Source organism: Trematomus bernacchii, unplaced genomic scaffold, assembly GCF_902827165.1.
Source record: "Trematomus bernacchii unplaced genomic scaffold, fTreBer1.1, whole genome shotgun sequence".
Lineage (NCBI taxonomy): Eukaryota > Metazoa > Chordata > Actinopteri > Perciformes > Nototheniidae > Trematomus > Trematomus bernacchii.
Genome location: NW_022988043.1, coordinates 20,311,144 through 20,362,663, shown reverse-complemented (window position 1 = coordinate 20,362,663; position 51,520 = coordinate 20,311,144). Strand labels below are relative to the sequence as shown.

At 40.7% G+C, this 51,520-nt stretch overlaps 2 protein-coding genes and 1 long non-coding RNA gene across 3 annotated transcripts; 2 read left to right on the top strand and 1 right to left on the bottom strand.

Moving 5' to 3' along the window:
- Positions 1-13,661: 13,661 nt before the first annotated feature.
- Positions 13,662-20,920, bottom strand: gstt1a (glutathione S-transferase theta 1a). The gene is made up of 5 exons (XM_034117522.1): positions 20,788-20,920; positions 19,721-19,808; positions 19,057-19,213; positions 14,992-15,168; positions 13,662-14,240 (listed from the first exon to the last, which is right to left on the bottom strand). Exons 1-5 carry the CDS (start codon positions 20,891-20,893, stop codon positions 14,040-14,042), a joined length of 729 nt encoding a protein of 242 aa, XP_033973413.1. The 5' UTR covers positions 20,894-20,920; the 3' UTR covers positions 13,662-14,039.
- Positions 20,921-27,045: 6,125 nt separating this feature from the next.
- Positions 27,046-27,989, top strand: LOC117472607 (taste receptor type 2 member 40-like). The gene is given in 2 exon segments (XM_034117902.1): positions 27,046-27,490; positions 27,493-27,989. Coding segments are annotated over 2 exon segments (942 nt in total).
- A 20,037-nt stretch (positions 27,990-48,026) lies between these two features.
- Positions 48,027-50,480, top strand: LOC117472376. The gene is made up of 3 exons (XR_004554926.1): positions 48,027-48,064; positions 48,493-49,832; positions 50,035-50,480. It is a non-coding gene; the product is annotated as an uncharacterized LOC117472376 (long non-coding RNA).
- The last annotated feature ends 1,040 nt before the right edge of the window (positions 50,481-51,520 follow it).

The window sequence follows — 51,520 nt, the reverse complement described above, 5'->3', positions numbered from 1 at the left end:
CAGTTGTTAAGAAAAGAGGGAGATTCAAAAAGTTATCCTTTTAAACACCAGAACAAAAAGATCAATATCAAAAAACAAAACAGTATGTTGTGACCCATTCTCAGCAACTAACAATGCGAGACATGGATAAAGCTTTGGAAGTTCATCTAACCACGAATGATTTAGGAGGAGGTGTGGAGATAAGGAACCAGGGTGATACAAAATCTGTGTTATTCATGTCCATGACTTGGTCAAGAACAGAGGAAAAATTCTCACCTTAAGAGAAGCATCTTGCACTTGCATTCAGATTTTATCCAGCCCTGCGGGAAATGTCTCTAGGTACCAAAATGTGCATATACAACCCTTACCCTTCAATATCTTAAGCTACTAAACAAACTGTTCAGGGTGCAAAAGCAATGATGAGTAGATGGGGAAATTGGAAAATGATGATGTCTGATCCAGATGTGGAGTTTGGGACCTCGGGTAGTAAGCCACTTAGGGAAACAATGAAACCCTTGACAAAAAACCGCTGCTCCCAAATTAACTCTGTTTACAGATGGGAGTTTGCGAAAAGGTGACCAAGCAGCTACTTGGGCCTTTATAATGAAAACTAATTCAGGTGAATTACTTTGCAGACAAAAAGGTGTGATTCCGGGTACAGCACAGTTGAGGGTCTTCTTTTTACAAAAAAACGTAAAATAACACACATCTGTATTGTTACTGTTAGTCATTATTGTTACAAAGCAGGTAAAGAAGAGCTTGATTATTGGGAACAAAGGCAGTTTACCAATGTGAAAGGTGAAGCGCTAACACATGCCCATCAATGGAGTCTTATTGCAGAGTTAAGAGCAGGCATGTACATATAGTGTAATCATGTTCATAGCCACACAAGTAAGATTGACTATCAAGGTAAATGAAGTTGATGCACTTGTTCAAAGCAGGGGACGAGTTAACCACCTGACTGCCATATTTCCTAGTATATGGAAAAAAGGTGGAAGCATTCATGGGCCTCCTGTAGAAGCTCCGCAGATTGTCCGTGAATTACACAGCAGTTTGGGTCATATGGGCCTTGTTCGGATGAGAACATATTGTTTCAACAATAAATTCTCATACCAAAACTGCGACTGCACTTACAACACACACGGATCAACATGTCATCAATGTGTATGAGGTAGATGGGTTCAAGAAAGTTCATCCTGAACATTATCATAAAATAACAGTTTTAGTGCTGATATAGCAGGTCCCTTTCTGACCTGCACTTCCAGTGGGAACAAGTATTGCCTTTTGATCTGTGATAATGGAGGGACTCATAAACATGTTTATCCTCTGACCAGAGCGACAGGGAACACAGTGTCTGCTAAAATGGCAGAACATATAAGTATAATTCCTAAAACTGTGAGAATAAGAATGGATAATGCAACTCACTTTAAAAATGAGAACGTTTTGTCACTCTTACAGTAAATGGGAGCACACCTATCTGGTCATTACCATATAAGTATCAGGCGTTAGAGCAGCCAAAGGATGGATCATAAAAAACTGTAAAACAAATTGGGACATTCCAATCAATTTGACAAGGCTGAATATATTCCTATGTATGGAAAAGCTATAGGGCAAAGGTCAGGTCATATCTAACTATCACACCTTTTCCGTTTAAGTTCAGAAATCGTGTATGGGTGACTAGAAAGGGGCGAAGTCCAGAAAAAGGTGAGCTTAAAACTAAATTAGAAGGTTTGGATGTAGTGTCCTCAATCTCTGGACACGTAGTTTCACTCCAGAGAAGGGCCTGTTCACAAGCTAACTGGGTTTAGAATCCAAATAGGAATATGACTGCGGCCTACCCAATCCACTAATGATGCTATCAGTCTCACATCACATGACATGTTTTGCGCACACACATTGGCAGTTAATGTGCTTTCTTCCACAGGACAGGAGGGCTTATTGTGGGATCTTCCCGCAAGAATTTAGAATTTGTCTTGGTAAGTTGTGTACCAAGGGATATTTTATAGAGCAAAAGAGGGAATTTAAATCTTAGTAACAAGCAATATCTAAATTGAAAGCGATTTAGTATTACAACTGTTAGAATCTTTAGTGCATTATGCAAAGACAGAAGCAAGACAAAACTCTGTCCATCAGTATAAGGATCATTAGACCCTTAATGGAGAATACCTCAAAATCAAAGAGGAAATGGTAAACAACCTTTATTTATTTGTTTCTCATTGTTTTTAATTCCATTATTATTTTTCTCTTCACATATTGTTAAATTGTTATATGCCTGCACATTACAACAGGATTCATTTAAATTAGATTTTTTGAGCACATCTCTCCCCCTTTTCTTTGCTGGTTTTCACACAGCATGGAGGTGTAGGGCTGTCAGGTCGTTAAACTGATAAGAGTAAATTATGGCCCAGTGCTTTCTGCCGTTAGAGGCCAACTGAGTAAGAGGAAGAAACAATCACCCTGGTGTCTTGAAATTCCAGAGGAATATGGAATGCAGGAACCCCCGTGATGAAATTCTTGGGGAAGTTTTTTCAACTGAAACATCTCTTAATGAATCAGATAAATAATTTATACTTGATCTTAAAGGTAGGGTAGGTAAGTTTGAGAAACCGGCTCGAGATCGCTAGAATTTGAAAATACAAAACCGGAGAAAATCTGCCACTTCCTTATAGAGCCCCTCCTCCAACACACACAAACGCGCACATGACCAATGAGGGCACGAGATACGTTTGTGCACAGATGGAAGGCTGACAGGCAGGTAGGCCATCCAGTTATTTTAGCCGGGCTGGCTAAAATGATTGGTCGTACTTTTTACAGTACTACGGCTTCCACAGATGACATTTTTTTATGGATTTTTTGTCAAAGCACTTAAGATATTCATTGCTATCGGGATGTTAAGAGCTTTCCATGGAATATAACAAAAAGTGTATCTCGAGCCGGTTTCTCAAAGTTACCTACCCTACCTTTAACTATATTATTGAGCTTAAAAACCTCAGGAATTTACCAAGAGGATTTGAACCTGCCTAGCGGGACTACTTCAGTCACAGTGCCTCCAGTGAAGACAACTCCTGGACCCAACAAACCTGTGCAGCATGGATCAGCGGCTAAGTCACCTGTACCCCTGCCAGCGGAGGATGAAGTTTCTTCTAGATCTGTGAGACAGGCTGCATCTCTACCTGCTAAGCCACTCAGATTGCAGTGGATTTCCAAAGCTGGACGGCGACTACCTGATAACTGCATGGTCGACCCTGCTAGCTGGCCTGTCGTTTGGAGGTGTCGTCCAGGGAGGAACCTCAACCCCTCCATGATTAGGGTCATGGATTTACAACAGATAGCAACATGGATTGAGGAGTCTACACTGGAACAACAGATGGGCCCCCCGCTCCTGCAAGTACCAGGCAGAGTGGGAGTGCGCACACAAATCTACCATCATCATAACGGCCCATGGGCTCTTTTTACTCTTGTGCCTGACCTATGTGACAACGAGAACATTCCAGTGAGGTACTATGTTTTCGGTGAACGCCAGTTTGTACACAGCTGAGAAAATCCTTATTACACATACTGAAGAACTTTTCATGTTATTGATGCTTGAAGTTTTTCGTATGTATGTATTTTAAAAATGTTATCTGTTGCTGTTTTTGATAACTTTGCGTTTTAAAAAGAGGGTGTTGAGATCTACATATTAGGTTGAATACTTAAAACGAAATTTAATTATAATCAAATATAATCAATTATATTCTTGTATAACCCACAATGAAAATGCTTCATATTTTATGATTTTCTATATTTACAGTATAAACAAAACACAAGTGGTTTGTTAAATTGAGTGTGTAAGGCCTATTATGGTTTATGGGTGTCACTGATAAGAGAGGAGGCAGTTTTTTCCCTCTTCCTCACAGCAGTACACAGGGAGGGGGGCTCCTGACTTAGTGAAAAAGAACTGAGGCCCCAAAAAGGTGTTTGTGCCATAGCCGAGAATAATATTTTGCAAGTCCTGCACACTAGAGGTCATGGCCTTTTTACACAAATATGGGTATGGAGGAGGTGTCTTTAGGTTTTTCTGTCCTGTTTCGAGCATAAAAACACTAGGAGAGAGGGAGCAAACTTGAGAGAGGGGGGGGTTCCCCTGGTAGCTCTCTCCCGGTAAAGCTCTCTCTCTGGGTTTTTGCTCTCGGTAAGGTTCTCTCAAACTTGGTAAATATCTCTCGAATTTCTTTGTTGAATGCGGAGTGAATTTCTTTGTTGAATGAGCGGAATGAATTGATGTGTGTTGAAAGTTTAGTACCCTGCCACCTGTGAGGAAAGGTCCTCCGAATTCATGCGGGACTAGTTGAAGTATACGAATGTGGAAATGAGAACTGATTTGTTGAATGAAAGTTTGAATGTGCTTTTTATTATCACCGGTCATTTATGAGGAGATGCCTCTACATTCTGACCACAGCATGATATGTTTTAGAGGTGAGATCTTGCTGACGTTGGTGGATCTGAGCTAAGCAGTAAACTTACATAGACTCAATAACTTCTGTTAGGTCAATTAGTAGGTCTGAGTAATTTGCCGAAATAAATTATCAGCCCTCCCGACTCCCAAGAACATGTAGCTCCTCCCTTTGTTTCATAACCAGCTTTGCCAGGCAAGGCAAGGCAAGGCAAGGCAAGGCAAGGCAAGGCAAGGCAAGGCAAGGCAAGGCAAGGCAAGGCAAGGCAAGGCAAGGCAAGGCAAGGCAAGTTTATTTATATAGCACCTTTCAACGCAAGGCAATACTAAGTGCTTTACAAAAAAGGAAATACATTAAGAAAATTGAATTTAAAATCAGTCATTAAAAAGAAAAGATAATAAAATAAACATTAAAAGAAAAAATACATGGATAAAAGTTACAGTGCAGTTTAAGATATGAATAGTTCAATTAAAAGCAGTGGCAAAAATAAAAGTCTTCAGCCTGGATTTAAAAGTAGTCAGAGTTGCAGCGGACCGGCAGATTTCTGGGAGTTTGTTCCAGATATTTGGAGCATAATAACTGAATGCTGCTTCTCCATGTTAAGTTCTGACTCTGGGGACAGAAAGCTGACCAGTCCCTGAAGACCTGAGAGTTCTGGATGGTTCATAATTTAGCAGTAGGTCAGAAATGTATTTTAGGCCTAAACAATTCAAAGCTTTATAAACCAGCAGCAATATTTTTGAAATCAATTATTTGACACACAGGAAGCCAGTGTAAAGACTTCAGAACAGGTGTGATGTGATCCACTTTCTTAGTGTTAGTGAGGACTCGAGCAGCAGCGTTCTGAATTAGCTGCAGCTTTCTAATATATTTTTTAGTGAGACCTGTAAAGACACCATTACAGTAGTCCAGTCTACTGAAGATAAAAGCATGGACAAGTTTTTCCAAATCCTGCTGTGACATTAGTCTTTTAATCCTAGAAATATTCTTTAGGTGATAGTAGGCTGATTTAGTTATTGTTTTATTGTGACTGTTGAAACTCAGGTCAGAGTCCATGACTACACCTAGATTTCTCTATCTGTTGTTTTGAACATTGCAGACTGAAGCTCAGTGCTAACTTTTATACGTTCTGCCTTGGCTCCAAAAACCATTAACTCAGTTGTATCTTTGTTTAATTGGAGAAAGTTCTGACACATCCAGTCATTGATTTGTTCAATGCACTTGCTCAGTGTTTGAATTGGAGCATAGTCTCCTGGTGAAATGGTTACGTAGATGTGTGTGTCATCCGCATAGCTATGGTAACTTATTTTGTTGTTTTTCATTATCTGAGCCAGTGGTAGCATGTAGATGTTAAAGAGAAGAGGCCCCAAGATGGAGCCTTGAGGTACCCCACATGTCATATTTGTCAACTCAGATGTGTATTTACCTATAGAGACAACGTTTTTTCTGTCCTTTAAGTAGGATTCAAACCCATTTAGAACTGTTTCCGAAAGTCCCACACAGTTGTCTAGTCGGTCTAGTAATATGTTGTGATCAACAGTGTCAAACGCAGCACTGAGATCTAATAATACTAACACTGAAGTTCTGCCACTGTCTGTGTTTAAGTGGATGTCATTGAAGACCTTTACAAGAGCAGTCTCAGTGCTGTGGTTAGGTTGAAAGCCTGATTGGAACACATCAAAACAGTTATTTAAATGCAAGTAATTACTCAACTGTTGAAAAACAACTTTTTCAATGATTTTACCTAGAAATGGCAGGTTTGATATGGGCCTGTAGTTGTTCATTACTGAAGCATCTAGATTATTCTTTTTTAAGAGAGGTTTAATGACTGCAGTTTTCAGGGCCTGTGGAAAAACACCTTGATTGAAGAGACTTGTTTACTATATGAAGTAGATCTGAGGCCATGCAATGAAAAACATCTTTGAAAAATCCAGTTGGAATAATATCAAGGCAGCAGGAGGAGGATTTCAGAAGTTGAATAATGTCCTCTAGGTTGTTATCATTAATCTGATGGAATTGTGTCATGGTGTTTGAATTGATATTAGGTGGACACAGGGACAACACATTTGCTGTACCTGATGCAGAGGCACTGACTGCTTGTCAGATTTTCTGAATTTTGTCAGTGAAGAAGGAGGCAAAGTCATTGCAGGCCCTGGTGGATAGAAATTCAGAGGCTACTGACACTGGGGGGTTTGTTAGTCTGTCGACGGTAGCAAACAAGGCACGTGCGTTGTTTTTGGTAATGATGTCAGAGAAGAAAGACTGTCGTGCATTTTTCAATTCCGAATGATAAAGGCCAAGTCTCTCTTTATAGATTTCAAAATGAACCTGGAGATTTGTTTTTCGCCACCTACGTTCAGCTTTTCGACACTCTCTTTTTTCTGTTTTCACGGTCATGGCCTTTCTCCATGGAAATATTTTCTTGCCAGTCACTTCCTTTACCTTGGTTGGAGCAATGGCATCTATAACATTTTGAATTTTTGAATTAAAATGATCTACTAGCTCATTTACTGAGATGATAGCAGGGGCAAGTGTGGAAGAAAAATTCTCAGTAAACATTTCCCCAGTATTTTCAGTTAAATATCGCTTTGTGGTTACCTCTTTTTGAACATTTTTGTGAACAGAAATAGAGCTCTCAAAGAAAACACAGGAATGATCAGAGAGTGCAACATCAGTCACCTCAACCTCAGAGATATTCAGACCCTTTGAGATAATTAACTCAAATAGATAGATAGATATATGGATAGATAGATGGATAGATAGATAGATAGATAGATAGATAGATAGATAGATAGATAGATAGATAGATAGATAGATAGATAGATAGATAGATAGATAGATAGATAGATAGATAGATAGATAGATAGATAGATAGATAGATAGATAGATAGATAGATAGATAGATATCTATCTATCACCTTTCCCTGAATTTTACTCAGGTGTAACTAAAGTCTGATTTAAGGATTGTTTATATTTCACATCATTAATCAGAATCTGCAAAGTAACTAAAATAAATGTAGTGGAGTAAAAATACCAGGTTAACCTTAAAGAAAGCCCTCAGGATTATAAAAGACCCCCATCACCCCAGCAGTGGGGACACGTTCGATTCCTGTTTTGAATAGTGTGCCGTCGATGGGTTTCATTCCATTTCAAACTGCTGTTTGACACTCGGTGTAAACTTCGCGCATTGCCACTCCAACATCCAATCACAGAGCTTGAAGACTAATCACGGGGTTTGTCAAGCAAAGCACATGGTGTAGTCCCAAACGATAGCTGAGGATTCTGGGTAGTGTAGTGTCTTCTGCCATCCTAAACTCCGAAAAAATATTTGTTTCTCCGAATCGAAGGGGAAAAATACAAAAGTATTGTGCACAATTTAAACCAGTCAATGTTGTGTAATTAACAAGGATAATCTGGTGTTTTTGAGTTGATGAGTAGTGCAGATATCACTGTAAAATCAATCGACAGTAAAGAGAATACTTACTTCCGGGTGTAAAATCCTCCGTTATCCAATGGGAATGGACGCTCACATTGCCTTTGCGACTGTGTTGAAATTACACCCTCGCCTACTGATTTTAATTTAACCATATATCGAGCCCGATCGTCGATTTCAAATGTGTGCTCTAAAATGATATTTATAAATGACTATTATCATTATTATAAGCAAGACAATAAATGGCAAAGATATGTAGAAAATAACCGTATTTAAGATGCGTTCATAACAAACGTAACGTGGGAGAAAATATGTTTCTAGAAGATACAGTATGTATAAAATAAACGTATTTGAGATACGTTCATAACAAACGTAATGTGGGAGAAAATACATTTCTAGAAGATATGTAGAATATAAACGTATTTGAGATACGTTCCTAACAAACGTAATGTGGGAGAAAAAACGTTTCTGGCTAAACGTAATTGAGAATGCAGTTTAGTTCTGTGGGAACGTAATTTTTAGGAGAGAACCATCACATACATATCTCCAGATGCTAAATAATCTGCTATAAATTGGGGTGGAACATGGTAATACTTGTTAATCTGTACCTTTTTTTATTGTAATGTCAGATACCGTTATTCTGTGAGAATAAATATATATCTACACTAAATTGGGAAATTATTTAGTAACAGCATCAATGGGTTCAGGCATTAAAATAATTAAACGTTGGTTTGAACATAATCAATTAAAATTAAAACAATAAATAGCAGTTAGTACATATACATCATCTACAGTAGAAAGGACAATAACCACAAATAATCCTAAATATAAAATGTCAGTGCTTTCACTTTGTGCTGGTTCTTCAACATTCCCATTCCTATTGCCCAAAAGTTTGCTTCATAATTAGCCTCTAACTAGGTTTCATGTTCACCTAAATTCAGTTTATTTTTAGAGATTTCTCATCTGTTCTTAGTTGTTTAATGTTATATATTGTGTACTACTCTTCTACTATTGCCTGCAGCACCAACATTAAGGAAGGTTTTCTACGATTGGAGTGAATAAAACATCAATATTTCAGTTAATCATGCATGATTAATTGTGGAAAGCCAAACTCAGGATTATAATTGTAATTATAGTGTAGTTTATAAAGTGCTTTTCTACATTACTTGGGCAAAATGCAGGACAGGACAGAAGTTAAAGAGGACATATTCTGCTCATGTTCAGGTTGATATTGTTGTCTCTACTGTTACATGTTTCCATGCTTTAATATTGGAATATTACACTTAGCAGACCATTGACATTAGGGGTGGGGGAAATAATCGATACAGCTTAGTATCGCGATAATTTGTGTGGCGATATTGTATCGATACACGGACGCCAAATATCGATATTTTATTATATAAACTAGCATATCCCTCCGTAAAATGGTCGTACAATTGACTGATGATTTTTAATTTATTGAAAACTCCAAAAACCAACATAAAGACAAAGACACAAAACAACAAATACATTTAAGCTACATCCATATGAACATTACTTTAGAATACCATTAAACAAGTGAACTTCAAATAGTTAGCAGTTATAATACAGTATGTAAACAAATTAACCACATTTTCAGTCTATGGTTAGTACACATTTACTGACATAAACATTTGTATCATCTGTTGTAGACCCAAATAAATAAAAATAAAATAAGAACTCATTTTCAAAAACAGATAAAAGCCATTTTTAAAATGTAAAAACTAAAAATAGTTTAATATTTCTTTGAGTGCACATTAGAAAGAAAATAATTGAGAGAAGAGAAAGCATAACAGAAATATTGTGGTTTAAATAAATGTGAACAGAGGTTGCATTATCGTAACGGTATTGTAAGGCATAAAAATAACATGAAGTAACGGCACTACCAGTGGCGACTGGTCATTAGGGGCAGGTGGGGCACAGCCCCACCTAGTGTCAGCAGAAAGTATTACAAATAATGATTACAAAAATGCAAAAAAATAAATAAAAAAATATATAAAATATATTTTAAGATCATGTTTAATCATCTGATTCGTCTGTACATTGCTGTTTTAGTCTGTGTTCTTCTAATTAGTGTGTCTACAGTCACAGTGTGTGCCTATTGAGCTGTTTAGAGCCATGTGGGACAAAACCTGATTATGCCCCTTCCTCTCGCTGTGAAGTGAACGGTGACTGTAAAAACTACACTGCGCATGCTCATCAGAGTATTTTGTAATGTAATGTGTGTGGCAAAAAAATAATGACCAGAGGGGCACGGAGCGACCATCCCCACCATACGTCATCTCAAATCATTCAGAGCTGATTGGCTGTAAGTACGTGTGCCGCGAAAAGTGTGGTGCTTGAAGAGGAGACGAGAGAGCTGCAGTGGCGCGTCCTAAAACCAGGAAGTAAGCACAAAAAAGCAATGAGATTTCTCCAGAGGATTTTAGAAAATAGCTCGAAATAAGATCTGTGGGAAACGTACCTGTTAGATAAATGCACGTTTTGATTAGCCGGATAACATCCACATGTCTACCCTACTTTTATAATTTTTTTATCATAAATCTATGGATTAGATTTATGATAGACTTTTGAAACTACGAGAAGATAAGGAGGACTTTTACAAAAAAGTAATAGAAATGTTTGTCCAGAAGGATAGGCAAATGGACTTCATCTTCAAGTCAAGGTAAGACCGCCATTTTATTGAAAATGGGATCTTACTAAGAGAGAACAATTCAATATTTAAATGATAAAATTACATTTTTTGGGTATCCTTTTGTTGAACTGTCTGTTTAAAATTATTCGAAGCATCAGACAAAAAAAGCTTTTGAAAATAATATTATATTTTGGTTTAGGTCAAAATATAATATTTGTAAACCTGCCAGTGCCTCAGCAGCCATGAACCTCACTGCACGTCACTGCAGAAGCTTATATATAGACATCTAAGTTTTTTGTGCCCCACCACTTTTGTACATATAAAAACGCCACTGGGCACTACACTTGTGTTGTGTTGGCTGTTAAACTGAGACAAATCACGTAATTCATGTCAACTTCCGGTGATACCGAGGACCGAGGAGCGAGGAAATGAAAAATAAGTAACTTGAGATCCACCCATTAGAGGCTTCTCAATACTCTAATTTCCCCTACTCGACTCCTATCCTCGACTCCTATCCTCGAGACTTAGTCCCGCCCACAAGAGATGCGAGCGGAGGACTCGAGGAGGGGAACCGAGGAGAGAGGAGGGGAAGCAGCAGGCGGTTAGAGAAATGAGAACTCCTCTCCTCTGAGCGGTCATTTTAAAGAGACGTCCATTAATGATGACAGGAGGCACAGCAGCCCTCTGTCTGATGGACAGATGTGTTCATGACGACTTATATATTTACTTTTAATTCATTGACAGTGCGGTATAATGAGACAATAACAGGCTACAGATGCGGACATATACATACAAATATATTTATATAAATATATACAATTTAAAGTATGAGAGCACTCTCATAATAACATAACACAATCAGAGACTGGATATATCCCCCCCTCTCAGAGTCTGGTCGCTGAAATGGGGAATTCAAATTACGGGCCAAAAGTTGTATTTACAAGTATTAAAAGTAAGCATACTGTAGGACACCAAACCAACTGAGACCCGTCTGTCCGCCGCATCTACGTACTGTACCACACACACACCTACACACTGTATCACACACACACCTACACACTGTACCACACACACACCTACACACTGTACCACACACACCTACAGCTCCTAAAGCATAATCAGGCTACAGCCGTTGTGTATTTTATTATGTGAAGCACTAAATGGTCTTAGAAAAATATCGACTCTTTGTTTGTAGATATCTACTAAACTACAGCATACAAATACAGAGAGTAATGTAGGCCTGTTATACTGAGTGATATATATTTTACACACTGCTCTGCTTTCTGCACGGACCTCACAGCTGTTCTCACTGTAAATATCGCGTTGCGATGAAAGCAGTTACTAAAATAATATCCAGGGGATGCATGCAGAGCTGTCATTGGCTGAGATAAGTCCGGCCATGCGTCACGACTCCACCGTTCCCGGAAATGCATCCGCGGAGGGGCCGTGGAGGACCCATCAGTGTATCCTCGGTTATAGCTCCTCCAGAGAGCCTCCTCGATGCTCGATGCTCGGTCCTCGATGTGCATTTAGAGAAATGAGATGTCCTTCAACATGGCGCGCTGAAATCCATTTCCGGGTCACTACCGGAGGACCGAGGAGTCGAGGAGTCGAGGAGGGGAAATTTGAGTATTGAGAAGCCTCTCATGTCTGCAACAGCGTGTGAGCAGAGCTGAGCAGGGCTTATGGGTGGGACATCTCTAAGCAGTTATCCAATCAAAACAGAGCCGGCCAGCTAACCAATCAGAGCAGAGTGGGCTCTGGTTTCAGACAGATGGTGAAAAGAGGTGCTGCAGCAGGCAATGTGAGAAAAACAAAGACCTTTTTGAACATTAAAGCATGGAAACATGTCACAGTAGAGCAGCGTTTCTCAGTGGGGCGCAGAGATGTGATAGGTGGGTCGCGAATTATTTATTTTTTTAATACATTTTTTGGACCTCAGGCCGGAATCGAACCTGGGTCCTCGTGGGCGGTAGTGGACTGTTACAGCCGGAGACTCGTAACGGCGGTGGACTTTCACAGCGCCGCTGCGCCGGAGCCGCGGGAGCCTCGCAACGGGGGGTGTTTGTCCCGAATCTCCCGATGGCCAATCCGAGCCTGCTCACACACACACAACTGAATCCAAAATAATTTACAGACATATGTAAAAATCTCTCATACACACATGTGAAACGCTCTCACACACACAACAGCGTTGCAGTCGGGAAGAAAAGCAATGTGGAGCGTCACCTCACCACTTCATAAGGAGTTTAACCGTGACACTTTTCGAAATCCCGTTTGTGTCCCCCCACTTTACAAATAGGCCTATGTTTATTATTATTTTTTAACGCAAGCCGTCATCGCCACGGAGCAGCACACAGCATCTGTGAGCGAGCGAGACAGAGAGAGAGAGAGAGAGCGAGAGAGCTAGAGAGAGCACACTTTTATCTATTTAATATAGCCTAGTTGTAAAAAATAAAGTAAGAAATCATTCCAATGTGTAATAACTATAGGACAGTAAAAAAAAGAAAAAAAAGGTTTAAGAGGGGAGTGATTAGTAAAATATGCATAAATAAAAAGAAAGAATGCTAACTAACATAAGATAAGAATAAACAAGTTTAAATGATTTGTTATTGGTTGTGATCATATTCTAAAGATTTTTGGATTATTGAAAAGTATACAGCTCCCTTTCATATGAGTGTTGAGAGCTGTATCCATAAATTAATTTTGTGCTCAAAGTGCACCAGATTGATGCATTTAACTTCAACATTTAAAAAAAAAAATCTTCCCAGGGCTGCATGCCCCCGGACCCCCCTAGAGGATGTGAGGTCCACCTTTTTTGAAAGTAGCTCTCATCCTAAAAAAAGGTTGGAGACCCCTGTTATAGAACGATACATTTGAAAATGTTAAGCTTGGCCTACCATTTTATTGGAGCGATGAGGAACAGGTGGGGCTTGAAAAGGCCCAGCTGTTCAAAGTGGGGAATGACAGAAAAAGTTTGAGAACCACTGCAGTAGAGGAACAAAATACAAATATGAACCTGAAAATAAGCAGAATAGGGCCCATTAAAAAATGACTGTTTTATTGTTCATGTTGTACACACTGAGTTTTAAATCTAAAGACTTCATTTTTGAAATGTGGTTATACATTTAAAAAAGGTTAAATAATGGTCACAGACAGGGAATTTTTTAATATAATTTTGATGCTCTTTAATAGTTGTGGTGAAGGGATCATGAATATGCATTCACTCATAATGATTCATACACAATGATTTGTTAAAATAGATTGTTCCTGTTTTTTCCTGGTGAATTTTTCCAGTTTTCTTTCAAATGTATAGATTTCCTTCAAGTTTATAGCATGAAAAAAATGTTTTACACTGTAAAAAAAAGTTCTGTGGTAATCCAAATGTTCTGCAGAAAAAAAAATGAAATCATTTTCACAGAGTTTTCTAAACAGTTGAACAGTTTTACACTACTTCATGTTCTCGAATTCTGCAAGGAAAAAACTCACACAATGAAATAATTTTTTAGATCATTGCCAGTCATCCTCTATCCTTTTGTACTCAGCTGAAAAGCTTCTGAAACTTTGGTTTGAGCATCTCCAGGTTGCTGTTGTTCTGCATCTGCTGCGGCAGGCTGCCCACCTTCATGATCACCTCGTGAGCTTCCGCAAACAACTTTTCACCGAGAGCCTTCTTCACTCGCTCCCTCCAGGCGGTCAGCTTCTCCCGGCCTTCAAACACATCCAGGCCGGTGGCAACAGGCTGTGAAACACACGGCAAAGCTCACCACATTTCAATAACATGTACATGAAATGTTAAACTGCAGTTTCTCTGCCTTGCATGCAGACAGGGTCGTCACAATGTTATTCTGACACAGATAAATAGATTTAATTAAAACATTTTTTTTAATAATTCTTAAATATTCCATCATGATTCATCCAGAACTCCCTAAGTGATGTTGATTCTGGAATCCTTCTGAAACGTACATTTTCCTTCATAATATTTCAGGGCTCGATATTTACGCACACCCACTTAAACTCTGTGTATGGGCATATCAGAGAAGTCCCTATCTAATCTCGAAGACAGTGGTGGAAGAAGTCTCCAGATTATAATATTTGTATCACTTATTCTCTAGGGGTAAAACACTGGATCCCACATCTCAAATTATGCAACTTAAACTTTGCAAACATTGTTACTGATTAGTGCTCCTCTTGACCTCATGAACGTTATGGGTAACATTTGTGCCCTTTAAAGATCTGCATCACATGTCTTTAAAAAACAGTAGTCACATGTGTTTGTATGCCAAAACACCCTTGTTAAAGTCCCAGGGTTATCATTATCATATTATTGTGCATAAAGCGATGAAACATTTGCTTTTATTTCCACAAGAATAAAAGGAATTTCCTGTGAAATCATAATAAAACCATCACATCTCTAGCATTAGTAGCAGGAGTAGTAAGACTTACCTTTATTTGCAAGTAGTACATTGTATTACAAACAAAAGTGGTATTACCTGTATGATCTCAACTATAGCCACCAGATCAGCCACAGAGATTTTGTCGCCAACTATGAACGGTTTGTTCTGCAGGAACTTGTCTTCCAGCATTTGGAGCGACTGATTCAGATCCTGCACAGCAGCGTCCATCTTCTCCTTCGGGACCTCGGAGCCCATGATGACAGGAAACAGAGCCTGTGAAGACCAATGAGACTTTGGTAAGAACAGAAGCAGTCCATAGAGAGGGGAAGTCCTGCCCATTTCCATTGGACCAACATGGCACCTCATTTTAGAAAAGATAAGTATGGTAGGCAACGGCGAAAGAAAAATTGTAGTTTGATCCTGTTTAAAATGTGCCATGAATAACACATATGAAGCTTGTCAATATAAACATCTGGATGAGAAAGAAAACACATCCTAAAGTCACATAATAGATCACTTTGTTTTCAAAAAACCAACAGCCAAACCATGGCAATGACTTGCAGTCAATCACAAGGCAGCCCTGCCCTAAAGCATACGCTGCTTTATCGCCAATTTTACTGTAAATGAGACAATAATTAAAAATGTTTTACCTCATACTATACTGATGAAGACTTAAAAGAAGTCAAGAAAAAAAATCTTAAATACGGCAATAAATCAGGTGAGAAGAAGGGCTATTTTCTCATAGACTTCTATCCAATCTGCCATCTTTCTGCAGCCATTAGAGTCACCATCTGCTGGAAATCTGAGAAAATGTAGGTTCAAGCAATCCGCATTGGTTTCAGTTTTCCAACCCTGCAGGTGCTGCTTTGTGGGACAAGGCCTGTTGATGAATAATGTGTGTGACGAGAGTTTTATTCTACTGAGCAGTTTTAGACAAAACGTATATGTACTATGACAAACCGTAACTTTTCTGACATGCAAAATTATCTTTAAAATTGACACGCATCATATGTGTAATTCATAGCACATATCAAATGGGATAAAAAAAAAGTTTTGTCTCCAGCCCCTGACTACTCTACATAATGTATCCTACATAAGGTCTGATGGAGAGTGCTAAAAGGTTGTCCTTTCAATAGGACTATACTATAAGGCCCCGGCCCCACGGGAACGAAAACGGGTTGTATCCGCATATTTCTCTTGCGTATAGCCCTTTTTGCCACACGACGCCATAACGATACGATAGAAACGGACCCCGCAAACGACAACGGGTCCAAAGGTGGATAGATCTGGGAACGGAGCGCTCTGGGGGGTCCAACGGCTCTGTGTGATCGCCTCTATACGATCATTTTGTGATAATGATGATGCAATAGCCCTGCCTCCCCCCACCTCTGCTGCTCACCCCCGCAAAAGTACACTGCACACTGAATTCAGATTATTTATCTTTATCTCGATATGGACATAAACGCGAGTGAAGTCTAATCTGGCAGTACGGAGACACGCAGCTCCTCCCGCTGTGATGCAGTGGGAGCAAAACACACACTTCAAGTCAGATCATCACCCTTAGCTATTTTAATTACCTCTCAAACTACCTAAACTAGTTATAAATGTTTATTTTTACTGTCGGCCGGGTCACTCATTACTGGATCAGCTGCTGCATGAGACAGACACTGACGCTGTCAGAAGAGAGGGAGGAAAAAGAGAGGCCAGGCTCCGTGTATTTTATTATTATATAGTCGTTATTCATTTGTTTTAAAGCTCAATAAATAACAAAGAAGACCTTTGACCGGCACTTTTATAACTTTGTCTTAACACACGTTGACCGGCGAAAAACTCTGCCCGGTTCCCTCGGCCCCCACCGCGGAGAATAAACAGAAGTGCAGCCATGACAACCATTCTTCTTCGCTGCTTTTGTGGAGGAAGTTGCTGCTTTTGTGGAGGAAGTTACAGCGCCACGTACAGGCTCGGCATATGTACTGCAGCTTTTCCAGCGGTTGGATCTAAACGGAGCTGTCTCGTGTGGGCAGACACTATCCGGTGTATAGAGTGGCGAAGTCACGCCCATCTACTTCCGCCCCATGGGACCTTATTTCGGAAAAATAATGTATTGAAGTCAATGGAGAGAGAAAACTTATCTTTCGATCCCGTTTGAATTGTGCCATGAATTACACATATAATGTTTGTCAATCTTAAAAAATCATTTCCAAAAAGTCACAGTTTGTCGTAAAACTGTTGAAATATAAGACTATGAAAAATACGTAACTAGAAAGACTACAAATCCCAGAGTCGCGTAAGTGATGTCACAATTGTTTTCCTCCACTAAGAGATAGCTAAGATCAGCGCCATATAGATATAATCTATCTATATGGCGCTGGCTAAGATAAGATAACTTTAACAAGATGCCTGTGTGCTTAGTACCAGATTGTTATCATACCAGCAATGGGTCTTGCTCGTTCTTTCGCTTCCCGTCTGATGAAAGGACCAGGAGTGTCTGGATCAAGTTAGCTACCTAGCTAGTAGCTAGCACGTTAGTTAGCATTACAGCCATGTCATATTTATTAGCCTTAACATGAAGTAACATTAAAGGGGACCTATCATGCAAAATGCACTTTTGTACGTCTTTTATACATGAATATGTGTCCCCGGTGTTCCAGGGAACTCACCAAGTGTCAGAAAACACAACCCTCTCTATTTTCCTCCATACCCAAATCTCTAAAAAAGGGGCTGCAACGGATCTGATAAAAACTGATCCAGATTTGAACACTGTCCTGACGTTAGGACAGTGGCGCTACGGCTATTGGGCCAACTCCACCAATCAGGAGGAGACAGCCACGGCCATTGCCGTTCGAAAGCGCTGGAGACGCTGTAGTACATATGCCAGGCCTGTAGGTGGTGCTGTTCTCACAGAATCAGACCTTTCCAAAAACAGAGCTAAACATTTTCAAATTGAGCTAAATGAGGCATGGCTAAAATGCATGATCTGTTTGGTATTTTGAAAAAAAAAAGTATAAATATGCCTTATATAGGTATGGTCCTACACTATATTATTCAAATATAGCATGATAGGTCCACTTTAAGTAACCCAAAATGTTAAACAGTAAGAGTAGTAGTCATATTTCGTGAACCCTTTGAAGAGTACTGTCATCGGTGTGATCATTCTATAATACACACTTTAAGACCGGGGGAGAAATGCTAACGCTAACGCTAGCATCGGCGATCTTTTGCACTTCATGCTATCTGCACAAATGGTTGACATTAAACATTAAAAAGACCAGGCAGTTCAGAGAGAATCAAAGGAAGGCAGGCAGGCAGGCAGCTTTGCATGACATTCTTCTGGACGTGTTTCATTGTGTTGATAGTGAGGGTAGTCAATCGTTTTGTTGACAAGACAGTAGTGACGGCCATCTTGGTGACGTGTGTTGTTGTGCAAGTCTGCGAGACCAGAGATGTAGTTCATTGAGCGTTTCACACAAACAAATGTGTTACTTCACAGTTTTACGACACTTTTTTTTTTTTTTACTTGCAAAATTATCTTTTAAATTGACAAACATCATATGTGTAATTCGTGGCACAATTCAAACGGGATCGAAAGATAATCTTTCTCTCTCCATTGACTTCAATACATAATTTTTCCGGAATAAGGTCCCATGGAGGTCCAACGGAAGGGGAGGGACTTCGCCACTCTATATTGCGTGTGGACGGAAGCTTTTTGGCGATTGCGTTTGCGTTAATCCTATGTGTTTTGCCGTATGCGTTCCCGTGGCCTAAGTCTCAAATTAATTTGTCCAAAATCAAAACATTGTAAAGATCATAGCCTGCTCAAAGTCAACACATAAACATTATCATTTTGAGCCTTTTAGCATGCGGATATTAGCATTTAACAACTCACAGGGCTCCTAGCATGACTGTAGATTTGTCTTGTTAAAGCATGATCAAAAACTGCCTAAAAATATAATGTCCATACATTTAAACACTTTGTAAGTATATATTTCTTCATAAACTACACTCAAATATACCTTTAATTGTCAGATAAGGATAGTCAAACATTATATAATTACTTTTCAGTGCTCGGAAGGGCCAAAATAAACAAAGCGATGTTTGAACAGCTGTTTACTGAAGTGTGTCAGGTGATGATACAGCGCCGGGTTGATCGGGGACTCGTACCTTGAGCAGGAAGACCTTGGACCCGTGAGCTCTGAGGTTCATGTGCTGCCAGGACAGGTATTCATTAACACGAGCACGCTGCTGCAGGTCAGCTGGGTACCAGTGATCTGCCAATGACGACGAGTGTTTCTGCAGCATGTACTTCAGGATCGCCACGCTGCAACACAGACAGCATGGAGAAAATATGAGGAACCAAGGCATGTTTTAAAATACCCTTTGTGAAAGTGTTTCACCTCATTGCTTTTGATCTGCACTGGAAATGTAATCAAAAGGCCAGGTAACAGTAATGTTATCTCAATTTCAAAAACTAGGAAATTGTCACAGGAACTCTAAATATTGACATTAGTAGAACTTTTTTAAAGTTTACACTAAATAATCTCTTTAATTACGTTCAACAACCAGGTTGACGGTGCAGACGTTCCTTCGTCCTTCATCCACTATTTCCACTTCTGGGGATTTTAAGGTAATGATTGGATAAAGCTAAAGTGTACCTGTTGAATATTTTAACATCACAAACTCAACAAAACACATCTTTAAACCATCATAACTTACTTGCAGGTGTCTTAATATGAAAAGATGGATCAAACTTGGCCATTAATGCTGGCTTTGAAAACAAATTGGTATCTAAAAGGAAGTCAACCATTAACCCGAGTCTTTGTTATACCTTTCCGTCAGAACGAAGCTTCCATCCTTCATGACGGGAACCTTCCTCATGAAATTGATCTTTCCAAACTCCTCGCTGTACTGTTGCCCTGAGAGAAACACACACAAATCAGACTCACAGATGTGTTTGAATAAAGACAACATTTCAACCAAAAATATAAAAAGTATACATGAATGCATGGGTTCTTCCACCATTTGGCGAAGAAGGGTAAAATGAAAAACATGAAAAAAAGATGGTGTTTTTTTAACCCTCCCAACAGCTCTGCCCTTTTTTTTTTCTTTCCCTGTCACGTCTCTGTTATACTCGATCACCTCAGGGACTGAGGAATGTTTTGTCTGGATGCTTTGACCTTTGGCCCTCTACATCCCACTCTCTGTTTGCCTGCAAAGTGGGTTATCTAGGAGTTATCGCACCTCTTCTACTCCTCGCTGGTTGGTCAGCTTTCTGGGTGAAAATCTTGTTGTTAATACATCGCTCTGCTGGGCCGACACCAGGTCAACATATTGGTAATGCCTGGGAAATTGCGTTTTAATTTCTTTAATGGGAAAACTCTTTAACTATGTTGTTTTCAGGTCAGTGAAAATCAAGATGATCAAATAGCAAAGTAGATATGCTTGTAATGATTCAGCAAGATCCATAAACTGATGTGCCCGTGTGCTACCTCTTATTTTCACCTTGGGCCACCCTGGCAAATCAAATGCAGAACCAAAGATTGAAGTCTGCCGACAGGTCTGGGTGAGATGTAGCAATGTAAACTAATAGGAGTTCTTTTTTATGTTAATGTTTACAGATCAAGTTCAAGGCCTGCGGGATGTTCAACTCCCAACAGCAACAAGTGTTAGAGTAAAAAAACACAAAGAGAAAGAAAAGGCTACAAAAACACGACAATGTGCCTTTATCTAAGTCAAGCCATTAAACTCTGCAAACTCAACATAGGGGAACTTTGTGTATATTAACAAATCATAGAATAAACTATTTTAAGTCAGAGCTATAAACTACTTGAACACAAATAAAGTGGAAGTGCATGCAATCAAAAAGTCTCGTTCCTGTCTCTTCTGTGAGATTACCTGCAGAGAGTTCCACCAACTTAAACTCAAAGGGAATCCCGATAGCTTTGGCCAACAGGAAGACGGAGCGGCAGGGCTGGGAGTGCAGGTCGAGGTAGAGCTCCATCCTGTCAGAGTCTGAGGCTGCTGTGAGTTCAGCCCTCTCCCGCCGCGCCTGTTATCCTCCGTCCGACAGGGACTCCGCCTCTCCTCGCTGTGAGGCTCATTGATTTTTAAACGGTGGCGACAGTTCAAAGTAAGCAGGCCGTCGTGGTTGAGCGGCCCGACCTTTGGCCTCCGCTTTGCTCAACATTTTGTAAACATTGTGGAGATTATCACATTTTTATCTGCTCGCCGTTCCCCTAGTCTGTAAATAATTGTCCTCTTTGTAATGAGTTTACAGCAAATCATATGGATAAAAGATAAAGATAAAAATATGTTATTGTCATTTGATGAGGCTGGCTGTGGCTTATGCTGCGTTCACACCGGACGCGATGCGAATATTCGCTTCGCTCTAATCGCTCCTATCGCATCGCTCTAAACGCTCGAGTTTCACCGCGGCTGCCAGCTGTGTTTACTCGCATCATTCAAACAAGACGCGCTGGCTCGGGAGCTCCAACTACAACAACATGAACATATTTGCCCGTGATTAAATTGTAATACACGTTTCTAAATGATGCCGAAGTAACAACATACTGATACCGGTTAGTAAAAACCATGAATTAATGCTTGACAAGTCTGCAGACAAAACGGCAGGCGAAACATCTTTTAAAATGCTTGTTTTCTGAATGAAGATCGGGTCGACCAGGCTAAGCTAACGTTGTATATGCTCATTCCACACTCATAACAACGGCCTACAGACATAAATAAACCAGCGACTGTATTCGCCATGGCACAGACAGTCTGTGGTTTGTACTTGTTTAACTTTTGTCCAGTTTCTGAACAGATATGAGGAGCTGTGAGCTCTGTGTGCTAACTGCTAACAGCTAACGGCTGATGTTGTGTGGTTGAACGTCAGTGACGGCAGGCTGAGATCCTCACCGCTGATTGGCTTCCGCGAGAACGCGTCACGTGAATTTGACGCTCGAGTTGAAAAAATTGAACTCTCGCATTTAACGCGGCACCGTTCAATCGCCTCAATCGTGTGATTCGCGCCGCGTCCACCGCTTCATGCGCACTGTCGGAGCGAATTCGCGTCTGTCCGCGTCTCTGCATTGACTTTACATGTAATCGCACCGCCCCCAAACATCGCATCGCATCCGGTGTGAACGCAGCATTAGGTTAGGGAAAGGGATCTAGGGCTGAGGGAATCGTAAAGTTGACTTTAATTACATGTATTATGTCAACACATTTCACACAACTGAATTAGGTTAGTTGAAAGTAATAATATCAAGTTGAACCTGTAATATTTTGTATTTACACTTAATATGATTGCTTTCAACTAACCTAATATGTTGTGATGTGAAATCTGTTGACATAATACATTTAATTAAAATCAACGTTTCAGTTTTTAAATCAGAATTTCAAATCAGAGGGTTGGTATGTTTGTGAAATCCAACTATGGCATTTTTTTTTGCATTGTGCAAAGTGAATTTGTACGTTTTTTGAGTAGAAATCTTGCTGAAACAGTTGTTAGCTATGAGAGTCCAGGGGAAAATATATTGTTTTCTTGTTGCAGTCATTTTGTAATCCCTTTGAATGGAAGAGGATTAGTTCCACATGTGAACAGCACATTTCACCATTGATTTAAGTAATCTGTGAAAATGTTGCTGTGGTTACGTATTTGTGTTGGTTCATGTTGTAACAGTTGAAAGACTTACAAAGAAGGTTTTGTTCCTGTCGAGTTTGAATGATGTGTGTTTTTATTAATAGTCTGGAGCAGGTACTGAATGTTTTCGTCCTTTGACTGGGTCTACTTTCTTGGTTATAACTTTATACCGTAAAGATAATACTTCCATGGTTTCTTACTGTAAAGTTTCTAGGTCTATTGTCGTTGTCATAATCTGAACACAAAGTGCACAGGGCTCTCATTAAGATAGTGTTCAATAATTTTACAGAAGGTGTTTTTTATTTAGATTATGAATTGTTCTACTCTTTTTCTCAGTCAGGTTTGTTTGACTAGAGTACTTTATGAATTGTATTAATTACTTATTTTGTACATTAATAAATTGTAAATGCTTTCTAAATCCCTTTTAATATGTTTTGTTCATGACTTTAGCACGTCACAGCTGAAAAACAGCATTGTTTTGAATATTTTGATGAGACTGTTAACAGCTGGGAGAAGATGGATGGATGGATGGATGGATGTTAACAGCTAATCTGCTTCTGATCCAGCCAGATGGCTTTATGGAGTAAGTGGTCCTTGTGTTTTCTCTTTGGCAGTTCTCTCTCTCTTCTCTCTTTCTCCTAGGGGCGGCGGGGTGAGGCTAAGCAGGGACTCCATCAGCCACTGTGTCTTCCACTCAGACTTCTCTGAGCCCTGCAGGACCCAGACAGCATCAGAGATACAGTCATCCAAAATGATCTCAACCCAGAACAACTGAATGTTCTCTTCTCATTGAGATAACAACATGCAATGAGACTAAAAAGCGAAATAATGTCTCTTTCCCTGCATTATCTTTTAGACATAATTAAGGGTGTAAAGTAAACCTTACTAATTCAGCGATATTTCAAATGCTGAGGTCAACCAATTTACATAAGGCTCAATTAACAAACAACCAAACCATAATGTGGTAAATTATGAACACCACAGGTGAAAACATGCATAAATAATTAATTAGAAGAGAGGTTATATTCAGTATAAATTAGCCAGAAATCAAATCGTAAAAGGGACGCTGGTCTTTTTATTACTGTATGAGAGCAGATGTGTCTGGCTTTTCTCTGCTTGTTAGTCAAAGTACATAATGTACCTTCAATCTTATGGTTAGGGTCAAAATATGTTAACTAATCGCTATTTGTATGATCGCTAAATTATTTCAGTTGTTAATCAATCCAAATTGCTTTCAGTTACATTTAGTTACGTTAATTATCTTCTGCAAAAAGATTGGATGGTTTCTGGACCTGGTTCAAACAAAGTGTATCCAGGGAATCAGATGCTAACTTGTTGGAAATGGATAGTGTTAATGTTAGTTGATTCAGGAGATGGAGGGATTTCATTCATGGCACACTTTTTAAAGAGGACACAGTATGATGCTAATTTTCAGGTTCATAGTTGTATTTCGTGCCTCTACTGTGACGTTTACATGGTTTCATTTTCAAAAAGGTCTTTATTTTTCTCACACTGCCTGTGCTACAGCTCCTCTTTTTATTTGTTCAAGTCCAAATCAAATGTGTGACCTCCTGACCAAGCCATGTCTGTCATGTCTGTTTGCAGAGTGCCCTTACTTCTTGTACCTGTTGTGGAAATGAATTAGTAAGCCAATGCTGCAAATGAAGTATACTTGAAGTCAATGTAAGGTGAATTTACCAATTCATTTCACGTTATAATCACCTTTAAGTTGATAATCTCATCAGCAAGCCGCTCCTCCGGGACCTGCAGGTGTTCACTGTCATCTGACATTGTAGTTGTTTTTTCAAATTCAGAGTTCAGGATGAGGTCAGACCACCTGGTTTGTGGCCCCATCCATGGTGACTAGTTGTTGTAACTCAGAGGCACAACAAAGGGGTTCTTCTTACCATCTTTAGGAACAATTGTAAAAAGCAGTGATTCAGAGCCCATTTTCATACACTCATATAATTCAGACAAACGTGTTGGTCTTGATGTCCACATCATAGTCTATAGGATGGTCTCTCAATTTCACTGACTGTTAGGAGGATACGTCCCCTACTGTCCTGGGAGGCAGCGCAGGTCCTGGTCCAGGCTCTTGTCGTCTCACACCTGGACTACTGTAACTCCCTCCTGGCTGGTCTATCTGCAAACGCCATCAGACGCTACAGCTAATTCAGAGTGAGTGTGGACGGTCGGAGAATATACTGCGTTAGCTTAGCCAATCTCCATTTAGAAAACACGCATTTTAAAAGGTTTTTCGCCTGCCGTCTGTCTGCAGACTTGTCAAAGCATTAATTCATGGTTTTTACTAACCGGTATCAGTATGTTGTTACTTCGGCATCATTTTGAAACGTGTATTACAATTAAATCACGGTCAAATATGTTCATCTTGTTGTAGTTGTAGCCCCCTTGCCAGCGATTCTCTCTCTAGTTTAGCATACTCAGCCCGACTCAGCCTGGTTGTTCCTGGCCCTAGAACCACGATTTTATGGGGCCAGAAAAACTGTGAATTAGGACCCGCTAGCCGGTACTAGGCCAAGTGGAAACGCAACCAAAGACGGGCCGCTGACGTCACAGCTCTCTTAAACGGGGCTCCGCGCTGCAGTGGAAACGCGCCATAAATGCGCTATTGCCACACACACACAGAGCCGAGCTTGAATGACACAAGCACACATTTATTTCCATGCAACTCTCTGATTGGTCTGGTGTCATGCCTCTGTTGCATTCACTGAACACGGGAAATTACAGTCCTGCCGTCCTCTCTTGTGTCATGATGAGGTTCACGTAAAGCACGGTTAATGTATTATATTATTGGAGGGAGAATTGTCCGGGGCTAAAGAAAAAACATTCGGGGCTTTAGCCCCGAATGCCCAGGCCAGGCGACGCCACTGGTCGCTTTCATTGATGCGTTTGGCACCCCGGGCCGTTGTTTTGATATTCCGCTGAAGTATACGCTGTGACGTAATAACTCTTTTTATTTTTTTCGAGGGAAGGGGTGGGGGTCAGAGGGCCTAGGTATAAAAGTCACGGCCCGCCACTGCCTTTGAGCTCCATACTGTTTCAGAAATAATCCTTGATAATCCATGATATGGCGTTTCATCACCGCAGTATTTAGTTTAGACAGTAGGCTATCTGCCGGTAGAATCTCCCGCATGAGCTAAGCCCCCTCCTTTTTTTTTTTATTGATTCTTTTTTTTATTAAAGAAACAGGAAGTGAAATAGAGGTATATGAGGCATGGCTAAAATGGGTGATCTGTTTGGTATTTTGAGCAAAACACTTCATAGACATGTTTTTTATATATTTTATATATCTGAGACCTATGCTATTGCCTAAAAATAGCATAATAGGTGACCTTTAACTTAGGCCTTGTAACGAATTCACCAGCACTTACAATGGTATGACTTGCTTGAAGTGAATATATCTTGCTTTCCTAGTTGTTCGGAGTTTGATTCTTGTTGTTTTGAATGGTTTTTGCATTTATTGTAAGTCGCTTTGGATAAAAGCGTCAGCCAAATTAAATAAAGTATAAGTATAAGTTATATATATATATCTCTTAATATAATTCACTGACAATAACAGAATATGCCCAGCATGCTATTGTAATGCACAACTTGCATAATGTTGATCTTATTGTAATTCAGAAAGAGAGGCTAGTAGACAAGCAAAAAGTCTGTAGGCTACATGAAGTAATAACCGCTCATCAAACTAACCCGGCATATTAAAGACACCTTTCTTGTGAAGATCCATCACAACAACAGGTGGATTGTATCCACATGTTACACATGCATACAGTACATGTAATCACGGTCAGTAACGGCCTTGAAATGTAGATCGGCGTGAAGAACCCCTCCTTGTTCGAGAAAGTCACTTTCTCCGTTGTTTAAATCATCTCAATAACTGTGCTCAGAGCAGTATGTGTCTGGAAAAATGTTGAGACAAGTACAAATGTCAGTATATACATGCATACAATATAAGTTTGTGACCCACATTATTTTTCTAAAATCAATAATGAATTACATGTTATAAATCATCTTTTGAGTAATCCAATGAAATATGTAACATCTGAGCCAGTTTATTCTGCTATGCTGTTCTTTGATAATTGTTCAGTTTTACATTAGCCATATAAAGAAAATGTAAAAGAAATGCAAATGCTGGAGAGAACTATCAGTATAGAATAATAAAACATGGATGATATAACAGCAACATAACAGACACATAAAAACAAGTCCCTTAAAACTCCCCGACTGTATGTTAGGACAACCTGGAAATCTGTAATTGTTCACTTTAAAGTCAATGCCTGCTCTATAATCGAACAAAGCAGCGAGGTGACTGATCTGCATGATGTCTAATTTCTATTTTCATATGCGGCAACATTCACCGGTGTCCTGAGGGGAAAAGATTTGCATGTTGGGTGTTTTCATTTCCTCTGTGAGAAGCCCTGAGCGTGCCATTCTGCTCCGAGGCCCGGGAGGAAAGTGACGGGATCCATCTCCGCTGGGCCTTACCCACCATGTTTGGATTCGCAGATCTGAAGCTGTGCGGCACCACCCTCCTGCTGGTCCTGGGAGTGCTAGCCAACGCCTTAAACCTGGGGGTCATGCTGGTGCAGCAGTGGAGGTCCGGAGGTGTGAAAACCCTGGCTGTCATCATCTGCTTCATATCCCTGAGCAACATCCTGCTGCAAATCTCCACCTTCGCCCTGGTGGCCTCCGTCTGGGCCGGGGTGCTCTGCCGGCCAGACCTACCTTTCTTCTTCTGCGTCTTCCTGTTTGTGTGGCTCAGCAGCAACTCCGTCAGCTTCTGGTGTGTCTCATGGCTGAGCGTCCTCTACTGCGTGAGGGTTTTGAGCTTCTCCTCGATTCTCTTCAGGGCGATCAAGATGAACCTCTCCACCATCCTGAACGTCGCCCTGCTGGTGACCCTGCTGACCTCTTGCGTGATGTTCACCCCTTTCTTCTACTCCATTTCCATACCAAAACTCTTGTTCTTAACGTGACAGAAAAGGCTGTTTGTGTCATCAAAAAGCCTCTGTTCCCAGTCTGGGTCAACGTTAACGGTTACGTAGTTACCTTCATCTGCTACCTCACACTGATGCCCTCTGCAGTCATGCTTCCTACCTCTCTGAAGATGGTGGTGTACCTCTGCAGACACAGCTGGTCCCTGCAGAGGAAGGAGAGTGGCTCCCCCGCAGCAGGCTCCTACCTGCTGGTCTGCAGGCTGACAGTGGCTCTGGTGTGGGTGTACCTCACCACGCTGCTCACCATCTCCCTCTACTACTTCCATGCCATCTTTTCTTCAGGGCTGAGCGCAGACATGCTCTTCCTCGGCTTATCGTTCTACTGCGTGGCCGCTGCACTCCTCCTCACCTGCTCCAACAAAAACCTGAGAGAGAGGAACTGCAGGGGGGGGAACACGCGACAAGAAGAAAAGAGTGGAGTAACAGCCACAGTTTGACTGAGATATGTTGTATTGTAAAATGCAGCCCCATGTAAAAGACTGTGTATCATTACAAATTATAAAAATGTATAAACTTCTATTTATATAAATATATATAATACTGTGATATACTGTATTACTGTAAACCACACTGTATGAACTTAAGATTGAATTTGTAAATGTCCCCCTTTAATCATAACCACACCACACGTTTCAGCTAAATTGGTCCGGGAATCTTCAGGGAACGTTCCCGGTTCCCTAAGGATTTATACAATAACCTTTAGATTACTTTCAGGCAATGTTCATTTGACCGTTAGAAGTACAGTAATGTTACCTAACAGCTCTTTAAAGTTTGTATTTTTTCCCAAATACATTTCTGAAAACGTTCTGGAAATGTTTCCGGTTATTGGAATAATCTTTGGGGAACTTTCCCTAAAGATTCCATATTTAACATATTGGGAACGTTCTAGTCTTTGGAAGGCTAGAAATACATTTTTGCATTTATTATTATTATTAATAAATTATTTATTTTTGTACACAGTTTGATGTGGAAAATACCGATATTTTTCTTGCCTTTTCCAGTTATTAAAATTATTATTTTAGACATTAGACGTTTGTATTGCATGGCGATGACATACTGAGAAGCAGAGGTGGGAAGTAGTCGAGTACAAATATTTCGTTACTGTACTTAAGTACATTTTTATTTTAGTACATTTTTCTGGTATCAGTACTTTACTCCACAACTTATTTTTCTGACGACTTTTTACTTTTATTTCTTACATTTTTAACACAAATACCTGTACTTTCTACTTCTTACATTTTCCAAACAGGCTGGTTACTTTAGTTTGAATGTGTGTTTGGTGGCGTGATCATTATTATTTAGAGTCATTGCGTGCCTATTGATTTGAACACGATCCGTGTATCCATCATTTCCTGAGGCCTGTACTACGAAGCTGGTTCAACCTAACCTGGATATGTTTGAGTTAGCCGGTTGGCCCAATCCAAAACATACGCGCTCTCGCTAAGCTGTACTACGACGCTGGTTATCAAGTGGATCGCTCAAGCCAGCCGTGTCCTATCTAGTTAGGTGCGCGTTCACATGAAAGGGGTGGTATTTGGAGCATTCGACCAATCACAAACACGGACAAGCGTACTGACAGCGCAGCGTCATACTTCCTGAATGAAAAGTGAACTTTAATATTAGACAAATATGAAGAAGTTAAACTTTAAACATCCATGACTTAAACACTTTATCCAGGATAAAAGCCACATAGCTGCACCTGCAAGGTGAATACAGCTGGTAACAGAAAAAGTGTTTGAATACGTTCATTAACAGGTTTATGATATCACTGCCCCGTCTAAGACACGATCTGACTTTAATTACATTTGACTCGAGTGTTTCGTCAACTTAATGTGTTGCTTAAAATAATACTTCTGCATACAGTATGTGACACTGTGAGTGTTGCACGGCCAGATACGGCTCAAGAAGCTGACTCAAATAAGGAAATATATGATACATTATGATGTGATTGTCACGATCTGTCTGTGTTGTGTTTTGTCTTGTCTTTTTCTGTCTCTGGTTTCCTGTTTTGTTTTGAAATGTTTTCCTCCTTGTGTCTTCTCTGAAAATAAAGCTCGCTTTTGTTTCTAGACCTTTTTACCTTGTTTTGTAGTCTGCATTTGGGTCCTACCCTTTCCACGCATCCTAACAGAATGAACCGACCAAATATGGACCCAGCGGATATTGAAGATTTTGAGGTAGATCTGTTCGATCTAGACTTTTCCCTTCAATGTTATGTCGAGTGGAGTGGAACCTCGTCAAGAAGGGACAAATGGAGGTGTCTAACATGCCATGGCTGAGGAGCTCGTTGCCTGAATGGCTCAGAGTTTTTTCACGTAGCCCCGAGTGCCAGTCTCCATTCTCTGACCCTTTTTTGGGATCCCGTCTGGCGTTTGGAGGTCCACGGAGCCTCTAAAAGACCTCAAAGAAACGCAAGGTCAGGAAGCCAGCTCGTAATCCAGTACCGGCCCACACAGCCATGGATCCGTGCACCAGTACCGGCCCACACAGCCATGCTTCCGTGCTCGATTACCTGGCTCACACAGCCAGGGTCCAGGCTTCTGTTCCGTGCCCAGCAGCCATGGTCACTGCTCCAGAACCGGACCTTACAGTCATGTTTCCGTGTTCCAGTGCCGGCCCACACAGTCATGGTACCGTGCTCCAGTACCATCCCACACAGCCATGGTTCCGTGTTCCGGTTCCGTGCCCAGCAGCCATGGTGCCTGCTCCAGTACCGGCCCACACAGTCATGGTTCCGGCTCCAGAACCGGCCCACACAGCCATGGTTCCAGCCCCAGTTCTGGCCCCAGCAGCCATGGTTCCGGCCCCAGTTTTGGCCCCAGCAGCCATGGTTCCGGCCCCAGTTCTGTCCCCAGCAGCCATGGTTCCAGCCCCAGTTCCGGCCCCAGCAGCCATGGTTCCGGCTTCAGTTTCGGCTCCAGTACTGGCTCCCCGGTCGACGCCAGCCACCCGTGTTTTGTCAGTGGTTCGGCCCACTCCAGCCCCTCGTGTCCTGTCGGTCGTCCGGCCGACTCCAGCACCTCGTCTCCTGTTGGCTCTCCGGCCGACGCCAGCCCCCCGTGTCCTGTTGGCTCTACGGCCGACGCCTACCCCATGTCCTGTGATGTTGGAGGTCCCGCCGACTACTCTTCTGCCGGGGGTCCTGCCAACCCTATGTCCTGTGATGTTGGAGGTCCCGCCGACTACTCTCCTGCCGGGGGTCCTGCCAACCCTATGTCCTGTGATGTTGGAGGTCCCGCCGACTACTCTTCTGCCGGGGGTCTTGCCAACCCTATGTCCTGTCCCGTTGGGGGTCCCGCCGACTACTGCTCCGCCGGGTTTCCTGCCAACACCAGATCCTGTCCTGTTGGGGGTCCCGCCGACACCTACTCCGCCAGATTTCCTGCCTACACCATATCCTGTCCTGTTGGGGGTCCCGCCGACACCTGTCCTGCCAGGGGTCCTGCCAACTCTGTGTCCTGTCCTGTTGGAGGTCCCGCCGACACCTGTTCCACCGGAGGTCCTGCCAACTCTGTGTCCTGTTCTGTTGGGGGTCCAGTCGACACCAGCCCTTGCTCCATCCGGGGTCCCATTGACACCAGCCCATGTCATGTTCAGGACCCCGTCTACGCCTGTCCCGTCGGCTCCGGTTCCTGTCCGGCCGATACTGGGTCCTGCTCGTCCTCCGGAGCTGTCCCGTCGGCGCCTTCCTGCCCGTCCTACGGAGCTGTCTCGTTGCCGCCTTCTTGTTCGCCCTCGAGCCCGGCCCCCTGAGTGCCGCAGTCTTCGCCCTCGAGCCCGGTCTCCTGAGTTCCCCAGCCGCGGTCTTCGCCCTCGGGCTCGGCCCCCTGATTCTTCCAGCCGCTGCCTTCGCCCTCGAGCCCGGCCCCCTGAGAGCCGCTGCCTTTGCTCTCATGCCCGGCCCCCTGAGTTCACCCGCTGTGGCCTTCGCCCTTTTTTTAACTCTGCCTTGCCCCCGGGCCGTCCGCCCGAGACCCCCTCCTTGATCTCTGCCTTGCCCCCGGGCCGTCCGCCCGAGACCCCTTCCGGGTCCTCCGCTGTGCCCCTGGGCTGTCAGCCCAAACCCGTCCTCCAGACCCCCTCCACCCACCCTGCTGGAATTTTTGGGACTTTTTGGGACTTTTTGGGACGTCTGGGATCCGTCGCTTGAGGGGGGGGGTTATGTCACGATCTGTCTGTGTTGTGTTTTGTCTTGTCTTTTTCTGTCTCTGGTTTCCTGTTTTGTTTTGAAATGTTTTCCTCCTTGTGTCTTCTCTGTTCCTTCTTCCTGTGTTTGCCTTCCTGTCATTAGTTTCCCTGGTGTGTCTGATTGTCTGATTGTGTTCACCTGTTGCCCTTGTGTTTCTGCCTCCCTTACCCCAGCTGTGTCTTGTCTTGTGATTACCCCTCTCTGTATTTAGTCTTGTCTTCCCCTGTGTGCCTTGTCGGTTCATTGTCTCTCCTGTCTCCCTCCAGGTTGGTCACGGTCAGTTTTTGTGCTACCTATGTGTTTCATGCCATGTTTTTGTTCAGCTTTGAAAATAAAGCTCGCTTTTGTTTCTAGACCTTTTTACCTTGTTTTGTAGTCTGCATTTGGGTCCTACCCTTTCCACTCATCCTAACAGTGATATGATATGAATGATAATGGGACACATCGACGTCTGCACTCACAGTGCCGCGGACTGTACTTAATGTTACTCTGATCCGGTTACTTATGTTGTGGCAGATATTTAAGTAAGCTTTCTTAACGCTAATGTTATAATAGTCAGATTGCTCTGAAGATGGGAGGGGATATTCTATTAATGTTCACGTTCACACAGTCAGTGGATTTTTGCTGGCCGTCTTTCCTGCAACGGCAGTTTTTCTGTATTTCCTCTATCCTGTATGACTTGATAGCTTTAAACTCCGCACACGGAGCTCTGATTGGTCAGCAGGCGGTGCTTTCACTGAGTTGATCTCTTAGCCTGCAACCTAACCTGCTCCGGAGCAGGTTTGCCGCTCGGCATAAGTTACCATGGAAATCTAGCCTGCTAAAAAGAGAACCAGCGTCGTAGGACCGGAAAGCCCGAGTTTTCCCTGAAGTCAGCCGGCTAAGCGAAAATCCAGCTTCGTAGTACAGGCCTCTGGTCTTCTCTAAAGAAGAGGGACCAATGAAAACGTTGTCATGTTGCCGTTGTTATTATTGTTCTATTAATATAAAGGGAGGTCAGGTACTCTTTAAAACAGTTGGTAGTTATGGGTACTTTTTACTTAAGTACATTTCAAAGCCCATACTTCTTTACTTTTACTTGAGTAAAGATGTTTAGTCAGTACTTCTACTTTTACCAGAGTATTTTTTAACTTGAGTATCTGTAACTTCTACTTGAGTAAAGGATGTGTGTACTTTTGCCATCTCTGGTGAGAAGTAATAAACACTTTATATTTATTTGGGATTATATTATTATTATAAATTCATTGCAATTGGTATTTTATTGACTGTCTTTTAAATTGAAAGGCAGATGTTGTGTTCTATTTGAACAATGCACACTATTAATAAAGACCATAATTGGTTGATCAAATAATCTGATTGATGATGTGTGTGTGGTGTGAGTAGGTGTAGTTTTTAAATGTTATTGAAGTTATAATGATAAACAAAAGAGGTAAATAAAGGCTATGGTGTGATGTGTGTGTGTGTGTGTGTGTGGTGTGTGTGGGTGTGTGTGTGGTGTGTGTGTGTGTGTGTGTGTGTGGTGTGGTGTGTGTGTGTGTGTGTGTGTGTGGTGTGTGTGTGTGTGTGGTGTGTGTGTGTGTGTGTGATGTGTGGTGTGTGTGTGTGTGTGTGTGGTGTGTGTGTGTGTGTTGTGTGTGTGTGTGTGTGTGTGTGATGTGTGTGTGTGTGTGTGTGTGTGTGTGTGTGTGTGTGTGTGTGTGTGTGTGTGTGTGTGTGTTTGTGTGTGTGTGTGTGTGTGTGTGTGTGTGTGTAAAAAAATCAAAACATACATGCGTACATTTTATAATATTTGCATTAAATATATGGAGAGCTAAGTAACTTTAAAAAGGCTTTATCATTTTAACAATCACCAATAATGTATACTGACAATTTAATTGTGTCCCTCTTTGAGCACTTTTCAGTGATTAAGAGACACAACCCTGATAAAACCTTAAAAAACATGTTCACTAACCAGTATGACATAGAAGACAAAAGTGTACTATTCCTTAATCCAAAGCAAAACAAAGTGAGGAACTGTGCTCAATACCCTGGCTAGCTAAGAGGACAAGTTCTATAAACTCTCATTTGAACTATGAATAATAATTTATGATCAGTATGTTCTTCAGAAATGCAATTATATCTTAATTGACTAGCAATCTTCAAACATTTAATGCATATTAATGATAACTATAACAGAATTAATGGCACTTTTTTTTAGATCTACTCATAGGAAACAATATCCGATATGTTTCTGTCCCATCTGACTTGAGTCATTTACAAAAATGTTCAATTTGATAAACTTGGCGTCTGATCAGTTTTCACCAAACTATCCCTCAAAATCAGTTTCTGAGAGAATTGAAAAAGAAAGCACCATGCAGTTGCATAATTCTGCTTTCCTTTACAGTTTATAGGTGATTTGGAAATGTGACATCATCTATGTTAGACTTGCAGTGCGGACCTGTTCCACCGTTCAGGCAGAGAGTCATTGTACAAACATGTGGGATTTTATTAAGCAGACCGGTAGCATTTAGAAAACATTCACCAACTTGATGAAACATGCACAGCATTTACAAAAAAAAATGTAACGCTGCAAGAATCTCAAAACCCAACGGAAACGGAGACACTAAAATGTGACGCACTCAGCTGGGACCGGAGCGCTTGTTGATGTTCGGGGATTATAAAGTTGCCCAAATGTCACTGTTGGCAGTCAGTTTTTCATGATTGTAAGTGTTTTGTCAGTATATTTGAAATGACTATGTTAGCTAAATTAGCTAGCTTACAGCAGATCTGAATTAATATTGAAATAAATAATTTAATCGCATAAAAAAAGGTAATACAATTTAGATTTTAGGTACGTTTCCAGTGACGGTTGGCCAACTTTATAATCAAAAACGCTCCGGTCCTAGCTGTGTGCATCACTTTTTCATGTCCCCATTTCCGTTATGTTTTAAGTTTCCTGCAGCGTTTTGTATTTGCAGTGTTATTGTTTATGCAGTGCTTTTAGTAAACGCTGCACATGTGTTGTCAAGTTGGTGAAGATGTTTCTTCCTTTGCATGAGTTTTGGCATATTTGCCTTTTTTTATTTGATCCGCCTTGGAAAATGCAGCGCGTTTCTCGAAATATTTAGGGCTGTTGTAACGTGTTTACCCCTGTCGGCCACCATACCTCCAGTTCTTCATTTGTATCGCGTAGTGAAAGCTTAATAACTTGTGGATGAAAATCTGACTGAAACACTGCAGGGTTTGTTTCTCTCAAGCCACAGTTAAAGTGATGTTATAGTCCCTGAAGCAAAAGGTTTTAACCATGCTGCCAATCAAAACTTTTTAACATCATAGTTCTTGTTGCCACAGACACTGCAGCAGATTGATGTTGTTTGATGTAAAGTCAGAAGCTCAACAGGATGCTGAGGCATGACATCCTAAGATGGCCTTTTAGTCAGAGCGGAGCACGACTCCTGACTTTTCCCTGTGTTTTTTTATATATCTGTTGTAATTTATTGTCTTTTATTGTGATTGTAGTAATGTGTTTTTATGTGATTGTAGTATTTATTACATGTACAGCACTTTGGCCCGACCAAAAATCGCTTTTAAATGTGCTTGATAAATAAACTTTGATTTGATTAAGATAAGCAGCATCAGCACACCTCTGTGGCTCTTTTTTGATCTCCCTTCTGTCAGCCCCTCTGCCCTTTGGCCATTTTGTTGTGGCAATGCCTGCCAGGGGTCACCTGGGGTCACGGCAGAAGGAGGGAACAAGGGTTAATGCCATCAACTTCACTAATGACCCCCACTGCTTCCCCTTAACCCCATCCAGGGCCATTTTTCATAGCTCTCTGCACACAGAGGAGGCAGGCAGCTGGAGGCTGGTTGCTTCCATCCACACGTCTGGTTTGCATTAAATGGACACATGTGGTTTTATTTTTAGAAGTGCGGCTGACACGAACCCATAACCAGCCGTATGAAACATTTATCTCAGGCAGCGGATTGAGGCAAACCTTTTTTTCCTTTTTAGGGTTTCACTTTAAACAGGAGGTATCATAATGACAGGAAGCTTGTGATTTGACTCAAGCCCTTTGTTAAGGATGCCTGGCAGAGTATCGCTGCGGTGTGTAGCAATACATCTGAGAAGGACTCGGTATGGGAGCCAGATATGAATCTCCTACCACAGATAACGCATGTTAGATGTGTCAGCTCCAATTTATATATCACATGTCAGATTTAAGGGCTGGATGTTGCCGTAAAAAGCAAGTAGACTTTTTCTGTCCACCACTGAGATTTATACCCCAGGCTCTCATACAATGGCTCAGTGTTTAGTTCAAGGACACATTGCCGTTGATGGACACATTAGTTGTGGCAGCGATCAAACCTGTGACCTCTTTTATGACCGGACAATCTATTTAACCACCAGACCACCCTGCAACTACAAACAGCGAGTTGATACTTTAGTAAAGTCTTTCAAATTCTAGGGATATAGCATATGTTTCTTAATGTTCAGACTCCAACCAACAGTCACTGTAGTGCATTATAGCTTTATACCTAGGCCCTCTGACCCCCACCAATTCCCTCGGAAAAAAAGAAAAAAAAAGAGTTATTACGTCACAGCGTATACTTCAGCGGAATATCAAAACAACGGCCCAGGGTGCAAAACGCATCAATGACAGCGACCCTCTACCACACAAAACAACACCTGTGAACCCAATTTGTGTTCTTTGACATTGAAAATGATATTGCATTGTGTTTGTTACTTTCGTTGCAGTTGTATGTCTTAAGTGTAATTTGGCATGCTTTTATTTTGAAGGCGAGTTCACGCTGTTGACAGGAAGTTGTTGTTGCTATGGAAACAAGAAAAGTTTCACAGCGGGCGGAACTTGTCATAAAGTCCGCGATAATAAAACCCACCCATTTAGAGGGAAGATATGATTGGTCAATTGTACTGTCATTTGACATTACTCTCTCGTTCAGTTACTATAGCGGGCCCTCTGTGAATCGCAGAGAGGGCCAGACGAGCTTCTTTCATGTAACCCTGCACATTCAAACAGAGACTGAACAGGCAGATTCGAAGGATTTATTTCTTTGGAAATGTTATTTTAAATACAATTAAATCAAGTTTTTTTTCGGTAAAACTAATGAAAAATAATATTAAAAAAATATATATTTAAAAAAATATATATATATTTTTTAAATGTTTTTAAATATTATTTTTTAGAATATCTTAGGCCCTCACAGAGGGCCTAGAGGGCCCTGACGGCTCGCCACTGCTGTAGTGACATGTATCTTTGGGGTATCGTAGCCTGATATATCTTCTTCATCTGGGCCATGGAGCTCCATTGTTATCCAAAAACTCTGAAAAACTTCAGTAAGCGACACCGTTATATCTTACACAGGCTCCGGACTCTATGGGACTCTATGGGTACTACCCTCAATCATGCTATGCGAGCATTCACCTACTGAGATATCTATAAACGTAGCCGGCCCCTCGGGGCGGGCCTACCTGAATGCGCGCGCAAGCCCACCACCATAAGGCGGCCACGCCTCCTGACTGTCATCCTTTTCTCTTCAGCGAGCGAGCGACAGCTGAAGCAGAGAAAGTAAAACGTTTGAAAGAAGAAGAAAGAGTTATCATACCTTCATGGAGTCGCCACTTCTAGAGACCCGGGCCTGTCCTTCGTGCCCTGGCTTAATAGCGGGCGCCGATCCCCACCACCTATGCTTCGAGTGTTTGGGGGACGAGGATATGGCCGAGGCGGTGCCATTCACGTTCGCCATTCCAGCGGGGCGGATGGCTCCGTTTGCCGGGGAGGAGGATGACGACGACTTCTCGTTGTCGGGCACTTCCGGGTCCGGCATCCATGGAAGTCCACCGCCCAGGTCTGTACTTCCCCCTACACTGTAAAAAAAATTTTTGTAAAAAAACGGAAATTTTCTGGCGACGGGGGCGCCAGAAAATGTCCGTTTAAAAAAAAAAAAGGAAAAAAACTAAAATAAAATACGGAGATAACATGTAAAAAAAAAAGTTACCTACCTTACCACAAGTAGCCTCTATTACTGTAATTTTACATGAAATCTTTTTATTTTAACATATATTATTTGTTAGAATAGAGTCATAAACCTCTAGAAAACAGAATAATTATCTTTAAAAAAAAAAGCTAAAATACATAAAATTACTTTTATTATTACAAAAAAGTACCGTGTATTAGGGATTAGGACCAGAAATGTTTTTAAGCTAAAATATGATAAATATTGTTTGTTTTGTTTCTAACATGTTCAATAAATTGACTAATACAATTTTGTTTTTAAAGAGCCGCTGTTTTGGTGATGGTGTTAGTGTGATAAGTCCATGTCAGGTCCTCAGTGATGAGTCCATGTCAGGTCCTTAGTGATGAGTCAGGTCTTCAGTGATGAGTCCATGTCAGGTCCTCAGTGATGTGGACCCCGAGGAACCTGAAGCTGCTGACTCTCTCCACCGTAGTCCCATTGATGGCGATGGGGGCGTGTCCCTCTCTCTGCTGCTTCCTGTAGTCCACAATCAGCTCCTTTGTTTTGCTGACGTTGAGATGGAGGTTGTTATCCTGGCACCAAGATGTCAGGTTTTCGACCTCCTCTCTGTACGCCGTCTCGTCGCCGTCGGTGATCAGGCCGATGACGGTCGTGTCGTCAGCAAACTTCATGAAATCTAAGACCATTTACATGTAAAACACAAAGTAAACATGTCATTTTACTTTGCAAAAGCCCAAGTTTACATTAACTGTCCGATGTTTTGTAGAAAAAAAATCTAATATATATATATATATATATATATATATATATAAATAATATACATCACAAAAATAAAAACAATAAATAAAATATATTTTAAGTAATAATAAAGCAGAATAGACCGGCAATGAAACATTTCAACATTTAACAATAGCCAACATTTTGTTCAAAAGAGAACGATTATAAACACTAAAGAAATCTACCAGTTATGTGCGTGTGTTTCAACTCTCTCCATTCAAAGTCAGCGACGTTTGTAATGAATGCACCTTTATCTTTATCGAGTGCTGTTTTTGTTTGTATTCCTTCCTCTCCACTCTAGTCCCATTGTCCGGATTGATCTTGAATAGGCACCTGTTAAGACAGAAGTACACTTACATTTAGTGTTTAATTACACATTCTGTGGATGATACAGCCATTAATTGTCTTTACAGTTATACAGCTTGAAGTCAAAGGGCAATGCTACTCTTAAATGTACTTTTCATTAACTGTTATGATCATATCTGTGCATTTAAAGCATTGGTTTGAATAGTTTTGTTATATAAAGTTGTTACTTGGCATCACTATCACACTGGACAGTATCGCAGCAGGTCTGTAAATAGGAGCAAGCGGTCACTTGAAGATCATTTGAATGTGGGTAGCTACGAGTCCCATCTTGAGAGGTTTGTGTGTAGCAGAGTGAGCGGTGTAAAAGCATCGTAGTTAACCGAAAGAAGTTTTAATGTGTTTGTTCACTGCAATAATACCAGGTTTTCTTTTGTTGTCGACAAAGGGCCCTCTTTCCGTCATTTTCATTGAGCTGAAGTAAACATACCACCGAAAAAAGACATTTCAGATTTACATAGTAAAAAACTGTAAATGATAGTGTCCGTCCAAAAATTCTTTTTTACTTATAGTGAAAACTACCCTTGGATGATGGGTTAGTAGACTAAAAGCTTTAGGAATCCAAAGTACAACATATAAGTACCCTGTATCAAGATTGATGCAAAACAAGTGAAATTTGACCTTTTTAGAGAGATTTAGCCAAAAAAAACCCACTTCTGGGGTCATTTGGGTGGATTTGACCTATCTCTGGCCCCCCTTGCTCGATTTTGATGAATGAAATCTCTTTATAACCGCTAGAGCCAATAGCCGCGTTCACACCGGAGTACTTTCACCGTACTTTTCGCGTTTTAGTTCCGTGAGTACCCCTTATGTCGCGTTCACACCAAAAATCGTACTTAATCTCGGGTACTTTTACCCCCATTTTTAGAGCCAGCTCAGAGAGCGTACTTTTCTGTGGGTGAAAAGTGCTCCAAGTGCCCCAGTGCTGATTGGCTGGGTGAATTGCAAACCACGCCCGTACAACTGAAAATGTTGTGTGGAGACGCCATTGTTTTTCCTCGCTACAAAAACACAACGCTCCGTGCGTGCAGTTATGGCAAGCATCAAGAAATGATGAGGGTGTCGGCGCTTCTGGAGATCTACGCCGAGGAGGCGACCCAGGGAATGCTACTGAAGCCAGTTCGGTAGCTTTCACTCGACCTGGGAATTGTGCACAGCCGGCTAAATATAAAGAAACTCAGGACTACAAACGGCGGATTCAGTGGCCAACGACGAAGGTAAAATCAACTACATGCACTGGGGTTTTAATCTGCACAATAATAGTCTCAGATGTACTTTTATTTGCTCAGTAGATCAAGCTAGCCATGCTAGCCATAATAGGCTAACACCGGCCCCGAGCTAGCTACATCTAGCTAGCTAGATATTCTCCGCCGCTATGAAAACGTTTTGACTTGTGAATAACTGCAGTGTTTCTGTAATTTGCTTCACTAACTCATGGCACTAATCGTCTGTTTCAGGCGAGGATGGACAACTCTCGGGATTGGAAACAAGCGAGCTTTGCATTCTAGATCACAGTTCTTGGTCGTCCTCCTTACCAGCAACCAAACGCAAAAGGTACACACACTGTAACTTTGTCTTGAAAGAACGTTACGCATCGAACTGATGTTCACAATCATGTTTATTTCATAATATTCATCATATTTTATGTTTAACTTGCCTCAACAACATTAAACAAAGTTCAAGCATACATGAAGCACTCTTCAAAAAGGAACAATCCTCCGTGTTTGAACCTCTTAAATCGCTGCATAGCTGATTTATCTGGACTGGATTATCCCAGAGAGGCCAAACATTCTTTATAACAGAGTTTCAGATTTGTGAAACCTTAATTCTATTTGTGAAAATACAAAAAAGGGAGATTTCAGTGCTTTTTTTACATGTAGACCACATTAGACCAGGTCCTGATCTAAAACCACTATACCTAGACTCATCAAATCTGGACTGGATTATCCCAGAGAGTCAAAAGATTCTTTATAACACAGTTTCAGATTTGTGAAACCTTAATTATATTTGTGAAAATACAAAAAACACATTCCTAGTATGTTGTAAAACTACATGGCGACTAAACTTGTATATTGTATATTGCTTATTTTCCCCTCTTAGGAAAGCGGACACGGGATGCGAATTTCTTTGACACCGCCCAGGCGTTGGAGGACCGGCGTGCCGTGGTGAATGAGTCGCTGCGTGGAGATCAGATGGTGCTGTTCACCAAGGCCCAGGAAACGGAGGACAAGATGCTCACCTCGATGGAGCGCCAGGCAGAAGTGTTCAAGCAGCAGATGGAGCGCCAGCAGCACCAGGATGAAGTGTGGGCGCTGCGCCATGAGGAAGCGTCGGCGCAGCGGCAGGATGAGCGACAAACTGCATTTAATAACAGTTTATTTGGTATAGTTTTTGTAAATACTGACACACGACACACAACGTTGCACTAAGGTGTGTATGCTGCTGAGAATATCCCTACACCTGGGACAGTTTATTTTATATTGTTATTACTGTTATGACTTTATTTTATATATAATGTTTACTGACATGTACAACTGACACTTTATTTACATTTAAAATTGTTCTATTTAATGTTATGTCTTGAGAGTGCAATAAAGAAAACAGACATGGCGATTAAGCTTATTTCTCCTGACACTTTATCTTTAGTGACCGTAGCATCCTATACATCACATGCAAGTGATTATTCTGATACCATCATGTTTCATCGGTTATAAACTGGCAAAGCTTTATTTGTCATTTATTTATCATCAATGTTGCAACCTTGTGGGGGAATGGCAGGGGCACATACACAAATATGACAATTTATATCATTTTAAATATTATTTGACCTAAACTTTTAATTCCCCCCCATTTCACACAACACAACATGGAGTCCACTATGGGCCAAAACTAACATGTATGTTTGCATAGTGTTTATGGCAGACGGATGCAGTGGGTTTGCTGCTGAGACTATCCCTACACCTGGGAGTTTATTTTATATTGTTATTACTGTTATTATATAGTACAACTGACACTTTATTTTATATTGACAATGTTTACTGACATGTACAACTGACACTTTAGTTACATTTAAAATATTTCTATTTAATGTTATGTCTTGAGTGCAATAAAGAAAACCGACATGGCGATTAAACAGATCCTGTATCAGCCATCCTACGGTGAAACATGGCAATCATGTGTGCTTTCCGTCGGCCAATCCTTTTCCTAAAGCTTTTGAACTGCCTTTGATGCTGAAGAAACTTTGCGATTATAGCATTCGACGTGTGGCGGCTCCGGATTTTTGTCGGACGCCTAATAGGCTCAGGCTCTGGCCGCATTAACGAAGTTACAAAGCTGTATAACATGAGCACAAACAGCACAACTTCAGTCGACTCCATCTCCATCATGTCTGAGGTCGAAAGGTAAACAACAGACAGTATATGCGGGAAGTTTTTCTTCTTCTTCTCTTGTTTTGTAGCGGATTGCAAACAACTTTAAGGTGCTTACCGCCACCTACTGTACTTGTAATCTTCCCTCAGGGAAAAGTACTCCGGTGTGAACGCGATCTGTACTAAGTGCCCTGGGGTTAAAAGCGCCAGGGCTCTTAGTGCCGGAACTAAGTACAGGAAAGTACTTGGTGTGAACGCGGCTATTGGAATCGAGGGAAAGTTATATACACACCAAAACGTTAACAAATAAGGAGTGAGAGTGACGCGTTACCAAATAAGTAATAAGGGTATCTTTATCTTGAATTGTGTGCCGCAGTGCGTTAGAATTGTTTCGCTCAGGGGTCATTTAGACCCTTCTTATGAGACTTGTGTTTTGTTTTGGTAAAAATGGTTCATATCTTCAGTTAGCTGAGATTCTTCCCGTTAATCTGGTGCTACACATTAATAGTTTCATAAATGTTAAGAAGCCCTGAGACATTATCTCGAAAACAAAACGGTGGGAGGGGTCCAATGGGGGGACCGCCGTGCTTAAGAGGTTAATAATTACAATTCAAGTCTTACCTCTGCAAGAACTCCAGGGTAGCTCCCAGTTCTGAGCGATAACTGATGTTGAGGTAGTAATATGCTGCAAACATCAGCATCAGGGCGTCGACAACATTCAGGACACTGTCACTGACGATGGTCTGGTCCTCTGCTATCATGTACTGTCCAGCTGTCAGGGGAGAACTCCCTTAAGGTACACAACAGGAAAAAGTCACAAAACATTTATAAATCCAAAAAATATTTAGTGCAGATTGTTTTGTTTTTTTACTGGTGATCACATGGCCAATTGTATTTTAGGAATGATCAGCTCCTGCAGCTTTCTTTTCTTTCTTAAGTGTTTCCTAATGTTAACAGTGTAGAAAATGTCACATCAAGGGATAGTTTGGGTGTTTAAAGTGGGGTTTTATAAAGGTACTTATCCATAGTCAGTGTATTACCTAGAGTAGATGATGGCCGGCAGGGGCGGACTGGGAAACGGTGGACCTCTGTCGCCTGTCAGCGCAACTTCAATGATGCCGTTTAAAAACAGCAAACCGACCCGGCCGTTCGGTGATTCTACAGATGGTCAGTCCGCCCCTGCCGGTACCGAAGTGGGCCGAGTGGCCCGACTGGCCCATCGGGATTCGCCCCGAACGTCCCGATGGCCAGTCCGCCACTGATGGCCGATATGCCCCAAGCTTGGAGATGCAGACAGGAGCAACCACCTGGAAGCAAAGCAATGTACTGCTCTGGACATGGTCAGCAGAAAAACATATTTTAGCCACCTCTTGATGATTTCCATATCCTTTCACTGTTTGCATAGCAATACCATATAGGACATTGAGAATTGATAACACTTGTAATATGGCAAGAAATCTTACTTGAGGATCTCTGGCTGCTGTTTATTCTTGGTCGGTTGCAATTACTGGTACTGCAGCTACAGTAACAGCTGAGGGAAAAAAAGAGACACAAGTTTGCACATGCTTAAGCAAAAATAACTTAAATAACACAGCAGCAGCTTTAAGTACAGTAATACCACTCAGAGTTCCCGTTATGACCGGTAAAATATGCTGAAGACCGGCAAATCGAAATCTCTCCGGTCAAAATGTCTGGTCAAAATAATTTCCCTTTAGCACAATACCGCATCAGTTGCGCCACTTATGTGACAGACAAGAATAGTATGTGACAGACAAGAATAGTCAATTCTAATGTCTAACATTTAATATGGAGAAAGAGTGTCCTGTATGGGTTGATTGTGCGTTGATCTGTTGGTAATGCCTCGGGGTTCCGGTGGGCATGTAAACAAATGCATAATGCTGCGCTATACTTTGCGGCCTCACCCGGTTGCATAGCGACGCTTATTGTTTAGGTGTCTTTTAATAAGCTGGTAGTCATATCATTAGCTAGAACCAGCTAGATCTGATCGATATGGACATAAACGCGAGTGAAGTCTAATCTGACCGGAGCAAGAGATCAGCTGCTGCTGACGAGTCGACACCCAGCTCTGCATGATCATCTGCAGCGGTGAGCGGAACAAAACACACACTTCAGGTTAGAATATCACGTAGCTATTTGAATTACCTCTCAAACTACCTAAACTAGTTATAGATATGTTTAGTTTTACTGGGTTGCTCATTACTGGATCCGCGAGCTGCATGATACTGACGGGCTGTCAGGAGAGGGAGAGAGAGCGCTCCGTTTATTATTCCCGTGTTATAAATTACTGTACACGTTTGAATAATGTAGTTAATCTACTAGAATTAGTTTGTTTAATATCGAATCATATCAATTTGACCTGAGTACTTCTACTCTTATTCAAGTACAAGATCAGAGAACTTCTCCCACCTCTGATTATAGCCTTAACATAGGATTTAAAAGATATGGATAATGTGCATTGTGTGTAACATTATGCCCACAAAAAAATCGATTATAAAACTAAGGATTGAGCTAACATTAGGAGTTAGTGACAATGTATGCTAGTTAGCTAGCTTAACTATTTATTAAATAATATTGCGAAAAAGTAACTCTGAAACATTCACTGCACATCAGCTCAGCCACTCGAGCACCATTAAAAAATTAAAAATGAACACCCTGCATAATGACGGCATAGAACAGCTCAATTTCAAAGCATGGTAGCTAGCTGCTACCGTAGCTAGCTAGCTGCTACCGTAGCTAGCTAGCTGCTACCTAGCTATGGTAACGTTAGCTAACATTACTTTGTTTTCGGTCGTTAAACAAAATGTATACCATAGCTAGGACTTTGACGTTTGCAATGTTTTAAGTCTTGAGTGTTTTGAATCCGTTGATAAATAGTTTTTACCGTTACCTCTGAAAGTGCTGATTCCTCTCCTCTGGGCGCGCCACGTGCAGTGCTCTTCACCTCCTGCGTGCTAACTGAGTGGTCTGTAGTATCAGTGCCTTTGTGCATGCGCTCTGTCTGCCTCAAAGCGTGATGGGTAAGTGCAGCAGAAGTCTCGTCTCTGATTGGCTGCAAATCGATTGCCCTGAAAATCCTTTGATGAACATCCAATCCTTGTATTATTTTAAGAATTGGTAACGCCACACCATAAAGATTAATTTAAAAGTAAAAAAATGGGGTGCAAACTATTTACATTGCAATTATAATTGTTTAATTCTTTGGATTTTATTTTCTTAATTTACAAAATGACAATGTAAGTAGTTGATAAATAATAAAACAAACACTGAAGGCCTTCCAAAGACACAAGCAAAATATGTTATAAGACTTCTTTATTGTCAGTTTATTCTTTTAAATTGAGAATAGAGAACACTGATAACTAATGTTGGTGCACATTTATATAAGTTTGATTATGATCAGGAATATCCCATCTGTACTTTGCAGTCCTGTCCCAAGTACAAGTTAAGTAGGTATTAATCAACGTGTACATATCATTTTTAGTCATGCATAGTACTGCCTTCCTGTTTGCTTTATTTTTGAGAAACCTATTCTGCACCTACCTGGGTTTTAAGAGAGTCCAATACCCCATGAGACTGTTCAGTCTCATAAAACATGCTCAATTTACTTTTTGAAAACACAAGCTCACAATAAAGTCAGATGGGAGATCTACAGAAGCAAAGTGTGATAGACAAAGATGCATTCCTATATTAAACAAACAGAAAATAAATCTTTGTTGTTCCACGAGGCAGTTGTAGCCATAGCAAATGGATTAACAAGTGAATTTATGTACTTAACCTTCAACTACCTGCTGCCTGAAATCCCTGTGACATCACTGTAGATTGTTGTAACCAACTAGCTGTGTGGGACATTATCACAATACATATTTAAGTTAATTGACTTGGATTGTAAATGTATTTCGCTGTAGCTACTAGCTTTGTCAACATGCTTTGGTGAAGGCCTATTCTTTCAATGTGATGCATTGAATAGTTGGATATTATTAGACGTCTAAAAGGACAACATTGTTCGTTTTACTGTAATTGCAATGCTAATACCAATTTAGCATAGTGGTAGCACTAACTGCTAACACGGTTTTGATATTCAGAGTCTGGCTGTTAGTGCATGTTCAATGTTATGGGCTAAATTGTACATGCTAGTGTGATAAGGCCTAGGGGAAGATGCTAATTTTATTTAACTTCTAGATCCTTTCATTTTTTACTTAGAGTGAAACTCAATATGTTTTTTGCATACTGTGCGCCAATCACTCTGTGTTTTAAATATTGAGTCACACATTTTAGAACATTGATACATTTCTAAAAGCTACTTTCCTAACAAACATGGTGCAGTTGTAGCAATCGCTACGAGAATGCACTCTGTGTTAGCTGCACAAGGCACTTTGCGGTAGCTTCACGTCTCTGATGATCTGAAAAGCTAAATGATGTCAGAAATGTACACAGCTTTTTCTTGTGTTGAAACAGATCAGCAGGTCAATGTTACTTGGGTTGTGAACGCACAACAGTTGGTTGTTTGTTAGTAGAGTTGCTTTACTGTAATCGCAATGCTAATACCAATTTAGCATAGTGGTAGCACTAACTGCTAACAAGGTTTTGATATTCAGTGTAGGCTGGCTGTAAGTGCTTGCTAGCATGTTCAATGTTATGGGCTTATGCTAGTGTGATAAGGCCTAGGGGAAGATGCTAATGTTATTTAACTTCTAGATCCTTTCATTTTTCGCTTACAGTGAAACTCAATATGTTTTTTGCATACTGTCTGCCAATCACCGTTAGCTGCACAAGTGACTTTGCGGTAGCTTCGCGTCTCTGATCATCTGAAAAGCTAAATGATGTCAGAAATTGGCACAGCTTTTTCTTGTGTTGAAAGAGATCAGCAGGTCAATGTTACTTGGGCTGTGAACGCACCGAACACCAAAACTGCTCCCTGGCGCCGGCTATCTGGCAGCCTCTCTGCGATCCCCTCTCCTATCCGCATGTGGTTGTGTTTGTGCATGTATATGCTCTGTGTGTTTGTGCATGTACAGTATATCCTCCCTGTGTGTGTAATGTGTTTAAACACAACAGAGTGGGGGAAGACATTTCCCTCTGAGTGATGAATACATGATATCATCTTCTTCTTCTTCTTCTTCTTCTACACTGTAAAAAAAGTCCGTGAAATTAACAGGGAAAAGCTGTAAAATCACAACATCAAAAAACTGTAAATAGAGAAACAATGAAGCAGTGTTTAATTTACAGTAATATTTCGTAAAGTACTGAACCAAACAAAACTGTTAAATTCACATTAAGAATATGTTAAAATAATTATATTTCATTGTATAATTTACAGATTACTGTGGTTTGAACACAGAAAAACTGTAATACATAAAACAATACAATACAGTTAAAATTACAACATGACAGTGTTAAAATCATGTTTTTTTATATTTTTTCATTCTTGAATATACTATAATATACTTACTTCTTATTTCTATTTGTTTAATACATATATTTATTTTTAAAATTGGAAATAACCCAGTACTGAGATATTCTTGGAAATTAAATGAGAATCCATAAAACAGCTGGCGTTTGGATTCTGCGGCCGACCGGCTATTTGGAGTGGAATGCAGCCCACGGCAGACAGCCCAAACAGTAATCGAACGCCTCCGAAGGAAACGGCCGCTGAACTGAGACACGCCTACTGAGCAGTATAGTTTGTTTCTGTTATTTCATTGGACTATTTAATTATCGCGGGAGCTGCCACTTTTTGCAGGTTAACGGTTGCGGCTCAGTGTGCGTCAAGTCTGCCTTCCAGCTGTATGTACATGAGCGGAGGATCACATCTGTAGCACTGGTAAGCTAACCTTTTATTTTCTTCAAACTTCAATTATAACACTGTGTGTTGTCAGGACAAAACTAACTTCTGTTTGTGATTGAGTGCATTTTGCAGCAAAACGTTGAGGGTTTATGTTCTGCATTGCATAAGTGTTTTTTCAAATGTGTTGGCGCGAACTGCAAGCAAACAGGTGTGTTGTCAGGACAATGCTAGCTTCTGTTTGTGATTGAGTGCATTTTGCAGTCATAGTTATAACTTCTACTGACCGGGAGTTAATTTAAATAGTCTGGTAACGTTATTGAAGTATCATGCTAAAAGCTGAACTCTTTATTTTCGTTTAATTCATGCTGTTGTGAAGCGGGGGGGTTTGAAGCTACATCTGAGGGGGTTCAAATTTAACGGGCAGTCATGTTAGCGCTAAAAATGATTACCTGCCGTTTTTGCAGGTTAACGGTTACGGCTCAGGGCGCGGCCAAGTCTGTCTCAAGTCTGCCTGCCACGGAGCTGTGTGCACATGAGCGCAGGATCACATCTGTAGCACTGGTAAGCTAACCGTTTATTTTCTTCAAACTTCAATTATAACACGGTGTGTTGTCAGGACAATACTAACTTCTGTTTGTGATTGAGTGCATTTTGCAGCAAAACGTTTATGTTCTGCATTGCATAAGTGTTTTTTCAAATGTGTTGGCGCGAACTGCAAGCAAACAACGGTGTGTTGTCAGGACAATACTAGCTTCTGTTTGTGATTGAGTGCATTTTGCAGTCATAGTTATAACGTCTACTGACCGGGAGTTAATTTAAATAGTCTGGTAACGTTATTGAAGTATCATGCTAAAAGCTGAACTCTTTATTTTCGTTTAATTCATGCTGTTGTGAAGTGGGGGGTTTGAAGCTACATCTGAGGGGGTTCAAAGTTAACTGGCAGTCTACTTTTTTCTGTTCTTTCTGCCACTTCTTTCTCTCTTTTCTGTCTAATTTGAGACGTTTATGTTGCACAATCTTTTTTGTTACTGTAAGCTCGTAAAGGGCTAGTTTGGATGCTTATGGATACTTATCCATAGTCAGTGTATTACTTGCATGTCTTTGGAGGAACAGGCAGGAGTACGGGTACGTATGTAAAGCTGTGGATGGGTGCAGCAGCGAAACGTATTTTAGCCACCTAAAAATTCAGTTTACGTGTACGCTATATTTATAATATTGTCACAAATGTACCCTGCTGCTTCAGTCCCTATCAGAAACAGACTGTATAGCTGTCTGACAGAAAGGTAGAGCTTTGAAAATATTCTTTAATATAGCATACACTAAGAGTAATATTGTTTTAGTTTTTTTGGTGGCTTAACTATGTCCACAGCAGTGCATTGCTTAGCTGTCTGCTGGTTCTCCTCTCTGTTTCTCCAAACTGTAGCTCCTACAACCCCCCTTCAAACAATATGAACTATCCCCTAAAAGCAAGTCAAATTGACATTACATTTATCTCCCCTTAACCTGCAAATACACATACATACATTTTTGTATTGATGGTGAGCAATTTAACAGACCTTAAAATGTGTGCTAAAATTGTTTTGTGAAATATTTCAGGAAGACAAGTCTTGTTTTAATTTAGTTTGAATTGTGTTTTTCTTCTTTTTTAGGACGATCATGCTATTCTTCAAGGCGATTCATGCTGAGTGTGGATCGAAACATAGTACAGGACAACATCCCCTCCTTGGTTTCTGCCCTGTCCATGATGTTTGGGAGCTATTATTGCTTCAACATCGCCTACATCCACCCTGGAGTTTGTCCAGAGGTATGTGTTTTTTGGGATTGGCTTTATCCAACAATTTATTTTATTAAACTGCAACAAATCTAAAGCAGCTGCTTCAGTGAATTGGGGGCTAAGATAATTGTCATTTTGGCTTCAAAATAATAAGATTGATGTGAAGTTTCTTTGTTGTTAGGCAAGCTATTTTATTATTAATTCTGTTGTTTGTTTGTATTTTTATTTTAAGGTGTTTTTTCTCCATCAACCCAGAGAAGGGCACCAAAGTGGAGAAGACACGTGCATCCCGTCTTCAGGTGAACCCGAGAGTCCTCACCTTGATACAGGAACTTTCGGACCATGAGTGGCGTGATGTCTGAATATGGACAGTAAGATCAATGGCATGTAGCGATGTGCCCAAGTTACAGTTTCTTTGATTGTTTAAATCGTAGTTAAAATTTGAAGTGCCTTTTTTTTCCATGTTCTTTTAACTAATTTAAAAAAATGCAATATGTAACTCTCAAAATGTCAAACTATTCTTTTAAGGTCATTGTAAAAGCTCAGGACATCACTGTTGAGTGTAAAAATGTTGATGTGTTACACTCCACTGGGTGGTTTTGTTTTGTTTTCCACTTGGGTTTTTGCTTCTGAAGTGAAGGGTCTCTGCTGACCCTACCTCTTCACCTATCTCACTTAGACACACGCACATGTGTTTTGCAACTGTAGCTTCATCACGTACACACTTCCTTTAGCAATGAACATGTATTCAACTAAGACAATCCCTTATTTTGGCTAAGTTACAGCTCAGTCTGTGGCTGTGACAGTCGAGTATTATATTATACAGGTGCCCACTATAAGAGATGAGACATATAAAGTACTAAAATATTTAAAAACATTATTTCCCATAAATCATTTGATGTGATGCAAGTAACCTCTCAACTTTGTTCAGCTTGAATTTCCTGGACAATGTGAGCTGTTTGTTTATTGTGCAGCCTTAGTTTGTATGTTTTACCAATATGTATGTTGAGAAATGACAGATGTTTTTGATCACTGCTATTATATATATATATAATAAATTCTTGGAAAGGCAAGTTCTTGTTGGAATTTTTTCAACTTTTAATACAGTGGCTCTTGAGGTTTATCTAGCTTTGCATTTTAAATTTTAAGTGCTTAATCTGTGTACCCTGGATTACATTCTTCACATTTCTGGTAATAGTCAAACATATATATATATACGAAGGCAGTGTAGTTTAAATGAAATCTTTCAATCTGAATAGTATAGTATAGGAAAAACATTTTTATATATCAATAATCCTTACAGGCGGTTTTATACTATATATATATATATATATATATATATATATTTGAGATTGCTATTCATAGAACAGTTTTTTCTGCATTTTAATTGTAATAAATACATTTTACAGAAAATTTAAATTGCAGTATTTAGATGTTGCTTTCACTGTAAAACTCGTCATTACTACGGCAAAATACACTAAATTATACACAACTTTTGATTACAATTTGCGGGAAAATTCAGTTAAATTACAGCATTACACTGATGCTTTTACAGTTAAACAGTGTTATTTGTTTGGTATTTTTCTGTAAAATTGAATGGGATTCAATGTACAATAGACAGCAACTGCATGTAAATCTTACTGAAATAATCAGTTTAATAGCAACGTGATCATGCTAATTCAGCAGAAAAGGGCTGTTGAAATGACAGATTTAAAATG

Bases quoted from the DNA above. Each gene is read 5' to 3' on its own strand.
- gstt1a (XM_034117522.1), bottom strand. From the start codon at position 20,893: ATGGAGCTCTACCTCGACCTGCACTCCCAGCCCTGCCGCTCCGTCTTC. The intron at 19,214-19,720 runs GTATAACAAAGA...TCTGTGTTGCAG, and splicing joins AGCTTCGTTCTGACGGAAAG to CGTGGCGATCCTGAAGTACA. The intron at 14,241-14,991 runs GTAATACCACTT...TGTGTTTCACAG, and splicing joins CTATAGTTGAGATCATACAG to CCTGTTGCCACCGGCCTGGA.